Source organism: Salmo trutta, chromosome 4, assembly GCF_901001165.1.
Source record: "Salmo trutta chromosome 4, fSalTru1.1, whole genome shotgun sequence".
Classification (NCBI taxonomy): Eukaryota; Metazoa; Chordata; class Actinopteri; order Salmoniformes; family Salmonidae; genus Salmo; species Salmo trutta.
Genome location: NC_042960.1, coordinates 26,730,545 through 26,783,800, shown reverse-complemented (window position 1 = coordinate 26,783,800; position 53,256 = coordinate 26,730,545). Strand labels below are relative to the sequence as shown.

The window sequence follows — 53,256 nt, the reverse complement described above, 5'->3', positions numbered from 1 at the left end:
ATAGCCTCAATAGCGCTGCCTATACTGTCACCGTTGCTATAGTGGCACAGATAGAAAGATGTTGCCTGGCTACCCAAACTCCTTGTTCTGGCCAAACACTACACTACGCCCACAGACAATATTTTCTTCTCCACAATGAGTCTGGATCTATCTCCCAACAATTTCCATTCTAGACCGTCTGATTGGTCCCAGAAACCAAAGGGTCTGGATCTGAGTACCTCCCCGACAATTTCTAGATGGAAATCCATTCTAGACCATCTGATTCCAGAAACCAATGGGTTGGGTCAGAGCCAGAACACACATGGGTAAAGCAGAGTTTGAAAATTCGTCATTGGCTTTGATACTCTGATTGGTTAGAGATGATCCAATCGCTGACTTTGTTTTGTACAACACCATTCATTTTGACATCACTACAAACGACTTCAACGATGGCGGTCTCAGACTGAAGTATGTAGCGAACGAGAGCAGCAGAAGAATTCAGTTCGAAATGTCAGGCAAACAAAGATGAGCCCTCTATCTATCTCTATGCTGCAGCCCAATCTGGCGACCACATGTCAAAAGGAAAATAGTGGGCGTGTGGAAAAAAGGTGTATCGAAAGGGGCAGTACTATCTGGAATCTTTGTAACATCCCTACCCTAAACCCACCCTAATCTTAAACCCGTACCTAACCCTTCATTTAAAGAACGACCGCCCCAAAAAGCAAGTAATCCCTTTGAAAACGGCCTGTGTGGCATCAATATGAGTCCGAAACATTTACTGTAGTGTCAAAAGTGACTACAAAGTGTAAATAGAATCATTTTTGTCAGTCTCGTTTAAAACAGTTTGGAACTTCAGTGCGTCACAACGAGTGAAGGTTTGGTTTGGATTACAATTATGTAAACAAATCATGCCCCCTTTTGCCAAGCTCCACGTGAAAATCGACCATCCTCCCACTTCGCTTCCCTTCATTGAGGGGACTCGATTAATCTGGCATTCGTTTTTAATCTGGCATTCGTTTTGGAACCCCTCCTGCCTCCCGGGTGTAAACCAGGGCACCTGTTCATAGTCAATGGTAAAATCGGTTCAAAACAAAAGTGACCTAATTAGCACTTGGAGGAATGATTTGGATTCTGTGTTTTCTATGGAATGCCGTTTGGGTCCTAAAGCACGTGGTCAAAACGCAATATTTTTAATGCTGTGTGTGTAAAGTAAGCAGGAGCAGGCGCTAAATTAACGTCTTCACTCGCTAAATCAATGCATACACGTGTCAAATAAGCGCGTGCAAATGTGTTAAATAAACGGCTGCAAGCGATCCTGCACACTCAAATTAACGCCTATAGCTGCTAAATAAACACCTACACACGATAATTTAACGTGTTCTTTAATAAGCTAATTTTACCAGCAATTTCCCTAGCTCCTTTCATTAAATCGGTGTACAGTCCGTTTGATGCAACAACACCACAATTGAAGATGGCGAGAAGGAACTTCCATATCCGCTGCAAACAGACCCTAAATTGCTGCACTCGGCTTCTGCTCTTCGATAATCCTGGACTTGATGCCCTTCAGTCCATGTTAACAAGGTTGATTCGGATTAAATACAATTATTACTTAATCATAAAGTTGATCTGCTAGCTAACACAGAGGACGGATCTGTGTATGTCTATGCAGTTATGTTGGAGGCACAGACATTAAGACAGCAGTGCAAGTAATTTAGGCCTATGTGTCACTAATATTGTAAATCTGATTAGGCCAAGGGAGTATTTAATATTTAGCTAGTATATGTTGAATATATATATTTTATTGTAATGAATGCTGGTATTTAAATGGCTGGATTGCTAAATTAGTTACTAGATCGCTTGATAACGTTCCTTAGCCACACACCCCGGCCATAGCCACAGTGAACGGCACCGTCTTGTAATATTTTTACAGCCCTGCTAGTTACATAAAGGTGACTTATTATCAAGGAGTACTGACGTCAAACATGTTTTTGTATTTTTAGGCAAAATAACAACTGAAGCCCTAAAGCTTCAGGCAGGCTGGCTGGCTAGCTATAATTTCAATGCTACCTAGCTTCATTAGCATGAAAACATTTACAAAGCTCATTTGACCTAGGACAACCCTGTAAAAACTTGGCTAATATCTACAACATATCAGTTTCCAACAACACAAATATTATTTTTGAATACCCTTTGAAATATGAATATTTCATCTAAGCCTATGATGTAGAAATTAATAACTTCAGACATGAACCAGGAGCGTTAATGTTAGTACTATGGTACTGTTTGAACAGGAATCGCAGTCCCATCCATGGTCTCTATTTTCACAAAACTGTCGTCTTGCAGAATGGAAACCATGCAGAGGAGCCTTGAGTGGGCTAAGGGGAGGCTGATAAATGTTGGGTGTGGTTGGATTTACTGTTGTTTTTTGGGGGGGGGTTCACTCTTCGTTCTCCTGCTGCCAATTCTATTCATTCTTCGTCAACATTTCTATTTATGCCTTGGCTTTAAAATCCAATATTATAAAAACATTACTTGGCCACAATTTGTGACAGTTACTATAATTTAAGTGTTTTTGGAATGAGGGGGTGGGCTGTGTCACAATACATTAAGTAGCCTAAACAGTGTATTATTGTTACAGCCAGTTCCAGTTACCGGGCTCCTCGGACTTGGAGAGGAGCTAGAGGTGCACCTTGTTATGCCATCATTCAAGAGCAACTGAGGTTTCTGATGTCCTGTGCTTTCAGTGTGTCTCAGATGGCAGATATTCTACATGTGTCCCGATCGACAGTCAAATGTCGTCTAAGGTTAGTTGTGCTTGGAAGTAATGCTATAAACTGCAGACTTTAGATGCATGGTTTCCAGTTTCTTACCAATCAAACAATTTAGAATGACTACAATCAAGACAGGACTTTAAAATGACTAGGATGATATGCATTACCTCATCCCTGGCCATTGTTACTCATTTTTCCAGACACTTCAGTCTGTCACATGCACCGTTATATTCTGACATGTCAGACTTGGCTCTGGATGAAAAGATTAAGGACTTGGTGGCTGAGAACGACAAACGTGGACTGGAGGCTGTTCGATCACAATTAAGGGCTCTGGGTGCAGAGACGCAGAGTGAGGGACAGCATGCTTCGTGTTAACCCGAGGGCGTCTGCGCTCAGAGCCATGTCGCAGAGGCTGCATAGAAGGTCATACCATGTTGCTGGACCAAACTCGTTATGGCACCTTGATGGAAACCACAAACTGATAAGGTAGATGTATCTTTGTGATAGACACAATTATCTATATCACTGGTGAGAAGTTGTACATTGTAACATCTCAAATTGTTCATCAACAACTTGTTCATCAACAACTAACAGTTCAGTAAGCAATGGCCCTTGATATCATATGTCACTCATGTGGATAATAATTGTTGGTTTTTGTTGCTTTGTATTTGTTTTTGTTTCGATACAAATTTAACTAGGTTGGGTCTGCTGTATGGTCGGGGTTTCTCCCTATGGGTTAGCCCTCTAACTACCTGACCCTATAACTCCGAGTTGTGGTCACCAGTATGATAAGGGAGTATAAGCCAATTTGGAAATGGTGTCAACAGTGTGTTGGTATGCTCTTTGACAATTGTCTGAGGAATTTTGTAAAAAGAAAATTGGGAAGATAATAATTTGTCATACGGTAAATAGTTTTCTGAGTCAGAAATGCCTTAAACTGTTGTTTTGGCATGTTTTCTTAAAGTTATGGCGATAGTGACTACCGACGGCATCTACATATATGCATGGAAAGAATAATATGACATGAACAGTGTGAGCTTCACCCCCCTAACCGACTGAATTAATGGCGTTCACTACAGCCCTGTCCTGCACCACTTCTACTGAGACCTGAGTCCGAGCCAGCAATCTGTGTACGAGCGGCAGGAGTGCTGCATGAGTCCTGAGACCGTGCATGTGGAGTGAGCATGGTGAGAGATCACGTCCAAACTTCTCTCATGCTGCTGGTGCACTGGTGGAAAACTGGACCAGACAGAATGGACTGTACAGAATGGTGGTGGCGGTTCAGGTGAGAGATTTGTGTGCTTGGGAAAATCGGATTATTCCCCAGATATTCAAATTGGGAAATTATCAAGGGCCATCAACTGTGACAGGCATGCGTTACATAAAATCAGCAAAAAAAGAAATGTCCCTTTTTCAGGACCCTGTCTTTCAAAGATATTTGGATTTTTACGAATGAACTTCATTGGAAAGGGTTTAAACACTGTTTCCCATGCTTGTTCAATGAATCATAAATGATTAACGAATATGCGCCTGTGGAACGGTCGTTAAGACACTAACAGCTTACAGACGGTAGGCAATTAAGGTCACAGTTATGAAAACTTAGTAGAAAGGCCTCTTTAGTGTCCTGACTCTGAAAAACACCAAAAGAAAGATGCCCAGGGTCCTTGCTCATCTGCGTGAATGTGCCTTAGGCATGCTGCAAGGAGGCATGAGGACTGCAGATGTGGCCAAGGGCAATAAATTGCCATTTCCGTACTGTGAGACGCCAAAGACAGCGCTACAGGATGGACAGCTGATCGTCCACGCAGTGGCAGACCACGCGTAACAACACCTGCACAGGATTGGTACATCTGAACATCACACCTGCGGGACAGGTACAGGATGGCAATAACAACTACCCGAGTTACACCAGGAATGCACAATCCCTCCATCAGTGCTCAGACTGTCCGCAATAGGCTGAGAGAGGCTGGACTGAGGGCTTGTAGGACTGTTGTAAGGAAGGTCCTCACCAGACATCACCGGCAACAACGTCGCCTATGGGCACTAACCCACCATCGCTGGACCAGACAGGACTGGCAAAAAGTGCTCTTCTCTGACGAGTCGCGGTTTTGTCTCAACAAGGGTGATGATCGGATTCGCGTTTATCGTCGAAGGAATGAGTGTTACACCGAGGCCTGTACTCTGGAGCGGGATCGATTTGGAGGTGGAGGGTCCATCATGGTGTAGGGCGGTGTTTCACAGCATCATCGGACTGAGCTTTTTGTCATTGCAGGCAATCTCAACGCTGTGCGTTACAGGGAAGACATCCTCCTCCCTCATGTGGTACCCTTCCTGCAGGCTCATCCTGACATGACCCTCCAGCATGACAATGCCACCAGCCATACTGCTCGTTCTGTGCATGATTTTCTGCAAGACAGGAATATCAGTGTTCTGCCATGGCCAGCGAAGAGCCCGGATCTCAATCCCATTGAGCATGTCTGGGACCTGTTGAATCAGAGGGTGAGGGCTAGGGCCATTCCCCCCAGAAATGTCCGGGAACTTGCAGGTGCCTTGGTGGAAGAGTGGGGTAACATCTCACAGCAAGAACTGGCAAATCTGGTGCGGTCCATGAGGAGGAGATGCACTGCAGTACTTAATGCAGCTGGTGGCCACACCAGATACTGACTGTTACTTTTGATTTTGACCCCCCCTTTGTTCAGGGACACATTTTTTAGTCACATGTCTGTGGAACTTCAGTTTTTGTCTCAGTTGTTGAATCTTATGTTCATACAAATATTTACACATGTTAAGTTTGCTGAAATTAACGCAGTTGACAGTGAGAGGACGTTTTATTTTTTTGCTGAGTTTATGTGCAGTTTGGAAGATGAACTATAATGCTATCTGAAGAAGAAAATGACGATACGCCAGAAGATGAGTGCCGGGAAGGAGGGGGGTGGTCAACTGTGCTCGTAAATTGATTTAGGGTTGCCCTAAACTGTTTATTTGGGGTATAAGGTGATTTTGGAGGTCTACACACTGGGAAGTTTACGGTAATTTGGGTTAATAATGCATTGAGATACTGATCTGTCATTAATATGCCACTCAACATAATGTAAGACAGGGATAAACGGGGGCCGTAATGAGAAAAGTTAATACCTGTAATATAAGTAGTACATACTGTCTATTTATGGTTCCCTGTTTGTAAATGTACATTCTAACAGTATCAGTGTATGCTAAGTGGAGAGTCTCTAATTCGAGTGATAGACTCAACTTGAAGCACTAAGGACTGTCATTCTAAATTTGGGTTGGATAATTTATTAATTGTTTTAATTATCAAACGGAAAGGAGAGAAAGAGAGAGAGAGCGCTGGCCCTAAGCTGTGAGGAGAGCACAAAGTGAGGGGAGGGTGCTCAAATCTATTGACTCAAGGGAGGGTTACCTCCCATGAAACCTTATCTTTTCGTGTCCTCCAGGAGGGAGGTTATTCGAGAACCCACTAGATGGTAGCTTGGGCTAACCATGGTGGGGTACTTGATAGTAGGGGTTTACCATGTCATCAGAATTCTAATGTTAAAGCGCATCAATACATATGGCTTGCTGAATGATACAGTGCAATTAATTATGTACAAGGCCCATAGTCTGTCTTGCTTTGACACCTGAGGATGAGGATTAAGGACAATGGCATGGAGACTAGCATCCCATTGGTATAGAACAGAACGGATGGACGGTTCTTGCCCCAATTTAGTTGTCCGACGAGAGATGGAAATAAGAGTGTGATTATAGATCAGATGCCTCGTAGGTGTAAATAGACAAGTAATTGTTCCTGCCTAGCAACAGAGATGTATTGGCTGTCTAGATGTGCAAGGAGTTGACTCCGCCCATTGGAGGATATAAATATATGTACTTGTGGAAACATGTCATTGTCTTTGCAGCTGTTTGACCCATTAAAATGCAAATAATTTTATAACATTTTTTACATGCGTTTTTCTGGATTTTTTTGTTATTCTGTCTCTCACTGTTCAAATAAACCTACCATTTTAAAATTATAGACTGATCATTTCTTTGTCAGTGGGCAAACGTACAAAATCAGCAGGGGATCAAATACTTTTTTCCCTCACTGTATGTTTCTTAGAGCTTGGTGAGAGCGTGGTTGTCATATGGTTATTTTGCATACTACCTTCCCACAACTTTCTGGTAAAGGTGCAGGATAGTTGCTTGGCTTTGGAGCATTCTCAAAACATTTGTTTCTTGGTATTTTATTACTTTAACAGAACGTTTCCTTAAAGTTTATACATGGTAACATTTAATTTCAATTTTGGTGAAAGTCTTCCCTGTGGCTCAGTTGGTAGAGCATGGTGTTTGCAACGCCAGCATGGTGTGTGCAACGCCAGGGTTGTGGGTTCGATTCCCACGGGGGGCCAATACAAAAAAATATATATATGCATGAAATGAAATGTATGCATTCACTACTGTAAGTCGCTCTGGATAAGAGCGTCTGCTAATTGACTAAAATGTAGATGTGATGTTCTATGAATGTTCTCCAACTGGTTTGAAATTGGGAATGCTCTCAAATAGTTCATAGAACATTAAGAAACATTCTTCTGTGAAAATGCCAGTACTTCAGCATAATGTTTCCTCATGGTTCTATTTAAAGTCCTGTTCTCAAATTGTTTTTGGTCACTGGCCTACACAATACCCCCATAATGTCAGAGGAATTATGTTTTTTTTTCACAAATGTATTAAAAATGAAAAGCTGAAATATTGAGTCAATGCCTAAAGTTCAGGAGTAAAAATGTGCTTAACAAGTCTCATAATAAGTTGCATGGATTCACTCTGTGTGCAATAATAGTGTTTTTGAATGACTACCTCATCTTTGTACCCCACACAATTATCTGTAAGGTCCCTCAGTCGACCAGTGAATTTCAAACACAGATTCAACCACAAGGACCAGGGAAGTTTTCCAAGGCCTTGCAAAAAAGGGCACCTATTGGTAGATGGGTAAAAAAAAAAAAAAAAAGCAGACATTGAATATCCCTTTGAGCATGGTGAAGTTATTAATGACACTTTTAATGGTGTATCAATACACCCAGTCAGTACAAAGATACAGGCATTCTTCCTAATAATTCAGTTGCCGGAATGGAAGGAAACCGCTCAGGGATTTCACCATGAGGCCAAAGATGACTTTAAAACAGTTACAGAGTCATAGAAGAAAACTGAGGATGGATCAACAACATTGTAGTTAATCCACAATACTAACCTAATTGACAGAGGGAAAGGAAAGAAGCCTTTACAGAATAAAACTATTCCAAAGCATGCATCCTTTTTGCAACAAGGCACTAAAGTAATAATGTAAAGCAATTTACTTTTTGTCCTGAATACAAACTGTTATGTTTGGGTACAATCCAATATAATACATTACTGAGTTTCACTCAACATATTTTCAAGCATAGTGGTGGCTACATCATGTTATGGGCTTGTAATCATTAAGGATTAGTGCGTTTTCAGGAAGAAAAAAAATAAATGGAATGGAGCTAAGCACAGGCAAAATCCTAGAGGAAAAATTAGAACAGTCTGCTTTCCACCAGACACTCGGAGATGAATTCACCTTTCAGCAGGACAATAACCTAAAACACAAGGCCACATCTACACTGGAGTTGCTTACCAAGAAGACAGTGAATGTTCACTGAGTGGCCGAGTTAGTTTTGACTAAAATCTACTTAAAAATCTATGACAAGACCTGAATATGGTTGTCTAGCAATGATCAACAACCAATTGATAGAGCTTGAAGAATTTTGAAAAGAATAATGGCCAAATGCTGCACAATCCAGGTGTGGAAAGCTCTTCAAGACTTACCCAGAAAGACTCACAGTTGTAATCGCTGCCAAAGGTGCTTCTAAAGTCATCACTCAGGGGTGTGAATAATTATGCAAATTAGATATTTATGTATTTCATTTTCAATAAATTAGCAAAAATGTCTAAACATGTTTTCACTTTGTCATTATGTGGTATTATTTTTGTAGATGGGTGAGAAACAAATATATTTAATCAATTTTGAATTCTGGCTGTAACACAACAAAATGTAGAGTAAGTCAAGGGGTATGAATACTTTCTGAAGGCACTGTAGGATAGTACTGCTTTTATTGCCTAGAATAAGGCAACGCATTACCATGGCTACTGTATCTCAAATTGGGTTGGGGTGGTGCAAGCGTGTGCAGGTTGACTCATTATTATAAAAAAATAAATTTAAACCATGACCCCAAGATACAAAGTTCTCGATGCACAGTACTTTTCTGACAATGCTGGGAAAACGCTGCATCAGCTACTGCATGTATATCTCCATAGATGCTATACTATAGTTCACCGTTTCCCAAACTCGGTCCTCGGGACTCTAAGGGCTGCACATTTTGGTTTTTGCCCAAACACTACACAGCTGATTCAAATGATCAAAGCTTGATGATTAATTGATTATTTGAATCAGCTGTGTAGTTCTAGGGCAAAAATCTAAATGTGCAGCCCTTAGGGTCCCGCGGACAGAGTTTGGGAAATGGTGGGCTATAGTATAGCGTCTATGGAGATACACATGCAGTAGCTGATGCAGCATTTTCCCTGCTTTAGTCCAATTGTCTTCATCATGGCACCACAGATACTAGGAGGATTGGAGATTAGAGACAGATCTAGAGCCATCACCACAACACCTACCCTGATCAGATAACAGCTGTATAGATATACACAAAAGGAGAGAAGTTTGTGTGTGAGAGCAGACGATGGTGAACAGTAAACAACACACTCAATAGCAATGGTGGAAAAAGTACCAAATTGTCATACTTAATAGAAAATGACTCAAGTAAAAGTGAAAGTCACCCAGTAAAATCCTACTTGAGTAAAAAAGTATTTGGTTTTAAATATACTGAAGTATCAAAAGTAAATATGTCTTGAGTGTGGCCCTGGCTATCCGTAAATTAAAAAAAAAAGAAAATCATGCCATCTGATTTACAAACAACAAAGCATTTGTGTTTAGTGAGTCATCCAGATCAGATGCAATAGGGATGACAAGGGATTTTCTCTTAAGTGCGTGAATTAAACAATTTTCATGTACTGCTAAGCATTCAAAATGTAACGAGTACTTTTGGGTGTCAGGGAAAAGGTATGGAGTAAAAAGTACATTATTTTCTTCAGGAATGTAGTGAAGTAAATGTCGTCAAAAATATAAATAGTAAAGTACAGATACCCCAAATAACTACTTAAGTAGTACTTTAAAGTATTTTTACTTAAGTACTTTGCTCAATAGCATCATTGTTGGAGACAAAGGCCCATTCAGGTTTTGAGCGAGTGTTGTTGAGGTGGATTTGATTGGTTTTGTAAGAGGGAAAGAATAGGAGTGATGAGTATATATGATGGATATGCCCAATGCCAATCCACTTCACAAACCTTGCTATGGATGGGATACAACCTTGTTATTCAGAAAGCCTTGCTGGAACTGCACAGAGCACAGCAATTATAGTGTACTGTTCAGGGAACACAAACCACTAACTTTGAGCTCTCATGGGTATCCTTGGCCACTAGGCCTTTTCTGCTTTGAACTACCAGTTCACTATTTAAACAAAAAAAAGACTGGCAACTAGGCTACATGTTTTCACCTTCATTACTTGCAACTACTTTTTTACTTTTTACATTCCATGTACAGTACCTGATATGCAATGCAAACAAACAGTTACAGCACATCCTGTGATCCTGATCCATAGAATACTTGATTTATTGGTCCATTTGCATGGATATTCTTTATTTTTTGCTGTCACAGTACCCAACCTACAGTACACACATCACAGGCTGGGGTAGGACAGGGGCCCCTGGAACACTTATGGGTAAAGTTCCTTTGCTTATGGTCATAACAGCAGTAGGTAGTATCCCTGCAGATTTATCCTTAGGCAGCTCAGGGATTCGAACCAGCAACCTCGCTAACCTACTGCCACCCCCATTGAGTGAGGGAAAATATTTTTCTCTTCCCACACAGGGCCCATTTGAATCACTATCACCACAGATACCCCACTCACTCAATATTTAAATGTACAAAAAGTAACTTGTCAACAGCAGATAAAGCTTTATTTACATGTCCTCTGGTGGAAGAGGGGAAAGTTCACTAGCTGCTTCCCAGGAGGGGCCGTTGAATACCTCTCTCCCAACCCTTCTACAGTACGCCCCCAGCTCTTTAGCCTTGTTTCTTCATAAGCATTAGCGACCAGGCTAACACAGGGTTCTGTGTACAGGAAGGATGTGGGTCTGTGTGTGACTGGTGGCCCTGTATGTGTGTGTTGGCAGAGGGGCAGCCCCTCCCTGGATGCCCTTGTGGTGGGGTGCCAGAGCCGGAGGTCCTGAGGGTGGCGGAGGAAGGACCAGAGCAACACTGACCTCACTGAAGGATTCATCCTCAGTCTCAACAGAGTCTAAGATGTCAAATCAATTAAATCAAATAAAATTGTATTGGTCACATACACATGGTTAGCAGATGTTAATGTGAGTGTAGTGAAATGCTTGTGCTTCTAGTTCCGATAGTGCAGTAATATCTAACAATTCCCCAACAACTACCTAATACACACAAATCTAAAGGGGTGAATGAGAATATGTACATATAAGTATATGGATGAGCGATGGCCAAGCGGCATAGGCAAGGTGCAATAGATGGTATAAAATACAGTATATACATGTGATATGTAAACATGATTAAAGTGGCATTATTTAAAGTGGCATTGTTAAAAGTGACTAGTGATCCATTTAGGGCTAGGCCACCTTTTTCTCCACTTACTGTCTGAATGACGTGCCCAAAGTAAACTGCCTGTAGCTCAGGCCCTGAAGCTAGTATACGCATATAATTGGTACCATTGTTTTCTTTCCAATTTGAAGTTTGTAGAAATGTTAAAATAATGTAGGAGAATAACACAATGGATATGGTAGGAGAAAATCCAAAGAAAAACCAACCAGAATTTTTATTTGAGAGACCATCCTCTTAGAAAGGCAAGAGAAAGGTCCTGTATTGACGCTTTGCCTGTTTGATGGTTCGTCTGAGGGTGAAGCGGGATCTCTTATAAGCATCTGGGTTAGAGGCTCTACCCTTTAGCTCAGTGCCGATGTTGCCTGTAATGCATGACTTCTGGTTGGGATATGTACATATGGTCACTGTGGGGACGACGTCATCGATGCACTTATTGATGAAGCCGGTGACTGATGTGGGTATACTCCTCAATGCCATCGAATGAATCCCGGAACATATTCCAGTCTGTGCTAGCAAAACAGTCCTGTAGCTTAGCATGTGCGTCATCTGATCACTTCCGTATTGAGCTAATTTCTATCTATGTGCAACCAGAAGAAAAAAAACTCTAGATGACCTTTACTCCACACACAGAATTACGGTCTCTATCTTCCTGATTCCTGTTTACATGCACTGGTACTTCCTACTTTTAGTTTTTGCATGTAAACAGGAATCAGGAAGATAGAGACCGTAATTCTGTGTGTGGAGTAAAGGTCATCTAGAGTTTTTTTTCTTCTGGTTGCACATAGATAGAAATTAGGTAAAACGGATTTAAGTTTATCTGCATTAAAGTCCCTGACCACTAGGAGCGCCACCTCTGGATGAGCACTTCTGTCACATCTGCTCCTGCAACGCCCTCTACTGCTCATCCTGTGTCTCCTTGACCTGCCGCCACTCCCCCAGTACTCTCTCCCTCTCCCTCTCTGTGTGTGATTGTGTGGGCCGGAGACAGGTGTGCTGGAGTCAGAGCAGATCCCCACCAGCTGCAACCTGTTCCATAATCAAGACCTCTACAAATACTCAGCCCTGCCACTTCCACGCTGCCAGATTGTAATCTCTGCTCAGTCAGTCTACGTTTCTAGCCGTTTGTTACTATTCAGATCCAGTTATCCTGTTGTACCTGTTTTCCTTGCCTGGCACTGTTTCCCTCTCCGCTACAGTTCTGCCCGCTCTGACTCTGGTCCCTGTCTCCAGTGCCACGTCTCGTCATCCTGCACTCTGTCCTGGATTCCCCACTCTACTACTCCCTTGGATTCCCCTCCGGACCTGCTTACCCTGTCTCAACCCCTCTCGCTCCAGCCTCAGCCTCCGCACCTGGTTTCCAGCAACCCCCCCGAGCTTCCCCTGACCTGCACTCCATCTCTCCCCTGTGTTTCAATAAATACCTTGGTTACTTCAACCCAGTCTCCTCGTCTGAGTCAGCCGTTGGGTTCCCCAGTTCCACTTCGCGTAACAACTTCCTTGTTTGCTTATGGCCTTAAACAACTCATTGAGTGCCGTCTTAGTGCCAGCATCGGTTTGTGGTGGTAAAAGGTCCGCTACGAAAAATATAGATAAACTCTTGGTAAATAGTGTGGCCTACAGCTTATCATGAGATTTTCTACCTCAGGCGAGCCAAACCTCGAGACTTCCTTAATACTAGATTTTGCACACCAGCTCATATTGACAAATAGACACAGAGCACCACCCTTTTTCTTACCGGAGGCAGCTGTTCTGTGTTGCCAATGCACGGAAAACCCAGCCAACTGTATATTACCCAGGTCGTCGTTCAGCCACGACTTGGTGAAACATAAGATATTATAGTTTTTAATGTCCCGCTGGTAGGAAAGTTTCGAATGGAGCTCATCCAGTTTATTCTCCAAAGATTGCACATTGGCCAATTGGACGGATGTTAGAGGCGGGTTACCCACTCGCCGACGACCTTTCACAAAGCACCTGGACCTGTGTCCCCTATATCGGCGTCTCTTCTTCATGTGAATGAAAGGGATTTGGGCCTGGTCCGATGTCAGCAGTAAATCCTTTGCGTCTGACTCGTTAAAGAAAATATCTTTGTCCAGTTCGAGGTGAGTAATCGCTGTTCTGATATACAGAAGTTATTTTCGGTCATAAGAGACGGTGGCAGAAACATTATGTACAAAATAAGTTACAAACAAGGCGAGAAAACACACAAAATAGCACAATTGGTTAGGAGCGTGTAAAACAACAGCCATCTCCTACGGCCCATATGTTATGTTTGGTATGGTTAGATAAGAGAGGTTACTTAAGGCAAAAAACAAAAGGAGGGTGGTTGGTCGGGCAAACATCTAGAAACCCAAAGGTTGAGTGTTGGAATCTCATCACGGACAACTTTAGCATTTTAGCTAATTAGCAACTACTTTTTAGCTACTTAGCATGTTAGCTAACCCTTCCCCTAACCCTTTAACCTAACCTTGAACCTAACCTTAAGCTGAACCCTTAGCCTAGCTAACTTTAGTCACCTAGCTAACGTAGGCACCTATCTAATGTTAGCCACAGCAAATGTAATTCGTAACATATCATACACATTGTAATTCGTAACACATCATATTAATTGCAATTCGTAACCTATCATACAAATGGATGATGGACATCCACAAATTAAGAAATGCCATACCAAATGTAACATGAGTGTCCCAGATTTTTCATTTACTATGTTACGTCTACCCCTGAGTCCAGGTTGGCTTAAAGGGTGTGGGGAGTATGATTTTTGAATGAAACTCTCTTACCACTAAACAGGTGTATGGGCAGTGTATGGCATCTATCTACTGTATGTTGGGAAAAGTGTGGAACTCTGCAGCAATAAAATGTACCATCCAACAAGGTAGAGTCTGGCTAGTAGGGTTTTGTTTTTCCTGGTCAGGTTAATAGGTCAGCAAAAATATACATATGCACTGTAACCACAAAACCCCTTCAGCTGAATGACCTACTGGTCTATTGTTGCTTTAGTTTGACTAACCTGTAGTAATGACCTATAGTAGTGAGCCCTTACCTCATCGTCGACACGTGTCCAGACTGTCCAACAGTAGAGCGCCTGGATGACCCCATCATAGCGGAGACGGCCAATCTGTCCCTCCAGACATACAACAGAAAGAGTCGCCTCACCAACTACTACACCCTCCTCAACCTAACAGGAGCTAGCATGCAGGTCGGTGAGTTCATTCTATGGCAAATATGACAATTTTGCTATTGAAATAAAATGTTACTTTGCTATTGTCTTAGAGAGCAGTAGGAGGCACTTAACCAACATGAGATGAGGTGCAACCAAAAATCATAAAAGCATTTTAAGGGAATAGATGTGACTCTCGCTCACAAAACTTGATGTTGTAACAACTATTTCAAGTTAAAATCTTCACAGTGGGTTGAGTGTCCGTCATACTTTGTGGAGTTCACCATTCAAGAGACGGTCTCTGCTAAGGACAATCCTGACGTTGATCTGACCCAATGTAAAATGATGGACTGTGAATGTTCAATGGAGTACTACACTACAGCTACACACTGTCTATCACATTCTGAAATAGGTAAAAAGGGAAAACCAACTGGTCAAAATTATGATTTTTATGTGACAAGCTGGCAACTATTCAATAGAGGAAGGTAGCCTACTGTAGACCCACGTCAGCATCACACCATTCTCAGTGATTTTACTATGTCATCATATCCTGTTTCTCTGTTTACCCAATAATATTCTGTGTTCTGTCCCCTAGCACAAGGGCTCTGCACAGGCTCTCACTCCACTCTGGATGATGGCATGTTTGAGATCAAACTTCCCATCGAGTTCAAGTGTGAAATCTTTGAACCAGAGGTAGGGAACTTCCACAACAGTGCCATCATTGCCATACCATGATGAAACCTCAGTAACATAGAGACAGCACAGCAGTAACCTCAGAAATTGGGCAGATGAGACCCCCACAATGCAGGCGTTTGTTCCAGTCTAGATCTGACTAAATTCAAGACTAGGTCTAGGGGAAAGGAAGGGGTTGATCTCGGAGTGGGAATAATGTTTATTAACACTTGAGATACAAAGCTATTTGGTAACAAGGGCACTATGACTCCAATACTTCCCCTCTTTTGCCCTGGCTGGAAGTTTCTTTTGCTATTTTGGATCACAGATGTAAAGAATTCCACAACATTGTAGTGTATGATAATATGAACTATGATGTGTGTGTATCAGAGCAATAAATGAATAGTTTACAATGAATATATTTTCAATGGTCATAATTTATTGTGCAATTGTAGCCAATTCATATGGAGCCCTGGAGGTGACATTGACAGATGTTTGTATACAATTAAACATGTTCTCATCTGACGTGAAGGGCAAAAGTGTGTGTTTCAAGACCATGATTCATGTCAAACAAATGACTCACAAATATTTCGCAATCTGGCACTGTAGTTTTACAGTAGATGGAGTTGTGGTGCACAATAGCAAATGAAAGTCACTGCTCCTTAATGACAGGGAAATCAACCAATCATCGCTGGAGAAGAAGTTGTTGTTTCTAGTTTTCACTTTCACCATTAGCACCGCATGAATTCTTCAAACTGTGTTCCTTTCAGATATAATTAGCGTATACTTAAGATTTCTGTGTAGAAAAGAGCAAGTGGCGTAAACTTACCTGGGACTGGGTAAAAAAAAAACTAATGTTCAAGTTCGAATTCTGCCTGCTCATCACAAGACGGTGGGGGCATGTGATATGATCAAGTTATCTAGCTAGCCTCTGGGTGTTGCTGGCTAACTTCGATACAGACAGTGAAAACAAAGCCCTGTATTATCCGGAAAGAAGCGATGTATCTACCTTGATGTACACATCGTGTTTCTCGACGTAAATTACGGGAAAAAGTGAAGATGGTTCACGTATACAACTGCCATCCCTTCGCTTCCCAGCAAATCGTGCAAGCCGAACAGGAGCCTGGGTTAGTGTGTTGTGGCGGGGGTGTCTTGTTTGTGGAGTCCGCGGGAGGATGCAAGATCGAGGCATTTCAACTGGAAGCGGAGGGGTGTCCTCTTATCTGCCGCTTCGCCACCATGGGGACTGTGCAGAGCATCCTGCACAGCGAGATAGGTGTGTCACTTTCTTAATCACACTTCTCCTTTCTGTCTTTGCGCTGTTGTTTACTCACATGGTTTAGAAACCCAGAGGCGCAGCAAACAGACCAGGCCGGGGTTAGGGGTTTGAGAAGTCAATAAGTGAAACATTCTTCCTTAGTTGTTAGTTTTCTCGAAATCTAAAGGCACGACCTCGATTCGAGCCAATGTCTTAAGTAGTTGAACATGTTATTACGCCCCCCCCCCCCATTTTTGTCAAAAACAACTGTTATGTCAAAGGAGTACCTTTGATTTGATGGCCTGCCCATGCGAAAAAAGATTGCAGCAGGGGCACAACTTTGGTTATAGAAGTGGGGGGACATTATTATTATTTTTTATCCAGTTGGATAAATACTCAAAACAGCCAACCCGGCCGCTCGATAGCGTCAGCATGGTCCTAAACCACAACGTTGCATCATTTATTATAAAACTGGTGAGGACAAAAATGCAATTTCAGAATGTGGGGGGGGCATAGCCTCACTGTCACCAGTGAAAGTTGCGCCCCTCGAATGCAGTATAACTGCAGAACACTGTAATATAACTTTAGTTAGAGTGCAGTATAACTGCAGTATGCTGCAATTACTGCGTCCAAAATACCACAGTCTGATGCAGTTACTGCACTTTTACTGCAGTTTCAAAACGGCATTTTTTGTTGTTGTATGGGTGCAAATGCGCCGTTCGGATCGAGACGACCGTTAGAACCGATGACGTGTTTCTACGCATGAGCTTTGCTAGCCAACGTTGCCATGACATCACCTGAAAGTTTGATCGGGGATTTCTATTGGAGAAGCAGTTTAAGCCTATTTTCATACTGTACTGTCTTTGGTAAACTGCTGAGGGAGTGAGGTGCATCGGCATGTGTGTATAGCTAGAGTTTGTAAATACAGTCAAAGAAAAAAAACAGTAGTCTAATGTGGATCCCTTGTAAAAAAGTGTCTTACATTGAAAATTCATCCAGGCTAATTTCCCACAGAATAAACACAGAATATAAATGAATGAATTTGGAATATAATCATTAAATAACTCTCCACTCATGACAATCTCCTCATCCGTGTTCTCAATCCTCTCTCCTCTGTCCTCCCTTGTCTTGCCCTCCCACCCCAGGGGACTACCTGGTGACCATCGAGGAGAAGAACAATGTCACCTACCTCCGCACCTACACCAACTGGCGCTACCAGGTGGCCGAGAAGACCCGTGTGGGTGTGCGTCTGCTGGGCCACTTCCTGCGTGGCTCATCCATGCGTGGAGCTCCCAAGGAGCAGATGGAGATCATTGAGATTCCGCTGTTTGAGCGCCCACTGTGTGTAGCGTGCTGTGGGGTGACAGGGGACCTGCTGGTGGGGTGTCCTAAAAGCCTGGTGCTGTTCAGTCTCAAGAGACAGGCCCTCAACGATAAGCTCTCCATCCTGGACTTTGAGCGTTGTCTGATCCTCCACCTCCCAGGACTGTCGCCCCAACAGGTAGGGGTTGGGATTTCGGTAATCTCATCTACCAGCCAGTTCTTTTTGTGGAGCCTGTTATATTTGGTAGCATTTAGCCTGATGAGGACGAGGTTAGGGTTTGGGAAGGTAATTCTGTAATGCAAACTTTGCATACAAAAGATTATTTAATAGAGTATTTATTCACGTTGCCATCCCTGCCTGCAGGTGGCGATCTGTGCGGGGTACATTGCCCTGCAGGCGGACCTCGAAGTGCTGGTGGTCAAGCTGGAGAGACATCCTGGCTCCGCCCCTACCCAGAAGTCAGCTGACAAGAAGTCCCAGGACCACTGTCTAGTCCTCAAGGATATGATCACTGGAGCAGAACACAACAATGAGATAGGTAACACGACTAGCTCTACACAGTATGTTTCATGATTAACTACTCATGGTGTGATGTGGTAATGTACAGGAACTCAAGTCCTTTTGTTCACCCGACCTAGAATACCTTACAATCAAATGCCGACGGCATTACCTCCCAAGAGAATTCTCTTCGGTTATCGTCACAGCCGTGTATATTTCCCATCAAGTCGATACCACGACGGCTCTCAAGGAACTACACTGGACTTTGTGTAAATTGGAAACTACATATCCTGAGGCTGCATTTATTGTAGCTGGGGACTTTAATAAAGCAAATCTAAAGAAAACATGCCCAAAGTTTTATCGACACATTTCCTGCGCCACTTGTGCTTAAAAAAACTCAACCATTACTACTCTCCCTTCCGGGACGGCTACAAGGCCCTCCCCCGCCCTCCCTTCAGCAAATCAGATCATGCCTCCATCCTGTCCTCCCTTCCTATAGGCAGAAACTCAAACAGGAAGTACACGTGGTAAGGGCTGTTCAACACTGGTCTAACCAATCGGAATCCATGCTTCAAGATTGTTTTGATCACCCGGACCAGGATATGATGGGTTGCCTCTGAGAATAACATTGACGTATACACTAGAGGTTGACCGATTATGATTTTTCAACGCCGATACCAATTATTGGAGGACTAAAAAAAAGCCGATACCGATTAATCGTCTTATATATTTGTAATAATGACAATTACAACAATACAGAATGAACAATGAACACTTATTTTAACTTAATATAATACATAAATAAAAAATATTTCGTCTCAAATAAGTAATGAAACATGCTCAATTTGATTAAAATGCAAAAACACAGTGTTGGAGAAGAAAGTAAAAGTGCAATATGTGCCATGTAAAAAAGCTAACGTTTAAGTTCCTTGCTCAGAACATATGAAAGCTGGTGGTTCAATATTCCAAGTTCTTGAATATTCACAGTTAAGAAGTTTTAGGTTGTAGTTATTATAGGAATTATGACGCGTCAACTATTTCTCTATACCATTTGTATTTCATATACCTTTGACTATTGGATGTCCTAATAGGCACTTTACTATTGCCAGCCTAAGCTCAGGAGTTGATAGGCTTCAAGTCATAAACAGCGCTGTGTCAAGCATTGCTAAGAGCTGCTGGCAAACGCAGTAAAGTTTGAATGAATGCTTACGAGCCTGCTGCTGCCTACCATCACTCAGTGAGACTGCTCTATCAAATCATAGACTTAATAATAATATAATAAACACAGAAATACGAGCCTTTGGTCATTAACATGGTCAAATCCGGAAACTATCATTTCGAAAACAAAACGTTTATTCTTTCAGTGAAATACGGAACCGTTCCGTATTTTATCGAACGGGTGGCAACCCTAAGTCTAAATATTGCTGTTACATTGAACAACCTTCAATTTTATGTCATAATTATGTAAAATTCTGTCAAATTAGTTCGCAACGAGCCAGGCGGCCCAAACTGTTGCATATACCCTGACTCTGCGTGCAATAAACGCAAGAGAAGTGACACAATTCCCCGAGTTAATATTGCCTGCTAACATGAATTTCTTTTAACTAAATATGCAGGTTTAAAGAAATATACTTCTGTGTATTGATTTTAAGAAAAGCATTGACGTTTATGGTTAGGTACATTCGTGCAACGATTGTGCTTTTTTCGCGAATGTTCTTTTGTTAAATCATCACCCGTTTGGTGAAGTAGGCTGTCATTCGATGATAAATTAACAGGCACCACATTGATTATATGCAACGCAGGACAAGCTAGTTAACCTAGTAATATCATCAACCATGTGTAGTTAACTAGTGATTATGTGAAGATTGATTGTTTTTTTATAAGATAAGTTTCAACTGTTCTGCCTGCGGCTACGGAACCCTGACCTGTTCACCGGACGTGCTTGTTGCACCCTCGACAACTACAATGATTATTATTATTTGACCATGCTGGTCATTTATGAACATTTTAACATCTTGACCATGTTCTGTTATCATATCCACCCGGCACAGCCAGAAGAGGACTGGCCACCCCTCATAGCCTGGTTCCTCTCTAGGTTTCTTCCTAGGTTTTTGGCCTTTCTAGGGAGTTTTTCCTAGGGAGTTTTTCCTAGCCACCGTGCCTCTTTCACATGCATTGCTTGCTGTTTGGGGTTTTAGGCTGGGTTTCTGTACAGCACTTTGAGATTTCAGCTGATATACGAAGGGCTATATAAATAAATTTGATTTGAAATTTGATTTGTTTAATGCTAGCTAGCAACTTACCTTGGCTCCTTGTTGCACTCGCATAACAGGTGGTCAGCCTGCCACGCAGTTTCCTCGTGGAATGCAATCGGCCATAATCGGCGTCCAAAAATGCCAATTACCGATTGTTATGAAAACTTGAAATCGGCCCTAATTAATCGGCCATGCACACTTCATCAGAAAGTGTATAGGGGATGTTGTTCCCACTGTGACGATTAAAACCTATCCAAACCAAAAAACGTGAATAGATGTCAACCTTCGCAAAATTGAAAGCGTGAACCACCGCATTTAACCACGGCAAGGTGACTGGGAATATGGTTGAGTACGAACAGTCCAGTTAATGGAATGGAACAGGAGAAACGTCAGTACAGAGACCAAGTGGAGTCACAAGTCAATGGCTCAGACACAAGATACAGACCCCTTGACTTTTTCCACATTTTGGTAGGTTACAGCCTTATTCTAAAATTTATAAAATAGTTTTTTTCTCTCATCAATCTACACAATACCCCAAAATGGCAAAGCAAAAACAGGAGTTTAGATTTTTTTTGCTAATAATAAAATGGAAATATAACATTTACATAGGTATTCAGACCCTTTACTCAGTACTTTGTTGAAGCACCTTTGGCAGCGATTACAGCCTCCAATCTTCTTGGGTATGACGCTACAAGCTTGGCACACCTGTATTTGATTAAGGTGCTCATTCTAAAATGGATTAAATTAGCTTTTTTTGCTCATCAATCTACACATAATACCCCATAATGACAAAGCAAAAACAGTTTTTTGAATTTTGCAAATTAATATAAAAAACAAACAAACAGAAATACCTTATTTACATAAGTATCCAGACCCTTTGTTATGAGATTCAAAATTGAGCTCAGGTGCATCCTGTTTCCATTGATCATCCTTGAAATGTTTCTACAACTTGATTGGAGTCGACTTGTGGTAAATTCTATTGATTGGACATGATTTGGAAAGGCACACACCTGTCTATATAAGGTCCCACAGTTGACAGTGCATGTCAGAGAAAAAACCAAGCCATGAAGTTGAAGGAATTGTCCATAGAGCTCCGAGACAGGATTGTGTCGAGGCACAGATCTGGGGAAGGGTACCAAAACATTTCTGCAGCATTGAAGGTCCACAAGAACACATTGGCCTCCATTATTCTTAAATTAAAGATGTTTGGAACCACCAAGACTCTTCCTCGAGCTGACCGCCCGGCCAAACTAAGCAATCGGGGGAGAAGGGCCTTGGTCAGGGAGGTGACCAAGAACCTGATGGTCACTCTGACAGAGCTCTAGAATTCCTCTGTGGAGATGGGAGAACCTTCCAGAAAGACAACCATCTCTGCATCACTCCACCAATCAGGCCTTTATGGTACAGTGGCCAGACGGAAGCCACTCCTCAGTAAAAGGCACATGATAGCCTGCTTGGAGTTTGCCAAAAGGCACCTAAAGACTCTCAGACCATGAGAAACAAGATTTTCTGGTCTAATGAAACCAAGATTGAACTCTTTGGCCTGAATGCCAAGCATCACGTCTGGAGGAAACCTGGCACCATCCCTACGGTGGAGCATGGTGGTGGCAGCATCATGCTTTGGGGATGTTTTTCAGCGGCAGGTACTGGGAGACTAGTCAGGATCGAGGGAAAGATGAATAGAGCAAAGTACAGAGAGGTCTTTGATGAAAACCTGCTCCAGAGCGCTCAGTACATCAGACTGGGGCAAAGGTTCACCTTCCAACAGGACAATGACCCTAAGCACACAGCCAAGACAACGCAGGAGTAGTTTTGGGATAAGTCTCTGAATGTCCTTCAGTGGCCCAGCCGGAGCCCGGACTTGAATCCAATCGAACATCTCTAGAGAGACCTGAAAATAAATAAAATAAATCCCCATCCAACCTGACAGAGCTTGAGAGGATCTGCAGAGAAGAATGGGAGAAATTCGTTTTTTCATTTTTAAATGTAATACATTTTAGAATAAGGCTGTAATGTAACAAAATGTGCGAAAAGTAAAGGGGTCTGAATACACTGTACTACAAACTGCACTGAAAATGGTATGGTTGTATATTCTGTCTGATTGGGTTGTGTTTCTTGTCTTTGTATTCCCCAGAGGTGAGGAAAGAGGGTCTTGCTGGTCACCTTGATCAGGATGACTTCTTCATATTCCCTAAGCATCAGGAGCTGCTGGGGGACAGGGCCAAGGACTGTGGGGTCAAGGTCTCTCTGGAGTGGACAGGCATGGAGAGTGAGGCCAGGGGTATCCTCACTATCACCTATATCTTATACAGGTGTGTATGTGTGGGAGCTGTTGTCGTGTTTTTTATTTTGTATTTTTATTTAACTTGGCAAGTCCGTTAAGAACAAATTCTTATTTACAATGACGGCCTACCCCGGCCAAACCCTGACGACGCTGGACCAATTGAGCGCCGCCCTATGGGTCTCCCAATCACAGCCAGATGTGATTCAGCCTGGATTCGAACCAGGGACTGTATTGACGCCTCTTCCACTGAGATGCAGTGCCTTAGATCGCTGCGCCACTCAGGAGCCCTAGTCTGTCTGTCTCTCTTGCTCTCTCTCTCTCTCTCTCTCTCTCTCTCGCTCTCTCTCTCTCTCTCTGTGTGTTTGTGTGCGTGTGTGTGTGTACTAGGGGTTGGTCTCATCCTATTGGGTCTCCCCTCCAGACGTTTTGCTCCAGACTTCTTCCAAGGCTGCGGTGTGGAGGATACCCGCCTGCACTCCCTGCAGTTCCACCCTGTATTCACCAGTGAGTCATAACTTCCTTACGCTGTCCCTGCCTATGGAACTAACATGTACTGTAAATACATAGGTAGGTAGGAGGCACACATATTGTAAAGTAGGACCTATTTCTACATTCCCTCCTTCACTCCTCATCCCTTTCTTTTCTATTGGCCTTCTCACCCTGACAACCAGGTAACCAGGAATTGTGTGCTGGAGGGGGGAGAGGGGTGGAGCCGACGTGTGTGTTCTGTTTCTTCTCACTGCCCAATACGGGCTACGTGTACAGCGTGAGGGGCGGAGTGGAGATGGTCTCCGTTTATCAGTATCCAGAGAAAGCCCAGCAGGCCGTCCTCACTGACCTCTTCCTCCACATCATCACCAAGTAAGGACAGGAGAAAGAATACGAAGTTCATGAGACTGGTATTACTGATTGATTGATTATTTGAGACTGGTCTCATCTACCTTTTCTAAATGTAATAATACCTGTGTGTTTGTTAGGAATGCTCTCCAGTGTTTCTCGGTGAGGTGTGCTGCAGTGGCAGCCAGAGCTGAGGACCCTTACATCGATACCACCATGAAGGTGAGGATCACTCCACTGCCCTTAGCTAATGGAAAACAGATCAATCCCACTTACGCCTACTGCTTAAACCTACCTCGATGCCTTAGACCTCCTCATTATTGATCTGAAGGATGCTTTGACTGCGTCTTCCCTTCTTGTGTGTGATTGGCTGTGCCTCGGTTGGCTGTGCTCTGATTGGCCCTGCTACACAATGAGACAGGAAGCAATTAAAGTGGATAAGAGCTTCTGCAGAACTACAGATGGATGGCTGCTTGGCTCAAGATCAGTGTGTTACATTCACAAAGATGGAGGAGCTGGAAAGGGATCAAAATGACAACCACTTACACAGTTGCAGTTTGTGTCTATACACTTGTGCGTGCCAAACAGTTACACAGTGGAATCAGAGCAGCACACTTGCATATGCGCCTAAAAAATATATGTGTGCGAACTGAAAAAGTAAAGTATGTGTGCATGTGCGAGTATGAGCACGTGCAAAGAATTGCTGCTGTAGCTATTTTCAAAGTATTTCTGACGTTTTGTTTCATAGCTGGTAGCTAATCACACAAACAACTACGAAGAGTCCCATATATCCCACAGTCTCGCGCAGCAACTGTGCCTGGGGTGCTGTGCCCACCGTGAGTGAAGTGCTGAAAGATTAATTTTTAGAAGCGCACAGGCATAGAAGTTGATCGAATTTACCCGAAAGACTACTAAAGTGTGACTTTGTGTTTCTTGACTATTTACACTGCCCTGTGACCCATATTCGAACAAAACCATTTAAGCATACCTTCAGTTTCCAGTGTAAGACCATAACATCTGCAAGAAACGGTTGACATGTAGCAGCATTAATGTGATTTATTTTAATGAATCCCAAAGATACAAAAGTGGTAATTACAATTTCAGCAACTAAGCATAAACAACCACCAGGTAATACAAGTCTCTTAAGTGTAACTGGCTGTTGTTGTGTGCAGGCCTGTCCTCCCATCACCATGGAGGTGTGTGCTTTGCGGATCCAGCTGTTCATTGGTCTAAAGGCTCTGTGTCACGATCGCCACCACATCGTCCTGCTAACCGCTGCAGACGTGGAGACCAGGGAGGACACAGAGAGGGCTGCTCGCAGAAACCCGTAGGTCACACACACACAGTCAGAGACTGTTGTCATAGCTAGAGCTGCACTTCATTAGAAAGGAAATATACCTGTGCAATTGACTCAAACCAAACTAAATACTGCTTCAAAATCTGACCAATTCAAATTATGAGAATGTTATAGATCTATGGTAAGACATTTGATCTAGGGCTGGCCGATATCATATTTTAAGGTAAACCGGTATGAATGTTTTCAATACCATCTAAACTCAGCAAAAAAAGAAACGTCCTCTAACTGTAAACTGCGTTTATTTTCAGCAAACTTAATATGTGTAAATATTTGTATGAACATAAGATTCAACAACTGAGACAAGTTCCACAGACATGCGACTAACAGAATTGGAATGTGTCCCTGAACAAAGGCGGGGGGTCAAAATCAAAAGTAACAGTCAGTATCTGGTGTGACCACCAGCTGCATTATGTACTGCAGTGCATCTCCTCATGGACTGCACCAGATTTGTCAGTTCTTGCTGTGAGATGTTACCCCACTCTTCCACCAAGGCACCTGCAAGTTCTCGGACATTTCTGTGGGGAATGGCCCTAACCCTTACCCTCCGATCCAACAGGTCCCAGACGTGCTCAATGGGATTGAGATCCGGGCCCTTCGCTGGCCATGGAAGAACACTGACATTCCTGTCTTGCAGTAAATCACGCACAGAACGAGCAGTATGGCTGGTGGCATTGTCATGCTGGAGGGTCATGTCAGGATGAGCCTGCAGGAAGGGTACCACATGAGGGAGGAGGATATCTTCCCTGTAATGCACAGCGTTTAGATTGCTTGCAATGACAACAAGCTCAGTCCGATGATGCTGTGACACACCGCCCCAGACCATGACGATCGATCCCACTCCAGAGTACAGGCCTCGGTGTAACGCTCATTCCTTCGACGATAAACGTGAATCCGACCATCACCCCTGGTGAGACAAAACCGCGACTCGTCAGTGAAGAGCACTTTTTGCCAGTCCTGTCTGGTCCAGCGACGGTGGGTTTGTGCCCATAGGCAACGTTGTTGCCGGTGATGTCTGGTGAGGACCTGCCTTACAACAGTCCTACAAGCCATCAGTCCAGCCTGTCTCAGTGTATTGCAGACAGTCTGAACACTGATGGGGGATTGTGCGTTCCTGGTGTAATTCGGGCAGTTGTTATTGCCATCCTGTACCTGTCCCGCAGGTGTGATGTTCGGATGTACCAATCCTGTGCAGGTGTTGTTACATGTGGTCTGCCACAGCGAGGTCGATCAGCTGTCCATCCTACCTCCCTGTAGCGCTGTCTTTGGCGTCCCACAGAATGGACATTGCAATTTATTGCCCTGGCCACATCTGCAGTCCTCTTGCCTCCTAGCAGCATGCCAAAGGCATGCTCACGCAGATAAGCAGGGACCCTGGGCATCTTTCTTTTGGTGTTTTTCAGATTCAGTAGAAAGGCCTCTTTAGTGTCCTAAGTTTTCATAACTGTGACCTTAATTGCCTACCGTCTGTAGGCTGTTAGTGTCTTAACGACCGTTCCACAGGTGCACGTTCGTTAATTGTTTATGGTTCATTGAACAAGCATGGGAAACAGTGTTTAAACCTTTTACGATGAAGACCTGTGAAGTTATTTGGATTTTTACGAATTACCTTTGAAAGACAGGGTCCTGAAAAAGGACATTTTCTTTTTTTTGCTGAGTTTATAATGGTATTTTGATACAGATAAATTAATGAAAAGTTACTTCACTGTCAGGTTTGACCTAGTTTGTGGTTGAGTATAAAACAATCAGTATGGAGAAAGCCCGTTAAAACCACTTAGAATTCATTTGTTGCCATCTTAGGGGTCGTGCACTACTCATAAAACAAATTTAGAACTTATATTATTCAGAAACATAAAATACTGTCAAAAATGTAAAAATATTGTGATGTGATATTTTGGCCAATTCACCCAGACAAAATCTGATCCTACCCATAGAACAACTTGCTGTGTAGCACAATTACAGAAACATTGTCACTACACACATCCATAATTTATGAAGCACTGAAACTACTCTTTATTTTTACTATTTTCTACATTGTAGAATAATAGTGAAGACATCAAAATGATGAAATAACACATATGGGATCATGTAGTAACCAAAAAAGTGGCCACCCTTTGCCTTGATGACAGCTTTGCACACTCTTGGCATTCTCTCAACCGGCTTCATTAATTAGTCACCTGGAATGCTTTTCAGTTAACAGATGTGCCTTGTTAAAAGTTCATTTGTGGAATTTCTTTCCTTAATGTATTCAAGCCAATCAGTTGTGTTGTGACAAGGTAGGGTGGTATACAAAAGATAGCCCTGTTTGGTAAAAGGCCACATCCATATTATGGCAAGAACAGCTCAAATAAGCAAAGAGAAATGACAGTCCATCATTACTTTAAGACATGAAGGTCAGTCAATGCCTAGCGGGACACCTGTCGACAACTTCCGGTGAAATTGGAGGGCGCGCAATTCAAATAAATAATCATAAAAATTATGGATATTAAACATTTAGGTACATACAAGTGTCTTATATTGGTTAAAAGCTTAAATTCTTGTTCATCTAACTGCATTGTCAGATTTACAATATGCTTTACAGCGATAGCATGCCATGCAAATGTTTTAGGACGGCGCCCCATATCAACATATTTTTCCACCGGCACAGGCTTAAAAAAAATCACAAATAGCGATTAAATATTCACTTTTTGAAAATCTTCCTCTGATTTGCAATCCAAAGGGTCCCAGCTACAACATGTAGTGTCGTTTTGTTAGATGAAATCATTCTTTATAACCCAAAAAGTCTGTTTAGTTGGCTCCATCGATTTGAGTAATCCACTCGTTCAACATGCAGAGAAAGGAATCTAAAAAGCTACCGCTAAACTTTGTTAAAAGAAGTCAAAATAAGTTTCAATTTAATCCTCAGGTACCCTAAAATGTAATTAAACTATAATATTTAATACGGAAAGAAGTATGTTCAATAGGAAAGCAATATTAGCAGGTACACGTCCTCTTCATCGTGTGCACACAGACTGATTTCCAACTCTGAGTCCCAGTACAAAAACTCATTATTCTTCCTCATTTTGGAAGAAACAAACTTGAAACCTTGAACAAAGACTGTTGACATCTTGTGGAAGCCATAGGAATTGTAATCTGCGAGCTGGATTTGGAAATGCCCCTAGACTTTCCATTTAAAAAATTCTGGTTGGATTTTCTTTGGATTTTCTACTACCATATCTATTGTGTTATAGTCTCATACATTATTAACATTTCTGCAAATTTCAAAGTATTTTCTATCCAATGGTATTCGCATATCTTGGCTTCTGTGCCTGAGTAACATGCAATTTACTTTGGGCACGTCAGTCAGGCGGAAATTCAGAAAAAAGGACCCTAGCCTGAAGAAGTTAATTAATTAGCAAGAAATTTGTGGAGTGGTTGAAAAACAAGTTTTAATGACTCCAACCTAAGTGTATGTAAACTTCCGACTTCAACTGTAATTATTCTGACCCTTTACTCAGTACTTTGTTGAAGCACCTTTGGCAGCGATTACAGCCTTGAGTCTTCTTGGGTATGACGCTACAAGCTTGGTGCACCTGTATTTAGGAAGTTTCTCCCATTCTTCTCTGCAGATCCTCTCAAGCTCTGTCATGTTGGATGGGGAGCGTTGCTGCACAGCTATTTACAGGTCTCTTCAGAGATGTTCGATCAGGTTCAAGTCCGGGCTCTGGCTGGGCCACACAAGGACATTCATAGACTTATCCCGAAGTCACTCCTGCGTTGTATTGGCAATGTGCTTAGAGTCGTTGCCCCAGTCTGAGAACCTGCTCCAGAGCGCTCAGGACTTCATCAAAGATCTCTCTGTACTTTGCTTCGTTCATCTGACTAAATCCTGACTAATCTCCCAGTCCTTGCCTCTGAAAAACATCCCCACAGCATGATGCTGCCACCACCATGCTTCACCATAGGGATGGTGCCAGGTTTCCTCCAGACGTGATGCTTGGCATTCAGGCCAAAGGGTACAATCTTCGTTTCATCAGACCAGAGAATGTTGTTTCTCATGGTCTCAGAGAATCTTGTTTCTAATGGTCTGAGAGTGCTTTAGGTGCCTTTTGGCAAACTCCAACTGCGCTGTCATGTGCCTTTAACTGAGGAGTAGCTTCCGTCTTGCCACTCTACTATAAAGGCCTGATTGGTGGAGTGCTGCAGAGATGGTTGTCCTTCTGGAATGTTCTCCTATCTCCACAGAGGAACTCTGAAGCTCTGTCATAGTGACCATTGGGTTCTTGGTCACATCCCTGACCAAGACCCTTCTCCCCCATTTGCTCAGTTTGGCCGGGCGACCAGCTCTGGAAGAGTCTTGGTGGTTCCAAACTTCTTCTTCCATTTGTTCTTGGGGATGTTTAATGCTGCAGAAATGTTTTGCTACCCTTCCCCAGATCTGTGCCTCGACACAATCCTGTCTCAGAGCTTTACGGACAATTCCTTCTACCTCATGGCTTGGTTTTTGCACATGCACTGTCAACTGTGGGACCTTATACAGACAGGTGTGTCCCTTTTCATGTCCAATCAATTGAATTGACCACATGATGATCAATGGAAACAGGATGCACCTGAGCTCAATTTCTAGTCTCAAAGCAAAGGGTCTGAATACTTATGAAAATAAGGTGTTTCTGTTTTTAATAAATTTGGGGAAAAAACCTGTTTGTGCATTCTCATGAGGTATTGTGTGTAGATTGATGAGGAAAATGTTTTATTTAATCCATTTTAGAATAAGGCTGTAACATAACCAAATTTAGAAAAAGTCAAGGGGTCTGAATACTTTCCGAATGTACTGTATGCATCTCCTGTGCTTTACAATTGTGCCTGTAACTCAAAGATCACAAAACCCTAGCGATAGGTATAGAGCCCTCCAACACAACCGGTCTGGAGAGCTTCCTGGCTCGCTCCTTCTTTTAAGTCTCCTGGCCCGTTAATGGTGTCCCCCCCTGTAGTCCACCTAAAATGTCCCTCAAACCCCAACCCCACTAAAACAACCCTAACATCTCCCTGTGTGGCCTGTCGCTAACGGTGTGTGGACTAAACATAGGACTTAGACATCAGTGTTATGATATCACCTACAGTGCTTTCAGAAAGTATTCAAACCCCTTGACTTATTCCACATTTTGTTGAGTTAGGGCCTGATTTCAAAATGGAGGGGGTGGGGGTCGTCATTTCGGTAAAACCTAGGTTATGGCAAAGTGGAGTGTGTAGAAATACACCCACTAGCTCATTTATTGTACTTCTACACAATTTTAAAACTCTAAAATGCTATTTGGAGAACAGCAAAAACACAGTATCATATTAGGTTTAAAGGTCTGTTGAATGGCGTGTACAATGTATTACTCAACCTCATCATACATAGCCTACATTGACTCATTTAGCCTACTTTTGGAACAGTGCATACAGTGCAACATGAGAGAGATGCATAATACACACTATCGAGCCCGACTTTAAATACCAACATCAATGTGAAAATAACCGGAGCAGAAAACAGCTAACTGTAAATGCTAACTATGCCAGATAAATCCTACACATGCATTGAAATAATAAGCATACATCAAAGGAATTACTTAGGCCATCAATCTGCAAAGACGCATAAAGATAAACTAACTCGACCAAGGAATGAAGAAAAATGTACACGTTAATGTCGCACTAGTGATTCAGCACCGCTGAATGGACTGCGCCTCGGTGCAGGTAGGTATAGTGGAGCTCCGTGGGGTGTGGCTGAATGGACAGCATCTCTGTCTAGTAGCGAGCTAGTATTAGGCTATTCAGTTTGTGGGCAATTAGACATTTTCTGGCCAGAGTTGAGTAGACCACAATGCCTATATGAAAATCATAACTGGCATGCAGATCTTTAGAAATTGTAAGATCAACCAAAGTTGTACTTCATACAGTGTACTTGCACCTGAGCTCAATTTCAAGTCTCATAGCAAAGGGTCTGAAAACGTATGTAAATAAGGTATTTCTGTTTTTATTTTTAATACATTTGCAAACATTTCTAAAAACACGTTTCGCTTTGTCATTATGGGGTATTGTGTGTAGATTGGTGAGTATTTTTTTAATCAATTTTAGAATAAGACTAACATAAAATATTTTTTGAATGCATAAGCTCTAATATGCATGTGGGGGTTTTGAATTAATAATCCCCTTAGAAGGTGCTGTACGTTTTGTTGTGTTAGGCTTTGAAACAACATCAACAATGACTGTTTTTTCCACTCAGTTTCAACCTGTTGTTGAACTTCTTTCTACAGATTGGTCATCACAGTAAGATGAGTTTTAAAAGCACAGCACTATTTTGATGGTAAATGTTTCATGTGATTTTCGATTGCATTGATGTTAGAGGGACAATAGAGCGCTGAGTACCAGGACATTGGCGACCTGATGGTTGTTAGTGAGTTGGGTACTGTCAACGCATGTCCAGAGTGCGTAGGAGTAGATTACCATGACTCAACGGTCACATGGAATTTTACTGCAGTCCTGACTCATGAACTCCGGTGTGTCGGTAATAGGGTCTCCTCAACAGCCCTAATCATACCCATAACATGATGCAGCAAATTAATAACTTCACAATGCTCAAAGGGATATTCAATGTCTGATTGTTTTTCTTTTTTACCCATCTACCAATTGGTGACCTTCTTTTCGAGGCATTGGAAAACCTCTCTGGTCTTTGTGGTTGAATCTGTGTTTGAAATTCCCTGCTCAACTGAGGAACCTTACAGATAATTGTATGCCGGGGTGCAACTTTGGTTTTAGAAGTGGGGGGGACATAATATAATAGGTTATATATTAGTACCAGTCAAAAGTCTGGACACACCTACTCATTCAAGGTTTTTTCTTTATTTTTACTATTTTGTACATTGTAGAATAATAGTGAAGACATCAAAACTATGAAATAACACATATGGAATCATGTAGTAAACAAAAAATAAAGAAAAACCCTGAGTAGGTGTTCTAAAACTTTTGATCAGTATATTTTCAAATAACTGCCCTTTTTCTATCCACAAAATGGGCGACCAAATCATCTAAAAGAAATATGTGCGGCCCTCTGTTGAATTTTGAGATCCTGATGTGACCCTCAAGCCAAAAACTTTACCCACCCCTGCTCTAGAATCAGGCACACTGGAATTATTAAACGTTAATGTTCATTGTACATTATGTTCCATGTACAGTTCCTTCAGAAAGTATTTACACCCCTTTACTTTTTCACATTTTGTTGTGTTACAGCCTGAATTAAAAATGGATAAAATGTTGATTTTGTGTCACTGGCCTACAAACAACCCATGATGTCAAAGTAGAATTATGTTTTTAGACATTTTTACTAATTCATAAAAAATGAAAAGCTGAAATGTCTTGAGTCAATCAGTATTCAACACCTTTGTTATGGCAACCCTAAATAAGTTCAGGAGGAAAAATGTGCTTAACAAGTCACATAAGTTGCATGGACTCACTCACTGTGTGCAATAATAGTGTTTAACATAATTTCTGAATGACTACCTCATCTGTACCCCACACATACAATCGGGCGCAACTTTCACTAGGGACATTCTTAAATTTCATTTTTGTCCCGTACCAGTCAAAAGTTTGGATACACCTACTCATTCAAGGGTTTTTCTTTATTTTTACTATTTTCTACATTGTATAATAATGATGAAGACATAAACTGTTCTAAAACTTTTGACCAGTAGTGTAGGTCTATTATAATTTCTACATACTTTCTGTCTAGTTTTAAAAGTTCAAGTTTGCCCTGGCATGTCCCGCACGCTGTGGTTTGTCCACCCCTGCTCTAGAGAGCATGAAGGATCCAGAGGTCGGAAGAAACAACTATATCTGATATTTTCATGAGAACTTATTTCTCAACTTTATTTATGTGATCAAGTCATGTGCAACAGGCACCACATGACCACTAGAATTAAGAAGTGAGGCCAGGCATTCACAGAAGTGAAGTAGGGCAACATGCAGGAAATTCCTATCCTCCACCAAGCTGACCCTTTCTCCAAATCAAACACACACAAATCACACACAGGACGCTTTCATATCATATGAGAGCACTTGGCACTGTAGCCATAAGCTACTTAGGAAGGAGAAGTAGAGGGAGTGTTTAACTTCTTCGGGGTAGGGGGCAGTATTTTGACGTCCGGATGAAGAAGGTGCCCAGAGTAAACTGCCTGCTACTCGCTCCCAGAAGCTAAGATATGCATATTATTAGTAAAAAAACTAAAACTGTTTGAATGATGTCTGTGAGTATAACAGAACTCATATGACAGGCAAAAACCTGAGAAAAAATCCAACCAGGAAGTGTGGAAATCTGAGGTTTGTAGTTTTTCAAGTGATTCCGTATCTAATACACAGTGCCTGTGGGGTCATTTTGCACTTCCTAAGGCTTCCACTAGATGTCAACAGTCTTTAGAACGTTGTTTCATGCTTCTACTGTGAATGGGGAGAGAATAAGAGCATATGGAGTCAGATGACTGAGAAAATGACATGAGCTCAGTGGCGCACACTCCCGTGAGAGTTCGCTGTGTTCCTTTTCTTTTTTGAAGACAAAGGAATCGTCCGGTTGGAATATTATGGAAGATTTATGATAAAAACATCCTAAAGATTTATTCTATACATCGTTTGACATGTTTCTACAAACTGCAATATAACTTTTTGGACTTTTCGTCTGAACTCACTGCGCGAGCACAGTGGATTTGGAATACCCGACTGAACGCGCGAACAAAATGGAGGTATTTGGACATAAAGGATGGACTTTATCGAAACAAATGAACATTTATTGTGGATCTGGGATGCCTGGGAGTGCATTCCGATGAAGATCAAAGGTAAGTGAATATTTATAATGCTATTTCTGAGTATTGTTGACTCCACAAAATGGCGGGTTTGGTTTTGTGACTGAGCGCCGTACTCAGATTATTGCAAAGTGTGCTTTCGCTGTAAAGCTTTTTTGAAATCTGACACAGCGGTTGCATTAAGGAGAAGTGTATCTATAATTCTTTGAATAACAGTTGAATATTTTAACATTTATGATGAGTATTTCTGTAAATTGATGTGCTCATTCACCGGAGGTTTTGGGAGGCAAAACATTTCTGAACATTACACGCCAATGTAAAATGGGGTTTTTGGATATAAATATGAACTTTATCGAGCAAAACATACATGTATTGTGTAACATGAAGTCCTATGAGTGCCATCTGATGAAGATCATCAAAGGTTAGTGATTAATTTTAGCTGTATTTCTGGTTTTTGTGACGCCTCTCCTTGCTTGGAAAATGACTGGTTTTTCTTGTCTAGGTGCTGTCCTAACATAACCTAATGCTATGCTTTTGCCGTAAAGCCTTTTTGAAATCGGACAGTGTGGTTGGATTAATGAGAAGACTATCTTTTAAAATGGTGTATAATACTTGTATGTGTGAGAAATTTGAATTATGAGATTTTTGTTGTTTTGAATTTGTCGCTCTGCTATTTCACTGGCTGTTGGCGAGGTGGGACGCTACCGTCCCACATACCCTAGAGAAGTTAACTGGCTAATAGTGTCCGGTCCGTCATTAGCTGTAGCTGCTAGAGGCTATACAGGACATATAGCAGATAGAACACACACGCACAATGGGTTCAGCACATGGTCTGTAGGCCTTGTGTGTTAACTTGTGGAGTCATGAAGAAAAATATGCAATATGTTTGATTCACATCAACTCCAGAAACACTGTACTCAGTAACTTCCACTGGTGATTGTTTTGGATTTGTAGGTAGTCATGCTCGCTAGTTCCTTATTAAACTAACCTGTAAGTTAAACTGAATATTTTATACTGGAACTGAAACTAAATGTTTGTTGGTCTTTTACCTAATAGGTTTGTGCCATTCATGTGAACTCAAATTGAGCTAGAGAGTTAGCGTTCTGCATGGTCCACACCAGGGGTTTACTGTAACCTCTTGTGTTTAATGTTATTGGAGCTGAGCTGTAGTTTCTGACCTAGAAGCTGTAATATCAGCCATCTGTGGCCCAGAATGACCAGTGTTATAGAAGTGACTGGCGTTATGGAGATGAGCTGACTGTACCTCTGATCCCAGGAACAGGAAGTCATCCTTCACCAAGCACCGGGATCCCATTGAGATGAGTCACGGCTGGAATCTATACGTGGTCAACACCGTCCCCCCACTCCAACTCTACAATGAGATGGTACAGCACCTCAACACCAGAACAACATGTCAACCAAAGCCTTAATGTTTACACGACGTTACTCATTTTTACCATTCATTTTTCTTTGGCTCTGTTGTGCTGAATGATGCGTTTATGCTGTTTTAACCTTGCATTCAACAATGAACCTTTTCTCTGGGCTAGGTGGAGTATAGTAAGAAGTATGAGGAGACCAACCCTCTGTCTCAGAGCTGTCTGCACCTGCTCAGTGAGGCCCACCTCCTCCTGAGAGCCACGCTCCTGGATCCCCGGGTGGGGAATCCCGTGGAGCAGCCTCAGAGCAGTGACCAGAACCTAGCCCAGTCCCTGGGATATACAGCAACAGACAAAATAGGCAGCACCACTGACAGAACCACAGACAGACAGGAGCTGCAGCAGGCCTTCCAGGAGAGCTGTGCCCATTTAGGAGACTGCTTCAGTAGGTCAGTTGGGTCAGGGTCACTTTAAAATCAAGGTTGATTGATATTTATTTATTGATACAGTATGTTAGTTGATTAATATGCTAGTTTATTGATTTATATGTTAGCTGATTGATAGATTTTTTTTGATTTTTTTGACTGGTTTGCCCATTTGTCAACAACTATTTTTCAAATGTGTTACTGGACACTTAATGTAAAGTGTGACTGTCTCTTCCACTGATGTGTAGGTTTGATAAGCGTGACTGCCATCTGGCCCTGCCCTACTATAAGATGTCAGGCCTGTCTGTGACAGAGGTGATCTCCAGGAACAGGTGTCTGTCCAGCAGCCCCTGTGGCTATGGGAAGGGGTTCCTCTTCTTCCTCAAACACTCACTCTATGAGGAGACCATGGAGGAGCTCACTGAGGTAGCTACACCAGTCCTTGGAGACCTCCAGCCATTCCACATTTTTGTTAAATTCCAACACTAGCACATCTGATTCAATAGTGTTGAATGTTGATATTCAAGGGTTCTTGCCTGTGTGTGTATTGTAGGAGACAGCCAACGAGGTGCTGGATATCTTCGGTGTGGCCGAGCCGTCCCAGCTCCCCCATGTTATAGCCAGCCCCTCCATGGTCAGAGCCAGCCCTGACAGTGGCCTGGCCCACCTAGAGCGCCTGGAGTCCATCGGAGCCCCCTCTGTACCCCTCACTCTCTCCAAGGCTGCCCTGGCCCTCCGCATTGGAGACCTGCAGCTCTACAGACAACACATGGACAGACACACAGAGGTTAGTGTGTATTGAAATGTAGATTATATTATACTGTGATGTTTCACTGTGGATCCAAATGAAGTGGTTTAGTATGTAGATGTGGTATACGTACTACTGCGTATTTCCATGATGTGTGTACATTAAAAGGCGCAATAGGCAGAAATCGCTCCGCCATTTCCTGGTTGTTGTAATTCTAATAGTTCAAATTTTATGTCACATTCGCCGAAAACAACAGGTATAGAACATATAGTAGACCTTACAGTGAAATGCTTACTTACAAGCCATTAACCAACAATGCAGTTTGAAGAAAATACAGGGGGGGAAAAAAAGATAAGATAAGAATAACAAATAATGAAAAAGCAGCAGTACATAACAATAGTGGGGCTATATACAAGGGGTACCAGTACAGAGTCAATGTCAATGTGTGGTGGCACCGGTATTGAGGTAATTTGTACATGTAGGTAGAGTTATTAAAGTGTCTATGCATAGATAATAACAGAGTAGCAACAGCGTAGAAGGGGGGGGGGCAATGCAAATAGTGTCGTAGCCATTTGATTAGCTGTTCAGGATTCTTATGGCTTGGGGGTAGAAGGTAGTTAGGAGCCTCTTGGACCTAGACTTGGCGCTCCGGTACCGCTTGCCGTGCAGTAGCAGAGAGAACAGTCTACGACTAGGGTGGCTGGAGTCTGAATAGGTTTTGTCATGCTCTCTTCACGGCTATCTTGGTGTGCATGGACCATGTTAGTTTATTGGTGATGTGGATGCCAAGGAACTTGAAGCTCTCAACCCGCTCTACTACAACCCCGTCGATGAGAATGGGGGCGTGCTCGGTCCTCCTCTTCCTGTAGTCCACAATCATCTCCTTTGTCTTGATCACATTGAGGGAGAGGTTGTTGTCCTTGCACCACCCTCCTCCCTATAGGCTGTCTCATCGTTGTCGGTGATCAGGCCTACCACTGTTGTGTCATCAGCAAACTTAATGATGGTGTTGGAGTCGTGCCTGGCCGTGCAGTCATGAGTGAACAGGGCTGTACAGGAGGGGGCTGAGCACGCACCCCTGAGGGGCCCCCGTGTTGAGGATCAGCGTGGCGGATGTGTTGTTACCTATCCTTACCACCTGGGGGCGGCCCGTCAGGAAGTCCAGAATCCAGTTGCAGAGGGAGGTGTTTAGTCCCAGGGTCCTTAGCTTAGTAATGAGCTTTGAGGGCACTATGGTGTTGAACGCTGAGCTGTAGTCCATGAATAGCATTCGCACATAAGTGTTCCTTTTGAGCAGGTGTGAAAGGGCAGTATGGAGTGCAATAGAGATTACATTATCTGTGGATCTGTTGGTGCGGTATACAAATTGGAGTGGGTCTAGGGTTTCTGGGATAATGGTGTTGATGTGAGCCATGACCAGCCTTTCAAAGCTTTTCATGGCTACAGATGTGAGTTCTATGGGTCGGTAGTCATTTATCCAGGTTACCTTAGTGTTCTTGGGCACAGGGACTACGATGGTCTGCTTGAAACATGTTGGTATTTCAGACTCAGACAGGGAAAGGTTGAAAATGTCAGTGAAGACACTTGCCAGTTTGTCAGCACGTGCTCGCAGTACACGTCCTGGTAATCCGTCTGGCCCTTCGGCCTTATGAATGTTGACCTGTTTGAAGGTCTTAATCACATCGGCTGCGGAGAGCATGATCACACAAGTCGTCCGGAACAGCTGATGCTCTCATGCATGTTTCAGTGTTACTTGCCTCGAAGCGAGCATAGAAGTTATTTAGCTCGTCTGGTAGGCTTGTGACACTGGGCAGCTCTCGGCTGTACTTCCCTTTGTAGTCTGTAATAATTTGCAAGCCCTGCCACATCCGACAAGCGTCGGAGCCGGTGTAGTACGATTCAATCTTAGTCCTGTATTGAAGCTTTGCCTCTGATGGTTCGTCGGAGGGCATAGTGGGATTTCTTATAAGCTAGCAAAGCAGTCCTGTAGATTAGCATCTGCTTCATCTGACCCCTTTTTTATAGACCAAGTCACTGGTGCTTCCTGCTTCAATTTTTGCTTGTAAGCAGGAATCAGAAGGATAGAATTATGGTCAGATTTGCCAAATGGAGGGCAAGGGAGAGTTTTGTACGTGTCTCTGTTTGTGGAGTAAAGGTGGTTTCGATTTTTTTTCCTCTGGTTGCACATTTAACATGCTGATAGAAATAAGGTAAAACTGATTTAAGTTTCTCTGCATTAAAGTCCCCGGCCACTAGGAGCGCCGCCTCAGGATGTGCGTTTTCCTGTTTGCTTATGGTGGTATACAGCTCATTGAGTGCTGTTTTTGTGCCAGCGTCAGTCTGTGGTGGTACGTAGACAGCTACGAAAAAGATAAACTCTCTAGGTAGATAGTGTGGTCTACATCTTATGATGAGATACTCTACCTCAGGCGAGCAACATCTCGAAGACTTCCTTAGATATTGTGCACCAGCTGTTGTTCAGATATGCATAGGTCCCCGCCCCATGTCTTACCAGAGGCTGCTGTTCTGTCCTGCCGATGGAGTGTATAACCCACCAGCTGTATGTTCTTAATGTCATCGTTCAGCCACGACTCAGTGAAACATAAGAAATAACCGTTTTTAATGTCCCGTTGGTAGGATATACATGCTTTCAGATCGTCCCATTTATTTTCCAGCGATTGAACATTAGCTAGCAGGACGGAAGGCAAGGGCAGATTAGCCACTCGTCGCCTGATCCTCGCAAGGCACCCTGATCTTTTTCCACAAAATATCAGTTTCCTTCTCCAGTGAATCACGGGGATCTGGGCCTGGTCGGGTGTCTGTAGTAGTATATCCCTCCCGTCCGACTCATTGAAGAACTCTTCATCCAGTTTGAGGTGAGCAATCGCAGTTCTGATGTCCAGAAGCTCTTTTCGGTCATAAGACACAGTAGCAGCAGCATTATGTACAAAACAAGTTACGAACAACGTGAAAAAAAAACAAAATAGCATGGTTGGTTAAGAGCCAATAAGACGGCAGCCCTCCCCTCCGGCGACATCGTAAGTTCGACTAATTCCATTTATGTGACAAAACAAGCAGTCATTGTGTAGAGAATCATTGTACCATCTAAACCGCTGTGAAATATCTTTTCCATAACCAAAAAACTAAAGTAAAAGATGCAAAAAAATTTTACTTAAGAACGGGAAGCAAAAAAATAGCACACATAAAACAGATCTACCGCTTCTTAAACTTGCTTTCAATGAGAAGGACAGATCTATAGCTCACATTTCTATGTAAATTTGGTCGGGTTGCCTCAAAAGTTACATATTGCAGCTTTAACTGTCTATGTACTATATACCTACCCAGATGCTGCAGGTATATGGGTTCGTCGAGGAGCACAAACTGCTGCTGCATGGCAGAGGGCACACGGTGGTGCCCACCGTCCTGGCACGCCACCTCAAGGACAGTCAGGAAGGTCTGCTGGTAGCAGCCATGGTGGCGCTACACGAGAATAACAAGGTCAAACTGGACGAGGCTGACCTCTTCTTCCAGGTTAGGGTTACAGTGTTTGTGTGTAAGTCATTCCCGTAGGATTTCTGTAGGATTTCCTGCAGGATTCGATCCCAAGTATGATCTTTAAAAATGTTCATGTGTCATTGTGAATGTATTGAAATGTGTGTGTGTGTGTGTGTGTGTGTGTGTCCTGTAGAAGCTTTGTGGGAATCTGTCGGGGCCCCAGGGAGACCCTCAGCTGCTGTTGGACTTCTGGGAGGCCCTGCTGATAGCCTCGTCACAGGAAGCTGTCATCCAGGAGCTGCTCTTCCGCCTCACCTCTGTCTACATTGACCGCGTCGCGCGCCGAGACAGCCACGGCATGAAACCACTCAAGACCGCAGACGACCTGGTGTGTTTCTGTCTCTGTAGTTTGTTGTGTTCTTGTCACTATGGCGTGATCTTCCCCAGGGTTATAGCCTAGCTAGGAGGTAGTGGAGAGGTAGTCCTACAGTAAGACTGTCTATGTATCGGTTGTGTATGTGTTGTGTAGATCAGGGGTTTTCAAACCTCCAGAACCTTCAAACCCCCCCAGATATTCCATGCATTTTAACTATTTCGCAGCCAGCATACCTGATTCAAGTTGTCAACTAACCATCAAGCCATTTCATAGGTGCATCAGGTGAGCTAGTTCAGGACCACAACAACATTGTTTCTGTGTTGTAGATCAACTCATGTTCTCACTATGGTGTGCCGTATCCCTGGGTCAGCATCCTGACTCCAGCTCACTTCAGTATCATTCAAGATCACCAGGAGGACCTCCAGAAACTACAGGTCAGTCTCTCTACATTGTCTATCAATTAACCAACCAATCAACATGTAAAATAAAGCTTTGTTATGCCTTACTTGTAAATATGTAGGATATGTAAATTCACCAATATGGTGAACAAACAATAAACCCTCAATTGTCCCCTCCTCCCCAGTCCCTGCTGTGCGGTCCCACGCTGGATGTCTCGTCCATCCTGCCCCTGTTGGAGCAGCTGCCAGACGGGGACAACGCGGGGCTAAGTGTGCACTTGCTCTGTGCCACCAAGCTGGACCGCCACGAGAGCTCCATCGAGAGGCTTCTGGACCGATGTCCTCAGGCCATCATCCCCTACGCTAACCACGAGCTGCAGAATAACAAAATGGTGGGTACTGCTATGCACTGTAACTCACCCTACTGTGAAACGCACTGCCCCAACTCCTCTGACCCTACTGCGGAACTCATAGTACTTGCACAACCTTAAATCCTCATAACCCCTTACCTCAATCCTCAAGTCTGAACTCTAACATTTGTATAACATTTCTATATATTCATGTGATTTTGTTCAGACTCTGTGGTGGCAGAAACTGTTTCCTGAGCTGTGTGAGAGAACCAGAGCAGCAGGGGGAGAGAACACCATCTTACTGTCTGCACTCAAAGGTACACTTAGACTAGCCTGTGATTCAAGCATAGGATTTAACTCCATAATGTCACCTCCTTTGCTGTAGTTAAAATGGGAAATCTGCAGTTTTGGTGAACAGCTAAGGGATGGGGCTGGAGAAATTTAACCAGTCCTAAATTAATAGACAGTGTTATGGATGCAAGGATTGACCATCCATGATATCAAAATTATAGTTAACAATTGAGGCTATAGAGTTTTTGTTTACAGTTACATTGTTTACACACAGTGGACTAAAACAAGCGTATATTTTTGGTTTCTGATGGGGTACGACAGTTGAACTAAGATCATGATGCCTGTGTAAGTTCTATTCCTCAAGAATCAATCGGTATATCATTAATAAAAAATATGTAGAACTCGCTGATTGCCCCTTTAATATTCAGAGAGTTTGGGCCGTAACATCTGTATTTTCCCTGACAACAGAAACGCTGGTGGTGGTTGCCATGGAACTGAACCCACTGGAGTTCCTGGACCTGTTGCCTGATGACGGGACAGCACACTTCTTCCTGCCTCACCTGCTGGAGTGCAGCCAGAGAAATCTCATGACGTAAGAACCGTGTGGAACGGATATACAGTAGCTCTAAAAAAAAATAATCATGGTCCACCCAAATTGTAGGACAGCTTTTGAATAAGTAGAACACAAGTGTCCATTAATCAAACATTCCAAATGGTATGCTGGTTTGAATGGGAATTTCCCTAAAGATTCTAATTCAATAGAGGGTACTAAACCTGGACAATCAACCACTTAGTGTTGAGTGAGCCTCTCAAACACTAGCTACTACTATATAGCCTAATGAAAATGGCCCACATACCAAAAACAACCATGTTTGTAGTCATTAGTTAAATGAGGTGCAGAGACACTGATTTTACAACCTCACTTTTTGTCTTTCTGTTCCAAAGTATTGATGCCACGTTCCTAGTCATACCCTGCAGTGGTACTTGTACTCTATGTAGACTCCCCTGATACACTGCGAGACCTTTTCTTTACGACAGAGTATTATGAACTTGATGTTAAGTTACACACTGGACTGTTCTGGCTGTTCTTCTGTTTATTGGGCGAAGAGAAAAGGTGGTTCAATAACATGGAATGAAGGAAGCTTCTCTGAAAGCTATGACCTCACTGTATAATCGTGATGTTTTGCTTGCGGCATTAATAAATGCTCTAAAAAATATTTACTTTGCATTCTTTCTTTCACCAAGTGTGAGAGATATATATATATGTCAATGTTGGACAACAAACAAAAGGATTTTATATTTTCAAAACTGATTTTAGAGCATTGACATTAGACAAGCATCAACATTTTAGTAATTTAGCGCGACTTAGTGCATTCATGTTCTAGGTGGGACAAAAATCTCACAGGCATAGTAAAGACACTTTTCCTCAAAGTATCTATCAGCAAAGTCAGAGCTAGGGGGATTTTTAAAGATGCTCTTAAAGAGGTAGGGTTTCAGCTGCGGAGCCTGAGCCTGAGACACTCAGCCCTGAGAGGGTGGAGAGGATCTGATAGTTCACTGTGTTGAAGGAAGCGGCTAGATCTAGAAGGATGAGAACAGAAGAGAGTGAGCTTTGGCAGTGGGAAGAGCCTCCGTGACACAGAAGAGTAGTCTCAGTTGAGTGACCCGTCTTGAAGCTGGTTAAGGTCAAGAGGTGGGACTAGTGACTCAGAAGGCTGAGTGAATGAGGAGCGGATGTCATCAACCTTTTCAAAATGCTTGACAATGTCGTCCGCAGATAGGGGGGAGGATTAAGAATGGAGGAGAAGGTAGAAAAGAGTCCCCTCGGGTCAGAAGCAGAAGCTTGAAATGTAGATTGATAGAAAGTGGCATTAGCAGCGTATACAGAGGAAGAGAAGGTGGAGGGCGTGAAAGGATGACAGGTCCTCTGGCAGTTTCGTTTTTCGCCATTTGGCTCAGCTGCCTGCAGCCCCGTTCTGCAAGCTCGCAATGAGTCACTCAGCAGGAGGTTAAGTCCGAGCCGGCCAGGATGAAAGGGGACAGTGTGAATCATAGGATGCAGAAAGGGAGGAGTGTAGGGTCGAATGAGGAAACAAAGTAGTGATCAGAGACCTGGAGGGGGTTTTCAGTGGGATTAGTAGGCAAACAGCCTCTGGTAAAGAGGAGGTCAAGCATATTGCCTGCCTTGTGAGTTGGAGGGGATTGGAAAAGGTTGAGGTCAAAAAGAGGCAAAGAAATGATTCGAAGGCAGATGTCGGGAGGTAGAAGTAACCAAGTACAAAGAACGGTGAGCCATCGTTAGGAAATGATAGTATCAAGGTGTCCAAGCTCATGGAGGAACACTCCAAAAGGCACCAGGTGGGCGATAGATGACAATGTTAAGCTTGAGTGGACAAGTGACAGCATGGAATTCAAATAAGGAGATGGACAGGTGAGAGGGAGAAAATAGAAAATCTCCAGTTAGGAGAAATTAGTGTGCTGCCACCGCGACGACCAGAAGCTCTTGGACTTTGAGAAAATGTAGTCAGATGAGAGAACAGCTAGAGTAGCAGTGTTCTCTGGGTTGATCCACATCTCTGTCAGGGCCAAAAAGTCAAGGGACTGAAGGGCAGCATAGGCTGAGATGAACTCTGCGTTCTCTGCAGCAGATTGTCAGTTCCAAATGCTGCCAGAGACCCGGAATTCCACATGAGTTGTATGCGCAGGGTACACTAAATTAGAAGGGTTGCAGCCAAGGGGTGGGGAGTGACTGTAAAGCCAACTGGGAGAGGAGTGAACAGATATAGAAAACACACACATAGTTGACAAAGCTGCAAAAGAGGATCAGAAAATAACTTGCTAAGATACTCAAGTGAGAGGGGTGTGGGGCCTTCTCTTTCCTTCCTCAAGCAACTCAGCAGAACTGTCTTTGTTTTCGGCGACGATTTTAGTTTCGCCAACGAGCAACCAGGAGAGACTGAAGTAGTAACACAAATTGCTAATTGCCTAGTAGAGGGTGCAGAGCATGCCTCCCTGTACTAATTGCTGATTGCCTAGGAGAGGAGAGACCACTCCGCCTCCAATACAGCCACTGATTATCAAAACAAGTCACAAATTGCCCTGCCCCATTAATCCTGGTTGATGTGTCAACAATCATCAGCAATTTATGTGCAGTCAGCAGTTCACACATCAAGTAGGGTACAGGGAAGACAGGCAGCACTTAAGTTTAACTGACATCCGTTTTGCAATGTTTCGCTATGACTTTAGTCATAAATCTAGCAAGAGGGCAATATTTTATCAATGTATTATTGTCGTCCCACCCCCACCTAGAAGCTATGACCTTTGGCTTTCACCTGGAATTGTTTATTTATGTCTTAGGAAAAAAACACTTTTCAACCCATATGATCTAGTGCACAATAAAAGTATAATAAAACATATACAAATATGATGTTATGATAAAAAATATATATAAGCCATTTCATACTTTATAATATATCCATATAGTTACAATCTGTTTTAGGAACATCTATCTACCCAACATATTTCACTTTCTATATTACTTTACCAAACATATCATGACATTAGTGATAGTAAAAATGTGTTAATGTCTAAATCAACATTTGTGCCATTTTAAACAGCGTGCGTCCCTCCTATAGACAAGGGAGAAGGGCTATGTAAAGGTCTCGATTTTGTCGTTCTGGACATATATGCAATATGTCTGCATCTGACGTAAAACTCTGCATCTGACGTGAAACAAATGTTTGACTTCCACACAAAATTACTTAATTATTTATTTTAGGTTTAAGGAAGTGTTTAGGTCACATTCTTTATTGTAGAGCTATTAAAGTTAAGTATTTAGATCCGCCTGCTCGCCCCTTTGTCGTAAGGTTGCAGTATTTTGTTTTTGTATGTATTATTTCTTACACTGTTACCCCAGGAAATCTTAAGTCTTATTACATACAGCTGGGAAGAACTATTGGATATAAGAGCAACGTCAACTTACCAACATTACGACCAGGAATATGACTGTCCCGAAGCGGATCCTCTGTTTGGACCACCACCCAGGACAATGGATTGGATCCCAGTAGGTGACCCAAAACAACGGGTTCGCAGAAGGGGCAGATGGAGCGGTCTTCTGGTCAGGCTCCGTAGACGGGCACATCGCTCACCACTCCCGAGCATACTACTCGCCAATGTCCAGTCTCTTGACAACAAGGTAGACGAAATTCGAGCAAAGGTTGCCTTCCAGAGAGACATCAGCGATTGTAACATTCTCTGTATCACGGAAACATGGCTCACTCTGGATATGTTCTCAGAGTCGGTACAGCCAACCCGGTTTCTTCACACATCGAGCCGACAGAAATAAACATCTCTCTAGTAAGAAGAACGGCGGGGCGGTATGCCTTATGATTAACGAGTCGTGGTGTGATCATAACAACATACAGGAACTCAAGACCTTTTGTTCACCTGACCTAGAATTCCTTACAATCAAATGCCGACCGCATTATCTACCAAGAGTATTCTCTTCGATTATAATCACAGCCGTGCATATCCCCCCCAAGCAGACACCTCGACGGCCCTGAAATAACTTTTTGGGATTCTATGTAAACTGGAAACCACATATCCTGAGGCTGCATTTATTGTAGCTGGGGATTTTAACAAGGCTAATCTGAAAACAAGGCTCCCTAAATTTTATCAGCATATCGAATGCGCGACCCAGGCTGGCAAAATTCTGGATCCTTGCTACTCTAACTTCTGCGACGCATACAAAGCCCTCCCTCGCCCTCCTTTCGGCAAATCTGACCACGACTCCATTTTGTTGCTCCCAGCCTATAGACAGAAACTAAAAGAGGAAACGCCCGTGCTCAGATCTGTTCAACACTGGTCCGACCAATCTGATTCCACGCTTCAAGATTGCTTCAATCACGTGGACTGGGATATGTTCCGGATAGCCTCAGACAACAACATTGATGTGTATGCTGATTCGGTGAGCGAGTTTATTAGCAAATGCATCAGTGATGTTGTACCCACGGTGACTATTAACCTCTACCTACTCAACAGCCAGTGGAATCCCGTGGCGCGTTATTCAAATACCTTAGAAATGCTATTACTTCAATTTCTCAAACATATGACTATTTTACACCATTTTAAAGACAAGACTCTCGTTAATCTAACCACACTGTCCGATTTCAAAAAGGCTTTACAACGAAAGCAAAACATTAGATTATGTCAGCAGAGTACCCAGCCAGAAATAATCAGACACCCATTTTTCAAGCTAGCATATAATGTCACATAAATCCAAACCACAGCTAAATGCAGCACTAACCTTTGATGATCTTCATCAGATGACAATCTTAGGACATTATGTTATACAATACATGAATGTTTTGTTCAATCAACTTCATATTTATATCAAAAACCAGCTTTTTACATTAGCATGTGACTAGCATGTGACTAGCATTCCCACCGAACACTTCTGGTGAATTTACTAAATTACTCACGATAAACATTCACAAAAAACATAATTATTTTAAGAATTATAGATACAGAACTCCTATATGCACTCGATATGTCCGATTTTAAAATAGCTTTTCGGTGAAAGCACATTTTGCAATATTCTAAGTAGATAGCCTGGCATCACAGGGCTAGCTATTTAGACACCCAGCAAGTTTAGCCTTCAACAAAGTCAGATTTACTATAAGAAAAATGTTATTACCTTTGCTGTTCTTCGTCAGAATGCACTCCCTGTCACGCCCTGACCAGGGGAACTCTGCTATTTTGGTCAGGGTGTGGTATTTCTATGGTTTATTTTCTATGTTTTGTTATAGCCTTTCTTTGTGGTTTATTTCTATGTTGGGCTCGGGGGTGATTTCCAATCAGACAGCTGTCGCTAGTTATGTCTGATTGGGAATCACATTTAAGTTCCTTTCCCCCCACGATGTTGGTGGGTTGTTGTCTCTTTTGTTTGAGCAGTTAATGATCAGGCATTTTCTTGGTTTTGTGTACGTGTTTAATTCAGTGTAAGAATAAACATGTGTTCGCTCCCAGCTGCGTTTTGGTCCGCTTCCTCATCACCCGACGCCAATCGTTACAGAACAACCCACCAAACCAGGACCAAGCAGCAGAGGAACGAGGAGTTGAGGAAACTCGAGAGGCCTCCCCAAGAATTTTTTGGGGGGGGCACAAGGGGAGTTTTGCGGGGCAAGTTTGGAGCCCCAGGCCAAATCCCCGGACTGTTTCTGGGAGGCCAGTTAATGGACAGGGCTTATGCTTCGGGGTAATGGGTGTTATGGTGAGGCCAAGTGTTTTTAGGCCAGTACGCGCTATACCAGCGCCCCGCAGTTACCAGGGGGTAGTAGGCATTCAGCCAGAAAGGGCGATGCCAGGGTTAAGCTCGAGACCGCCAGTAAGCCTCCATGGTCCTATATATCCGGTACCAGCACCACGCACCAGGCTTCAAGTGCGTGAACCCAGCCTCGCCAGTCAACAGTCGTCAGAGCTGTCCGCCTGTCGACAGTCGTCAGAGCTGCCCGCCAGTCAACAGTCGTCGGAGCTGCCCGCCAGTCAACAATCGTCGGAGCTGCCCGCCAGTCAACAGTTGTCGGAGCTGCCCGCCAGTCAACAGTCGTCGGAGCTGCCCGCCAGTCAACAGTAGTCGGAGCTGCCCGCCAGTCAACAGTCGTCGGAGCTGCCCGCCAGTCAACAGTCGTCGGAGCTGCCCGCCAGTCAACAGTCGTCGGAGCTGCCCGCCAGTCAACAGTCGCCGGAGTGGCCAGACTGCGCTGAACTGCCGGAGTGGCCAGACTGCGCTGAACTGCCGGAGTGGCCAGACTGCGCTGAACTGCCGGAGTGGCCAGACTGCGCTGAACTGCCAGAGTGGCCAGACTGCCCAGACTGTCCCGAGCTGCCAGACGTCCCCAGTCCGGCCCGTCCCTGCTCCCCGCACCAGGTTAGTGGTGCGTGTCCCCAGTCCTGTCCGGCCCATTCCTGCTCCCCGCACCAGGTTGGTGGTGCGTGTCCCCGGTCCTGTCCGGCCCGTCCCTGCTCCCCGCACCAGGTTGGTGGTGCGTGTCCACAGTCCTGTCCGGCCCATCCCTGCTCCCCGCACCAAGCCAGTGGTGCGTGTCCCCAGTCCAGTCCGGCCCGTCCCTGCTCCCCGCACCAAGCCAGTGGTGCGTGTCCCCAGTCCAGTCCGGCCCGTCCCTGCTCCCCGCACCAGGTTAGTGGTGCGTGTCCCCAGTCCTGTCCGGCCCATTCCTGCTCCCCGCACCAGGTTAGTGGTGCGTGTCCCCAGGCCAGTCCGGCCCGTCCCTGCTCCCCGCACCAGGTTGGTGGTGCGTGTCCCCGGTCCTATCCGGCCCGTCCCTGTTCCCCGCACCAGGCCCACGGCGCGTGTCCACAGTCCGGCACGGCCTGTGTCCGGTCCACCGGTGACCAGTCCTGTTCCGGTCGGCGGCTCCGCTCCGGAGCCTGAGCATGCCGCTCCACCGTGGTCCAGTCCGGGCCAGAGGGGTAGGGCTAGGGTGGAGGCAGGGGGAGAAACACGCCCGGGGCCAGAGCCTCCACCGAGGGTGAGGCGCCCACCCGGGTCCCCCCCCTAATAGACTTTAGGTTGGTGCGCCGGGAGTACGCACCGTTGGAGGGGGGGTACTGTCACGCCCTGACCAGGGGAACTCTGCTATTTTGGTCAGGGTGTGGTATTTCTATGGTTTATTTTCTATGTTTTGTTATAGCCTTTCTTTGTGGTTTATTTCTATGTTGGGCTCGGGGGTGATTTCCAATCAGACAGCTGTCGCTAGTTATGTCTGATTGGGAATCACATTTAAGTTCCTTTCCCCCCACGATGTTTGTGGGTTGTTGTCTCTTTGATTTTGAGCAGCTAACGTATTGGTATTTTCTTGATTTTGTGTACGTGTTTATTTCGGTGTAAAAGAATAAACATGTGTTCGCTCCCAGCTGCGTTTTGGTCCGCTTCCTCATCACCCGACACCAATCGTTACACTCCCAGGACTTATACTTCAATAACAAATGTTGGTTTGGTCCCAAATAATCCATAGTTATATCCAAATAGCGGCGTTTTGTTCGTGCGTTCAAGACACTATTCGAAAGGGTAAATAAGGGTTACGCGCCCAACGCGTTTCGTGACAAAAAAATTCTAAATATTCCATTACCGTACTTCGAAGCATGTCAACCGCTGTTTAAAATCAATTTTTATGCCATTTTTCTCGTAAAAAAGCAATAATATTCTGACCGGGAAAGCGTGTTTACGTTCAAAGAGAGAGAAAGTAAAAACATGGGATCCCCTCGTGCACAAGCCTCAGTCTGATGGTCCCCTGATAGAGCACTCACCAAAGGCGCTAAAGTTTTTCAGCCAGCGGCTGGAATTACATCATTCAGCTTTTTCCCAGGTTCTGAGAGCCTATGGGAGCCGTAGGAAGTGTCACGTTACAGCAAAGATCCTAAATGTTCAATAAACAGAGCCAAGAAGCCCAAGGAATGGTCAGAGAGGGTACTTCCTGTTTGGAATCTTCTCAGGTTTTTGCCTGCCATATGAGTTCTGTTATACTCACAGACACCATTCAAACAGTTTTAGAAACTTTAGGGTGTTTTCTATCCAAAGCCAATAATTATATGCATATTCTAGTTTCTGGGCAGTAGTAATACCCAGATTAAATCGGGTACGTTTTTTATCCGGCCGTGTAAATACTGCCCCCTAGCCCTAACAGGTTAAAACCTTCCCCAACCAGAAACCGTGGATTGATGGTAGCATTCGCGCGAACCACTGCTTTTAATCATGGCAAGGCGACCGGAAACATGGCCAAATACAAACAGTGTAGCTATTCCCTCCGCAAGGCAATCAAACAAGCTAAGCGTCAGTATAGAGACAAAGTGGAGTCGCAATTCAACGGCTCAGACAAGAGACGTATGTGGCAGGGTCTACAGTCAATCACGGATTACAAAAAGAAAACCAGCCCCGTCGCGGACACCGATGTCTTGCTCCCAGACAAACTAAACTTCTTTGCTCGCTTTGAGGACAATGCAGGGCCACTGACACGGCCCGCTACCAAAACCTGCGGGCTCCCCTTCACCGCAGCCAACATGAGTAAAACATTTAAACGTGTTAAACCTCGCATGGCTGCCGGCCCAGACGGCATCCCTAGCCGCGTCCTCAGAGCATGCGCAGACCAGCTGGCTGGTGTTTACAGACATATTCAATCAATCCCTATCCCAGTCTGCTGTTCCCACATGCTTCAAGTGGGCCACCATTGTTCCTGTTCCCAAGAAAGCGAAGGTAACTGAGCTAAATGACTATCGCCCCGTAGCACTCACTTCCGTCATCATGAAGTGCTTTGAGAGACTAGTCAAGGATCATATCACCTCCACCCTACCTGACACCCTAGACCCACTCCAATTTGCTTACCGCCCTAATAGGTCCACAGATGACGCAATCACACTGCACACTGCCCTAACCCATCTGGACAAGAGGAATACCTATGTAAGAATGCTGTTCATCGATTACAGCTCAGCATTTAACACCATAGTACCCTCCAAACTCGTCATCGACCCCTCCAAACTCAGGGTCTCGACCCCCTGTGCAACTGGGTCCTGGACTTTCTGACGGGCCGCCCCCTGTTGGTGAGGGTAGGAAACAACATATCCACCCCGCTAATCCTCAACACTGGGACCCCACAAGCGTGCGTTCTCAGCCATCTCCTGTACTCCCTGTTCACCCATGACTGCGTGGCTATGAATGCCTCCAACGCAATCATCAAGTTTGCAGACGACACTACAGTGGTAGGCTTGATTACCAACAACGACGAGACGGCCTACAGGGAGGAGGTGAGGGCCCTCGGAGTGTGGTGTCAGGAAAATAACCTCACACTCAACGTCAACAAAACAAAGGAGATGACCGTGGACTTCAGGAAACAGCAGAGGGAGCATCCTAGGGTCCACATCGATGGGACAGTAGTGAAAAAGGTGGAAAGTCCTAAGTTCCTCGGCGTACACATCACGGACAAACTGAAATGGTCCACCCACACAGACAACGTGGTGAAGATGGCGCAACAGCACCTCTTCAACCTCAGGAGGCTGAAGAAATGTGGCTTGTCACCAAAAACACTTACAAACCTTTACAGATGCACAATCGAGAGCATCCTGTCGGGCTGTATCACCGCCTGGTACGGTAACTGCTCCGCCCACAACCGTAAGGCTCTCCAGAGGGTTGTGAAGTCTGCACAACGCATCACCGGGGGCAAACTACCTGCCCTCCCAGGACACCTACACCACCCGATGTCACAGGAAGGCCAAAAATATCATCAAAGACAACAACCACCCTAGCCACTGCCTGTTCACCCCGCTATCATCCAGAAGGCGAGGTCAGTACAGGTGCATCAAAGCTGGGACCGAGAGACTGAAAAACAGGGCCATCAGACTGTTAAACAGCCATCACTAACATTGAGTGGCTGCTGCCAAGATACTGACTCAATCTCTAGCCACTTTAATAATTAAAAATGGGATGTAATAAATGTATCACTAGTCACTTTAAACAATGCCACTTTATATAATGTTTACATACCCTACATTACTCATCTCATATGTATATACTGTACTACTATACCATCTACTGCATCTTGCCTATGCCGTTCGGCCATCGCTCATCCATATATTTATATGTACATATTCTTATTCATTCCTTTACACGTGTGTGTGTATAACGTAGTTGTGAAATTGTTAGATTAGTTGTTAGATATTACTGCACGGTCGGAACTAGACACACAAGCATTTCGCTGCACTTGCATTAACATCTGCTAACCATGTGTATGTGACCAATAACATTTTAGTTGATTTGAATTTGAGGTTGCAGTGAAGTGATATAAATCGATATAATATAAAGCCGACCACCAGAGGGAGGCAAATACAAGCTTATTCGACAGATATTCTTCACATGGTCCTAAAACGGTTTGGATGGCTGTCTTCTTACTTATAAAATGGTGGGAAATAAATAAAATAAGTCAAGTAAACATAAAATTAAAATAAAAGTTATTCTACTGCTTGATTTATCGGGGACTGTCAGCTTAAGAGGTTTAAAGTAGATGGCCCTAGCTATCAAAAAGACTACTAGACAACAGATAATGACAAAAAATTATACTTATCACTCCTGTATTAAATCCGTTTAATGCATTAATGTGTTCAGTTTGTGGTCAGTAGTCACTGTCACTGTGCTCCTTGTGTAGAATACGAGGTCATTATGTAATTACTGAAGAGATGTAAATAGCTTTATTACCTGTTTCTGTGTTTTAATAAAGTTATGCTCCGCGTTCATCCAAAAAATAAACTTTATACTGAAGATACAAAAACACACAAAGAGAGGTTAGTTGTATGAGCATTCACAAGTAGGAGTAACAGCAAAATTATTAAATAAACAGACACACACACACACACACACACACACACGCTAAGGTAACACCGCTCTTCACACAGTGAACTCACCCACACTCCTCACCTTTCTCAATGGTGGTGTAGACGGTCTCCATGCCAGCCATGATGTGGTCTGTGACGTGGCAGTGCAGCAACCAGGAGCCAGGGTACTGAGAATTCATCTTCACCGTCTGGAAGGTGGCTGAGAATAGGTCAAACATGACTGTACGGTAGGACCTTCCACTAAGCTGGGGAACACCGGACGAGAGAAAGTCAGACTCAGATGTGTTAGTCCTGGGCTAGAAGAACAAAAGTCTGCACACGCTGTGGGTCCCAATGAGTAAAAGGTCTCAATGAATAAAAGGTAAGGTCCTATATGTGACCATAAGTTAAAAAAAAACAGGTAAGTAACCAGCTTGAAGAAAACTTTTATACCTCACCTAATGATTTTATAC

The 53,256-nt window shown here is 43.5% G+C and overlaps 1 protein-coding gene and 1 long non-coding RNA gene across 3 annotated transcripts; both read left to right on the top strand.

Moving 5' to 3' along the window:
• The first annotated feature begins 2,270 nt into the window (after positions 1-2,270).
• Positions 2,271-4,132, top strand: LOC115192175 (uncharacterized). 2 transcript variants are annotated; one of them, XR_003877891.1, is made up of 3 exons: positions 2,271-2,783; positions 2,951-3,236; positions 3,830-4,132. It is a non-coding gene; the product is annotated as an uncharacterized LOC115192175 (long non-coding RNA). The 2 variants fall into 2 exon arrangements; XR_003877890.1 differs by having other exon boundaries at positions 2,951-4,132.
• An 11,862-nt stretch (positions 4,133-15,994) lies between these two features.
• On the top strand, positions 15,995-42,621 carry LOC115192174 (Hermansky-Pudlak syndrome 3 protein). Its single transcript, XM_029750377.1, has 18 exons — positions 15,995-16,604; positions 17,732-18,087; positions 18,274-18,448; positions 22,798-22,975; positions 23,369-23,451; positions 23,619-23,808; positions 23,925-24,006; positions 24,957-25,111; positions 35,222-35,330; positions 35,493-35,770; positions 35,995-36,172; positions 36,300-36,533; positions 39,840-40,025; positions 40,183-40,377; positions 40,692-40,799; positions 40,949-41,155; positions 41,340-41,430; positions 41,873-42,621. The coding sequence occupies exons 1-18, from the start codon at positions 16,388-16,390 to the stop codon at positions 41,998-42,000; spliced, it is 3,150 nt and encodes a 1,049-aa protein (XP_029606237.1). The 5' UTR covers positions 15,995-16,387; the 3' UTR covers positions 42,001-42,621.
• Positions 42,622-53,256: the final 10,635 nt, after the last annotated feature.

Bases quoted from the DNA above. Each gene is read 5' to 3' on its own strand.
- LOC115192174 (XM_029750377.1), top strand. From the start codon at position 16,388: ATGGTTCACGTATACAACTGCCATCCCTTCGCTTCCCAGCAAATCGTG. The intron at 16,605-17,731 runs GTGTGTCACTTT...CTCCCACCCCAG, and splicing joins CATCCTGCACAGCGAGATAG to GGGACTACCTGGTGACCATC. The intron at 40,800-40,948 runs GTCAGTCTCTCT...CCTCCTCCCCAG, and splicing joins AGGACCTCCAGAAACTACAG to TCCCTGCTGTGCGGTCCCAC.